Source organism: Psittacula echo (assembly GCF_963264785.1).
Source record: "Psittacula echo genome assembly, chromosome: 5".
Taxonomy (NCBI): Eukaryota; Metazoa; Chordata; class Aves; order Psittaciformes; family Psittacidae; genus Psittacula; species Psittacula echo.
Window position 1 is genome coordinate 74,519,586 of NC_137739.1, and position 72,089 is coordinate 74,591,674.

The 72,089-nt window shown below is 44.0% G+C and overlaps 1 protein-coding gene across 7 annotated transcripts; it reads left to right on the forward strand.

Annotated features, from left to right (window-relative positions):
- The first annotated feature begins 2,725 nt into the window (after positions 1–2,725).
- On the forward strand, positions 2,726–27,176 carry LOC308222075 (uncharacterized protein). Of its 7 annotated transcripts, XM_080619606.1 has the most exons (6): positions 2,726–2,898; positions 3,627–3,736; positions 8,607–8,653; positions 20,182–20,420; positions 23,997–24,113; positions 25,329–27,176. In XM_080619606.1, the coding sequence occupies exons 4-6, from the start codon at positions 20,264–20,266 to the stop codon at positions 26,510–26,512; spliced, it is 1,458 nt and encodes a 485-aa protein (XP_080475732.1). In that variant the 5' UTR covers positions 2,726–2,898; positions 3,627–3,736; positions 8,607–8,653; positions 20,182–20,263; the 3' UTR covers positions 26,513–27,176. The 7 variants fall into 7 exon arrangements, with proteins under 7 accessions (XP_080475732.1, XP_080475733.1, XP_080475731.1 ...); XM_080619607.1 differs by lacking the exon at positions 8,607–8,653 and having other exon boundaries at positions 2,726–2,924; XM_080619605.1 differs by lacking the exon at positions 8,607–8,653.
- The last annotated feature ends 44,913 nt before the right edge of the window (positions 27,177–72,089 follow it).

Genomic DNA, 72,089 nt, shown 5'->3' on the forward strand with positions numbered 1-72,089 from the left:
GGATGAAAGGGTGATTACAGTGCATGGCAGGGAGTTTGAACTTTCCACATGTTTTAAAAGATATAGTTCCACCTTTTCTTGGACATAATGGACAGGAGACCTGGGGCTATTCTTTTCATTGCATCAACTAGCTAAGTTTATTTGAATAGTCCAGAAGAGCAAATATTCCCTGCCCCAATCTGTTCTTGAAACAGAAATGTATTATTTCTGAAACGCAGACCTACCTTTTGGTCTCTAGCTCAGTCAGTGCAAAATCCCTGAATGGGTTAATGTCTGGGACATAGCTTGACGATATTGGAGCCATTCTGTTTAAACTAATATCCTAAAATCCCCTTTCCTGAACCTCCAGCCCAATCCCCCTTGATAGAATTTCATTACTTCCCATAATCTCTGCTCCCCTGACAATCTGGCATAAATACAAACCAACTGAAAGCTCAGTGGTGGCTTAGCCCTCATTTATATTCTGTGAAAAGCTGCTATTGCAAGCATGTCTTAGCACCCAGTTTTTCACACGAGGTATGCAAAGGTGCAGAGAAGTCTGTAACACTTCAAAATTATGTCCTCTGGGATTCTCAGAGGAAACAGCCTGACTGACATTCCCTGTGCATCACAGGGAAAGAAATGAGAGGGAACATCCATGACATCCCATATTCTGTTTGCCTGATCACAGCTTTATTTCTTTCAGTGCCTGTATTTTCCCATCGTACACCTGGACTTCTCCATGAGCATTTTCTTTTTTATCTCCTGAGGCTGTTTTTCCCAGAAATGCGCTTGTTCCCCATTACACCAACCCTAGGGCCGCCTGCCTTACTCAACAGCTTCACAATATTTCCTTCATCTTCGTGCTTGGTCCTGCCAGATAATCTGTTCTACAGTACAGGTCTCCTCCCTCCTTTAACTGTCTTTTCTAATTTTCTTAAATTGCAGAGTTTCCTTCTTCCTTCCTCCATCTCTGGAAAGGAGGGAAGGGAACATTTCAATAAATGTCAGTACCCTACATGAAAGACGGAATGGTACATCAAGAGAATATATTACATGTATTCTATTAATGTAATATATTAAGATATTCTGTTACTGTAATATACATTATTACATGTAATATATTAATGTATTATAATACAATACAGACATGCTTTGAGTCCTTAATATGGAGTATTGGCCAGCTCTGAATTTTTCTACTTTTAATTAACTGATGGACCAGTGTATCAACTCCTCCTCCTCATTGCTCATTTAAAAAGCAGATCTGTGTGTTCTAAAATTACATTGGGATGTGTGAATGATTTCAGCATCACTTTCACCTGTGGCCAGATTAGCAGTATCAGCTGAAATCCTGACATGATTTCCTGATGATTCTTCTTTGGGTGATCTGGAAATAACCCAGAGGAGCTGAATTCAGGAGATAATGTGCTTGCTCTAAAATGGGCACCCATGGCTTAAAGGAAATCCTGCACCTGCTGTTGTTTTATGGAGCTGGCTCCGCACTTCAGAATGCAGCTTGGATATATACGAGTGTATATACATGTACATGGTGTGGTATATAAAAGCTTCAAGGCTCCACTGCTGCTAGGGTTTGCCCAAGCAGCAGCGAGCTGCTGATACGCAACCTTTTAGCAGAGGCAGCGGCACTAAAAACAGCAAAACAATCAACAAGGAGCTGATTTCGACTATTTGATTCAGTACTTAGTTCAGCAGCAGTCTCTACTTACACAATGCTGTTGCCAGTGGACTCTTTTACTAGATGTTTTACTACATCAAGTAAACCAGACCTCTGCATATTTTAAGGATTACACAAGAAAAGTTATTCCTAGATTATGGTGGAATATGTGTTTTTCATAGTCCAGGATAACAAGAAGCTGTTAGCCTGTGCATTCTTCCTCCTTGGTGGCGAGTATTGAAGTCTGGACCCAACTAATTTAGCCACTGTTCCTCTACTCATCGCAAAAAATCCTGTTAGGTTTGCTGCAGACAACATGAGCAAAACTCATTAGTCTTAAATTGAGCTTTGCCAGGAACGCTCCTGCTGCTACACAGCAACTTGCAGGAGATGGTGGCCGCTGGAGGCCGCGTTGTGAACATTCAGGACAATCAATGTTCTGGACAATGATATACCTCATCGGACTACAGCTGCTCAGACGCATATCCCAGATCGAACTCATCGCAAACCTGACAGTAGCCGGGCCCATCGGCGGCCTGATGTAAGGGCAGAGAAAGCAGAGCACGGCCAGCGGTGCGGCTCGGAGCGAAGACAGCGACGCTCCCCCTGGGGCACGAGCCGCCCAGACCGCGGCTCGGGCAGGTGGCAGCTGGTGACGGACGGCCAGTGCCGAGCTCGCAGTGCCACCGGGCGGGGCCAGCCGCCACACGAGCCCGGCTTCGGCACCGCAGAGACAGGGGAGCGATACCATATCCAACCCTTCGCAGCCGGGCTACCACTACCATTACCCTTGAGCCACTTCGGCCCCGCTCAAACCCCGCCCCTAGGGGAACGTCACTTCCGCGCGCACGTCACCGCCTCCCACCGGTGTTTCCGGGGTGAAAAGCTGCCTGCGCTGCGAGAACGCTCCAGGGGGGCGGGGCTAGATGAGAGGAGGCGTGGCCTAAGCTTTAGGGGCGGGGCTATATGCGGACCGGCCAATGAGCGGCGGAGGGGGGAGTGTTTGGGGCAGGGCTTGGCCGTGGCATGTGGCGCGGCGCGGGGTGCAGGCAGCTGCTGTTCTCCTGGGGCTGCGCCAGCGCTGGGCGTGCGGCCGCTGCCTCTGCCGTGGTAAGCACCGCTTCCGTCCCGCTGGCCCGGGCCGTGCTTTGCGCCGGGCTGAGCCGCGTCGTGACGGAGTGGCTGCGGGCGGCCGGTGGTTTGTCCTGGGCCTGAGGGAGATGAGCAAGGGAGCGCCGTGTAGGGTGAGCGGCGGGGTCGGGTCTCGGAGGTAGGGGTTTCACGGAGGCGGTGTCGGTTTGAAGCGCTGCGGGTCGTGACCGTGGCCTGGGAGGGGAGTAGGGGCTTGGCAGCCGCTCCCATGGATTCGCCGCGGAAGTTGCTAATAAAGTTGCAACTCCCTTCCCCATAGCAGTCGTGGCAGCGGTGGTTTGCGCTCACCCGCTGCTCGCCTGCATTGCTATGTGTGTGTGCTCGTAAGTGATCGTGTTCTTGGGGAGGTGGGAGTGGAGGAAACTCGGTTTCGTTGTGGAGAAGAAAGCTGATTGACTCAGCAAGTAATTCTTTGCCTGAAATGTAGCGGGTTTAGGCCCTATGGGCCACCTCAGAAATACGGTGCCTGGTAGCAGATCAGCCTTATGTATGGCATCACAGATACGTACACATAACTTGTATCTGAATAAATAATGCCGAATGTGTACAGTTGAGACCACCTTTGTAAATGGAATCCTGCTTTGTATGGAAAGAGTGAAATCTTTCGCATTGTACCAGTGGGTCTCGCTGTACCCTGGGCAATGTTAGGAAAGTGTCAGCTAGAATCTGGTAAATGATAGGAGGAATAAATACTGTCCTTTGCTCAGGCTCTTGAATACGGCAGACTGTAGGGATATCCTATCACAGTAGATCTTGTTCTGGTGGATTCATTGAATCCCTTAACTTTCCCCTCTGCTGTCTCCCAAACTTTGTCTTCTAGGATTGGCAAAGAAAAATCCTGCCAAGTAAGGTGCCTTGATGTCCTGCACGTTAGCTGACTGAATCCCTGCCAGGCTTGGTCATGCAACAGCACTCCTGTTTCCTGATAAAGTGAGTCAAATGACTGCTTACTGGAGGAGCATACCCATAGAAATATTAATTCCCTGAACATTGAGCTGAGTTGCAGCCTTGCTGAGTGAGGTAAACTCACTGATAGTGAGCAGTTCGTGCCCTTTAGACCTCACAGGGTTTGTGGTTGATCAGTACCTTAGAAAACTAGGCTGTAAGATGCATGTTGATGCAGTGTCTGTCTCAAATGTGCATGAATTTCTGTGTTACTCTTACTTATCTACTGTGGTTATCCACTATATATTGTGATTATCTATGTTAATGCAGGCCATTGCATGATAATGACTAGTTTAAAAGGAATCTATAAATTTTTATTAGCTTTCACATCTCTAGTAGACTAATGCACTTGCTTTACATGTTTACTGCTTGGTTCTAGTTTATATGTGTATAAACATAATGTATGCATACATGCTTGTTTGTTTAGTAAGTTTCTGGGATAAACTCAAGGTTATATGCCTCTTAGCACATCGATGCATACGTCTTTGTTTTTTGTTTTAATGGCAAATTCTCTGCTGGATTTATAAACCCATCTGCCAGAAAACAGACTTTATATCTGGTTATTTGCTATTGAAATTCTAATTGGTACTTCCATACAACTCTGCAGCTTCTGCCTTCTAAGGGAAGTCTCCTGGCACACACTTTTCCAAGGCAATGGGAGTAATTTGCAAGCAAAATTTCAAGCTTTAGTGGTGAAAAGCATTCATTCTGAAGACCTGATAATGTATTTGAAATGTCTGGTTATGTACCCTGGATTTCAGGGTTAGGTAATATACCTGCTTTTAAATGTGGTAGCTTTTTCAGTGACTAAATTTCCAAGGGAAAATGTTGCAGGGACATTAAAGAATGGGGATGTTTGTTTAAAGCAGTGCATGTTGGAAATGTCCAGAACTTTGCTTGAAGAAACCATGAAGAATTGATTTGTTTGGGTGGAGTTTCTTGCCTGTTTTTATTTTGCTGGTTTTGGTTTATTTGTAAGACATGGATTAAACTCTGTGAAGCTTTTAGTATACAGTTCCGCTGATGTCTCCCCATGCTCTAATACACAAGTTAACTGAGCACATGTCATCATCTATGCTTGAACATGGTTTTATAATCTGAAAGTGCCTTCAAGCAGGTCAAGCAAGAGTTTATGCCACCATAATTGCAGTGAAAAACTACGGGGTACCTAGATGTAGGAGGAATGAACTTTTTGCTCCACTGTGTACCCAATAACCAGGTGTATTGCAGTGCCTTCTTCATCCCGGCTGACATGCATGTCCTGAGTGATGCTGGGCTTATGGCTCAGAGCAGTGGTACACATGGCTGCGTGTCATGCACACCCGCTTCCTCGCAGCCCTCATCTCCATATGGAGATTTTGTACGTTGCCTGCATGTGTGTGCTGAACAGCTCAGATTCATCTGCTTTGACCTGCTTCTGTTCTCATTGTTGGATCCCACATACAGGAGTGTTCAAGCACTATTAATGTCAGTTTTAGGTTTAGATTATCCTTGCCTTTTAATTGTTGCTTTGTGTTTTATACAAACTTCTAATAGCAAGAGCAATTACGCACTGGGAAGGACAGAGGAGAAAGCCTCTGTCAATTCACAGGCATTTGCAGGTAGATCCTCAGCTGCTGTGCAGTGGCTATGGTTCTTGTCATGTCTGCCATCCCTGGCAGGATTCAAGGCCAGGTTCAATGGGCCTTTGACCAACGTGGTCTAGTGAAAGGTGTCTCTGCCAGTAGCAGGGGGGTGAACTTGAAGGTCCCTTCCAGCCCAGAGCATTCTGTGGTATGTGTTCCCTGTGGTGATGTTCATCTGTGGGGCTTGGGCTAAGGTTGCCATTCTGTTGTTCTTTGGAGCTGGGTTATGATATGATAGACTCGCAGGTCATGAGACTCATCTGATCTGTGTGCTCGATGTTGTCGTCACCTTTGTTCCTCGGGAGCCATCTGGTGACAATTATAAGCAATTGCACCTTTGGCATTTTCTGGGAGAGCCAACGGGTAACAGAAACATCTTCCCACTGCTACTTTCCGTTCAGTATCCTCATTCTCCTCAGGATAATTACAGTAGTATCTGAGAAGTTAAAAAATTTGAATATTTTTTGGACTCTTGAAACCAGCCTGGTTCTTTTGCTAGGAACCAGCATGTTGCTGAATATGGTTCAGATCCTGCTCAGGGTTAAATAGATGCCTGTGGCTACTCCAACCCTCGTGAGAAGCACTGCAACTTGCAGGATCAGGACTCAAGACTCCACTGACAGGCACTGTGGCTACTCAAACTCCAGTGGCAGGGAATTTGGCTACTTCAACCCCTATGACATGTGCTGTGGCTACTCAGACCCTGGCAACAAGCACTGCAGCCACTTCAGTCTTCACAACAAGCTCTGGAGCTGCCCATACTGTGTTGACCAGTACCATGGCTACTCAAACTCTAGCAACAGGCACCGCAGCTACTTTTATCCCCATAACAAACACTGCAGCTACTGAAACTCCATCGACAACTATGGTAGCTATTCAGACTTTGGCAACAGGCACTGCAGCCACTTTAATTCCTGTGACGAGTGCTGTTCCAGTCTCTGGTGGGCAGTTTTCTAGATGGAGTGGAAAAGCTGATTTTTCTCCAACTCGTATGCAAAGAAATTCAAATCCCTTTGTATAAGAAGTAAGTGAAAAATCTTATGGTCATTATTAAAGGGGCCCTGCCTCCAGCTAGGTGGAGGAAAAGGACAGCCAGGCTTAGTGGACTGTGTGTCTCAGGTGGCCTGGCACATCAGTCCCACAGAAGTATAAAGCTCTAGTAGACACCGGTGCACAGTGTACCCTGATGCCATCAAGAGGCAAATCCTGTTTGTATTTCTGGAGTAACAGGGGATCCCAACAGCTGAGTGTACTGAAATCAGCCAGACTGGGAAGGAGTGGCAAAAGCACCCCATTGTGACTGGTCCAGAGGCTTCATGTGTCATTGGCATAGGCTATCTCAGGAGAGGTTACTTGAAGGACTCAAAAGGGTACCGATGGGCTTTTGGTATTGCTGCTTTGGAGACTGAGGAAATTGAGCAGCTCTCCACCTTGCCTGGTCTCTCAGAGGATCCTTCTGTTGTGGGATTGCTGAAGGTTGAAGAATGACAAGTGCCAGTCGTGACCACAACAGTGCACCGGTGGCAATATCGCACCAACCGGGACTCTCTGATTCCCATCCATAAGCTGATCTGTAGACTGGAGAGCCAAGGAGTGATCAGCAGGACCCGCTCACCCTTTAACAGACCCATATGGCCAGTGCGAAAGTCTAACGGAGAGTGGAGACTAACCACAGACTTATCATGGCCTGAATGAAATCACACCACCATTGAGTGCTGCTGTACTGGACATGCTAGAACTTCAGTATGAACTGGAGTCAAAGGCAGCCAAGTGGTATGCCACGATTGATATTGCCAATGCATTCTTCTCAATTCCTTTGGCAGCAGAGTGCAGGCCACAGTTTGCTTTTACTTGGAGGGGTGTCCAGTAAACTTGGAACCAACTGCCCCAGGGGTGGAAACACAGCCCTACCATCTGCCATGGACTGATCCAGAATGCACTGGAACAGGGGCAAGCTCCAGAACACCTGCAATACATTGATGACATTATTGTGTGGGGTGATGCAGCAGCAGAAGTCTTTGAGAAAGGGAGGAAAATAATCCAAATCCTGCTGAAAGCTGGTTTTGCCATAAAGCGGAGTAAGATCAAGGGACCTGCACAGGAGATTCAATTTTTGGGAATAAAATGGCAAGATGGATTTCGCCAGATCCCCACAGATGTGATAAACAAGATAACAGCAATGTCTCCACCAACTAATAAGAAAGAAACACAAGCTTTCTTGGGTGCTGTGGGGTTCTGGAGAATGCACATCCCGAATTACAGACCTGGTATAAGAATGATTTCAAATGGGGCCCTGAGCAACAAGCAGCCTTTGAGCAAATTAAACAAGAGATAGTTCATGCAGTAGCCCTTGGGCCAGTCTAGAAAGGGCAAGATGTGAAGAATGTGCCCTACACCGCAGCCGGGGAGCATGGTCCTACCTGGAGCCTCTGGCAGAAGCTCCAGGGGAGACTTGAAATCAACCCCTCGGCTTTTGGAGTCAGGATACAGAAGATCTGAGGCCAGCTATACGCCAACTGAGAAAGAGATACTGGCAGCCTACTGAAGGGGTTCGAGCTGCTTCAGAAGTGATTGGTTGAAGCACAGCTCCTCCTATACATGATGCATGGTTGCTGGCTGGGTTTAAACCACCACACTGTTCAGGAGGGTGTTGGAGTTGTCTTCCCTGATCTCTAGCTGACTTGGTACCAGGATGGAGAGCTGCTTAAGCAATAGTTCAGCAAAACACATGAGTGGATATGTTGGACAGAGAATATGCACTGGTGTTAGATTTGTTTTAAATATATAAGAAAAAAAGGGGGGGGGGGGAGGGAGAGTAGAAAAAAGAGATTTGATGACATTTGCATTGAATTTTGCTTGTTTATTTGTGTTGGATTTGTATTTGTTTGACTTGAAGAGACTTTGCAGCACTAACTAAATTTGAAAAAGTTCAAATCCACTTAACTTAAACCCAGTGCAACTTGCATGTGGACAGCAGGATTTAGTTTCATTTCAATAGGACGGAACATGTTATTTTGCTGTGTTGTCTTCTCTATCTTTCTTTGTTTGGCTTCTCTGTGTTAAAAAGGATAAACCTTTCCACTCTTCCATCCATGTGAAAATACTTTGACTGTATCAGAGAAGTGGCTCTCTGGTTGCATACAACAATATTTATTTTTTTGTGTGTGTGTGTGTTTTCAGTTCTTGTCCTACTGTACCCAGGCTCTTACTGGCTTTTGCTTCCTCTAAAGGTGCAGTAAGTCGTGGCAGCGAGAAAACAATTACAAGGGTTTGCCTGGTAAGTTTCTACACTCAAAATTATTATTTTTCTTTTGCTCCCTCTGGACAGATTTGAAACTGCTGTGAAACAAGTCTGCTGGTAGAGTGAAATTTTGTAGAAGTTGGCAGAAACTGAACAGATGGGTGAGGGCAAAATTCATCCCTATTTGTCAACTGGGGATAAATTGAAGAACAGAGAATAAAGGTAGAAGTGTTATCAATGCAAACTGGTTGAATGGAAATATTTGGGATCCATTTAAGGTCAGGCAAACCATTAATTGGAGAGGAGGCTAGTTCATGTGTTTGTGCTATCTCTTCCCTTCCTCTCTTCTCAATGTACATAATCTTCTGAATCTTAACTATTAATTATTTTTGGTTTGTGATATATGTTATGGGAACACTCCTCTTACCCCTCTCCTTCAGGAAAGACAAATCCTACAGAGCGTGTTTCTGGATATTACTAAGGTGCTTTTCATGACACACTTACTAAATATATGTTTCATATTAAAAGTAGACTGTCTTGAAATCCAGCTTAGTGCATGACCTACAAGAGACTGAATTTTCATTTGCAACTCTGACCAGTTCCTTCTATAGCCATACACAAATGGCTCGGTCTTCTCGCACCTCTTTTTCCAACCTGTGAGATAAGGGAGGGTTACCTACGCTCTGCTCTTTTGAACTCATACCGTGTTGTGCTATGGACTGACCTGTGTTACAAAGGTTGGCCTGATGTGTTTGTGTCAGCAGAGCTCCTTTACATCATCCTTTTGATGAAACTTCGTATCATTAGTGTGTCATGTAGCTAGCAGTGGCATCTGGACTTATGTTCCCATATCTAATTAAAAAAGGAGAGCATGGTAAAAAAAGAAAAAAAGAAAAAAGCTATTTCTTTTTGTTTTTGCTGTAAGATAAACAGGAGATTGTCTTATTAAGGGGGTTAAGGATGGGAGTATCTGGTGGGTGAGAAATGCCCAATGATAAATTGAAATATTCTATGTCCAAGCAAAGAGCATTTACTCTGTAGTTCTCTACCTGCAGTAAATGGGTGTTAGTCTAATTGGTAACTTAATAAACAGTAAGTATTGCTGTAAATTTTTTTTTCTGCCTTTCTCAGCTGTGCTGGTCAAGTTTCTTTTCCTGCTGAGACCAGTTTTAAGTCATCATTCCTTCCCATTGCTAAAACTCTTCCTATCGTAGCTGATCTGAAAAGATGATGCTGTCGCTAGGATTTCACAGCAATTTATGTGAAGCTTCAGTGTGAATTTCTGACACTCTGACTTGATAAGGCTTATAAAAAAGAGCAAAGTGACTCTCCCTCCTCTAAAAAAACCCATTCTGTACCCTGGTTTCTTTTTTTTTTTTTTTAAGTTTTTGTTTGGAAAATGTCTCATTTAAGAGCATGATGGAAGGTGGTGGGACAACTATAGGCATGACTAGCTGGTCTGAAGTCTGAGTGTGAAAACTTGAGACCATCTTTGAAATGAGCAATCGCACTCCCTCCTCAAGTTATTTTTTATTTAATTATTATTATTAGTCATTTTTATTAATGAATCCTAATTATCTAGAGCTTTACAAGATGTACGAATCCTATTTAATCTTTCCAGTTTCTTTTTATATGTGAGGTTTTTTTCTGGGATAATCATAGTAACTTCTTTAGTTTGTGATAAAGATGATGTTGTGTCTGTACAGTGTTTGCTTAGGCTGATGTAGAACTGTAAAGCCTGATGTATCTCAAATGCTTTGCGTGCCTGGAAATGACCTTGTTTGCAGGAGCAGCAGCTCCTGCATTGTCTCAACGGTACTGCTATGCAGAGCTCCTTTAGGAACGAGAAGTGTAAGTGCTGTGACTGAAGACTACCTCCTACCTGATGGTGAGGTGGAGCATATGCCTTTTAAGGCCACATAGAAGCTTCTGTTCTTAAATCTGATCTTGAGCAGAAGTTGCAACTTCTGTTCTGGGAAACTCTTCTGTGAAGAAAGACTGAGAGAGCTGGGACTGCTCAGCCCTGGCTCATGCGGATCTTTGCAATGTATATAAATAGCTGAAGGGAGAGTGCTCTTTTCAGTGGTGCCTAGTGGCAGTGACATCATCCCTGTGAACTGGGACACTGAACCTGGAACAGAGCCTCTTCTGGTGATTCACCTGAATATTATTTGCAGTCTGTCTTCTAAAGTCTTCATGGTTACTGGCATTAGGATAATAATGTATGTACTTTCTGCTAATGAAAACGTGTCTGATACAATTTCATCAGGCTTAGAGCCGTGTTTTCAGGCTGTCTCATGCCTTTGCTAAATACATAAATGTTCTGTAGCCAAGACCAGGTTGTGCAAATGTTCTGTTGATGATAACTAAAGCTTACTGATAGCCTTAGATGCAGGCTAACCATGCAACTCAGTCACAGTTTCTGGTCTCAGAGAAGTAATGTCGCAGCGTCCTGGTTGCTGTTGATTCTTTCATAACATGGAGCATGCAAAGTCTTTTCTCCATTAAAAGCAACTGCACTTCTTTTTTTTTTTTTACTACTGTGGCAAGTTTTGTAAGACTTAATCGTTGCTAGATGAAGATTTGCACTGTTGGCTCTGGCTAAAGATAGATTTCTGTGTGAAAGGCCAAAGTACCTCTTCTAAAGAGGCACTTCAGAGTTTGTAAAAAGGGAAAAAAAGTGAACTTTGGAATTACAAAGGAGAGCTGGAAGAGCTGAGGGTTGTTGCCAACATCCAGTGGAAATGTTCTTCTTTTTTCTGGTTTATGTTTGAAAGTTGTTGGCATCATACTGCTGAAGGCTGATGCCCACCGGTTGTTAGTGAAGAAGGTGAAAACCCAGCATTGTTTGCAAACTTCTTTCATACTGCCTTGCCAGGGTACCTTTGTGCCTAATCATGCTTTAAGGCTAAGGAAACTGACTGTCTCTTTATTTTTTGGCCTTTTAGAAGTGAGCATTGGTATTAGATTTACCAGAAAAAAAACTTGGGAATTTGCTTTTCCAGCTTCTTACTGTGATGGACACAGCCTTTCACAAAGGACTCATCTCGCTCAAGTCCCCTAAGCTGAGCCAGAATAGAGAGGGAACCCGAAGAGGAGACTGATACCCCTCTGACCCATGTAGTCACTTAAAAAGTAGTATTTTTTGCTGATCTCCTTTGGAAACTTTTGGGTTTCTGGATGGTTTTAAGAAGCAAATATATTTCCTAGTCATTGACAGTTATCATGCCAGAGCATGCAGTGATCTTTAAGGTCCCTTCTAACCTGAACCGTTCCATGATTCTTTTAGCACTGAAGAGTCGTTGCACTGGGACCATGCTTTGGCTGTTTCAAGACTGTCTGAACTTTTTTCTCTGTTTCTGAACAATCCACAGTATTGCCTGATGATTTTGTAACATAGAGCACCATCACTGCTGTGCATAACTCTGCTGAAAACCATGCACAGGCTTAAATTCCTGAGCAGGCTTGCAGAACCTTGTGTTCTAGATGAAGATGTGTCCTGTTTCTTCATGCCCCAAATCAGTATTACAGCTACATGAACTGATAGAGGAGCATAATAATTTCTGAGAAATATCTGGAGCGAAAGATAGGATTGCAACCGTTAACTCCAGTGAAATTTAATTTTACCTGTATTGCCAGGAAATTGCTGACTGCAGTAAAACTCTGTAGGGCAGGAGGTAGGCAGGTGAGCAGACTTTAACACAATTGGCAGCTTTATTTGCTCCTGAAGTAACACTTAGTTGATTGTACCTTCAGGCTGAAGACACTGCTTGTTTAAAAGTGTCTGTTAGGTCCGGACTTGGCAGTTTTGAATTTATAGCACCTTAGACACAATTTATTCCTATGCATGTACGCTGTGCTGGTTCTAGCTTCTAATGCCATCTCTCAGCAAGCATGGACCACCCATGCTGCAGAGTGCCTGCTTATGCAGGCACTTAGAGAAACCAAAGTCATGAACTTTCCTTTTACCCTTCTTGATTTCCTTTGTTCTGTATTAGCTCAGTGGGAGCAGAGCTCATGTGGAAACTGCTGGGATGGTTCCTTTGAGGGCCTTGTTGAAAGGTGTTTAATTTGAAACACGTATTATGAAATGCCCTATGTATGATCTCCTGTTCCCATGAGACAACAGCATGTCTGAAAACTTGCTAGCTGCTTTGGGTGTGGATCAGCCCAAGGAAGGTTGCACTTGAGTCATAGTGTACATTTTTATGGCTTGGAGGTATCTTTGTTGCCAGATTTATTGTCCAGTTACAGCTTTATGCAGTTAATGTAGTTGACAGTTCATTTTTCTGTATCTTAAAACTGGATTGTTTCGGATACTCCAAAGCAAGCCACATTTTCATAAATGAAATAGCTGTCTCATCATTTTTCACAGGAAAAAGTGTCTCACTGAGTAATACTTCTCACCATATGAACTGTATCACATGGCGCTAATATGGGTGAGAAAGGTTGATGGGTGGGTAGTGATGATTTGGGGGTTTTAGGCTTTAACAGGCTTTTTTCTTGGAGGCAAAATGTGATGGCAGTGGAGCATCAGTGGTGCCAGTGCAGGCTGGCCTTGTTAGTGGGGTAACAAATGCATAAACTGTCTTGCCTTGTACCCTGAGAAAGGAATACAAGTGGAGGCTTGAGGCACAGAAAGGTGGAGATGGCCGAAGCTAGTAATAGTCAAAACAAAACTAACCAAAGAAAGGAACTGAACCCACCCACAAAACCCACTGTGGCTAAATGTGTGAATCCATAGCACTGCATTACTTCCACAGGAAGCTGGAATGAGGGAAGGAGGCTGAGCTCAGGTTGTATCACTGTCAGTATGGGCTCTAACCACTAAAACCTCCTTCCTGTCTGGGTTCCTGGTAGGGAAAGGAAGGTTGAGCAAGTTGCTGAAAGTCTGGAACCTGAAGGGTACAGCACTTTAATATCTGCGTGAATGAGGTGTACTGTTCAGACTGCAATTAACTCAGTTCTTGCATGGAAATGGGTTTTCATTCCTTTTGTTGGAGAGTGGTGGTGTTAACCTTGCAGAGATGCTGTTCCTTGTGAGCTTTGCACAGCCTTGGCCCTGTGGAGCATAACACGCCCTTGTCAGCATGGAGCCTGAAGTACTTCACACTTGTGAAAGTTTCAAGTGCCGGCCAAGTCCAAGTATGATCACAGAGTTTCTCAGCAAAACTTGGCATTCCACCTCTTTGAAAGAGACTTTAAGGTGTTTTTTCTGTTTATGCAGAGCATCTTGAAAGTCCTGATCTACCATGTTTGGCCATTTACGAACAGAAGAATAGGTTTTCTTATAGAGTAATATGTGTCAGCTGGAGAAATGTTTTAGCAGCTGCAGACTTCTTTTAAGAAGCACCATTATACACCAGTCTTCCAGAGGATGCAGCAGCTTTCTCAGAGGTTGTCTGCTCAATGACATTGGATTATTCTTTGCTCTCTAATCTAATAGCTCTCATCTAAGTTGGTCAAATGTGAATCTGGGGGGTGTGTTGGGTATGCTGAGCAAGGATGCTGTCTCTGTTCTTTTGATGTCATTGTTTGCAGCTGTTGGCTCATCACCTGAAGCTTGTAGATGCTGCTGTAGTCATTGCACCTTTCCTGTGGGGTGAGTGTCATGCAGATTGAATGGAGATCAGCCACAGATGGGGACTCCAGTACAAATTGAAGTGGTCCGTGCTTAAGGGAGGAGGAGACGTATAACTTTATGGCTGCTTAATTAAGATGGTTTTTCTTATTGGGCTGTTATTCTTAACACAGTCCAGTGTGATGCAATTTGTGTGGACTTTCTGGCTTTGTAGGGTTTTAAAAATCTTTTTTGTGGACAGGTATCAGGAGAAACATCAGAAAAGGCAGCAGCAGACCAAAACAGTGCCCATCCAATACCCTATTTAGTGAGTGTGCCTGCTATTGTGGGTGGATGTGCCAGCAGTTCTGTAATACATGGCTGGCTGTCCAGTGTTATGCTCTGAAGAAGTTGTGTTGTAGGAGAAGGAATAAAAGTGATTTTCCTCCACACCTGAGCTGGCAATGTTTCTTTGAATCACATTTTAGAGTATGTTTAATTTGTGTCCTACTGTTGCAGCAGATCAGCCTTGAATGCTCTGCTGGCCTCATGTCAGCCCCAGGTGTTTATCAGATTCAGCTTTTTGATCACCATCCTAGCTTGGCTGATGTATCCATAAGACTCAGTGATTTCTAGGCACATTTTCCTTCAAAACTCCCTCTGAAAGTATAGAACTATGCAGGTCCTACCACAGTCATCTTTCCAGGGGATCATTTTGTTAGTACTGAAAATGGGGGAACATGAAGACCCCGTATTGGGACAGCAAATGGACTGTTGACCATTGTATCCTGGGTTTTCTAAGGAAGTAGAAACACTTCATGCTGTGCATGCATCTTGGGAAGTGAAAGGAACTGTGTCCAGACCAAGGACTTAGTAATGCATTTCCTGTAATCTCTAGCACTTCTCTGCTTCACACTCTCTGTTCAGCTCATTCTTAATTGTTGATAGCGTATGACATTTTGTAGAAACAGCTTTGTAACTTGTCATTAGCTTTTTTTGAGGAGCCAAAGGAACTTAATGGCTCTAAAGCTGCTCTTCAGAGAATGATGTAACTTCATCTGGTCATGCACAGCTGACAGTGGGTCAGCCACATGTGCCTTGGTGCTGCCCCTTCTATCTCCAGACCTATCCATGTGTGCAACTTCAGCCTTTGAGATAAGCTTGGGAAACCAAATGCTTCTCAAGACTGCAGCACAGGTTCCCTGTCTCCTGCATTCTAGCCTCGATTCACGAAATGGTATGCTTGTCTTCCCTAAGCAAAATCTGGTTTAATACTGTTTTTCAAAAGAGTGAAATACAGCACTTGTTTTGAGAGCTGACAACAGATGAAGTGTTTAGCAGCAATTACAAGTTTAAACCAGGCTTTATGTCTTCTCAAGTTGATGGGAGCATCATCATCTGCAAAAGACATTCCACCCTTGTTTTCCCTGCTTTGTTGTTACACTCGGGATAGAAGTTTTCTTTGCAGTTCTTTGGCCTGATTTCATGCCTAGTTCATGCACTCTTGTAAGTATGAATTTTGGGGCAGTGTCTGCTAGCTCTTTGACTGCTCAAAGGAGCATGTCATCAAATGATGGCATGACTTGCTTTGCTCACTTTGTACCTGTAATCTCTTTCCATGCTTTTGTTGTCTAGTTCTACATCTCTCCTTTCACCTTGATGCAGTCACTTGCATGCACCTGCAGCTGCTTAACCAGAAGCAGCTGAGGCTGACTGGGTAGGCATGGAAGCAAGAGGGTTATATTCCAAAGGCTTTGCTTTGCTCTTGCAACATCACCTCAATCAATGCTGTTTGAAATAATACAACCCCCCAAATTCCTTGGCTGGAGCACAGGTTGATCAGCAAGAAGGAAGAATGCTTCTGAAAAAAGGAAGTGCTCTCTGGATATGTGTGTACGTTGCAAAGTCGTCAGTCATTCAGTTGTTGACTCAAAGTTACTCTAGTTTTCCATGCTTGTTCCCTGATGAGTTGTAGCCACAGATGGTAAAAGTAAGCTTTGAATTTTTCAGAGTGTAGTCCTTTCCCAGATTTTATTTGTTGCTGTCTTCTGTGGTTTGGTTTGACTTTTAACTGTGGAGCATTCCTTGGGATGCTCTACAGATGGAGAAGATAGTGCTCAAAGAGTGAATTTTGTCCAGGTTTATCAAAATTACTTTTGATGGGAACAGTAGCATTCATCTCATCCTTTTTGTTGTCTCTGACAGCCCAAAGGATGGTTAAATCTAGGGAGAAACATGGTCTGGAGAAGAAGCTGTAGCTGGTGCTTTTCTGGGATGTAGGTGTGTGGAGTGGGTGCTCAGTGGGCTCTCTGAGTACAAATGGAGCCTGTAGGACTGGCTAGAAGTGTGATGGGAAGACAGAAATAAAGCTTATTGCTTGTAATTATGAAAGACAGTTGTTAAGTTGGGAAAAGTCATCTACAGGTAATTGCGACTGGTCTGGATGTATGGGATTGTGCTAAAGTCAAAGAAGCCAGAAAAAAACCAACCCCCTAGCTGGAGGTTCTGGTATTTAATACAGCATCCCAAGCATTACCTGGACTGCAGTAAGGTATGAGTGTGTCTGGTTATCCCCTGGCTGGACTTGGAAATGAGCTGTTTGCTTATCTGTTGTACTTACAGTCTGTGTATTGTGTTTGTCTACTTCACGTGCTCACTCTGCAATTTGTAAAGGGATATTTATAATTGGCTAAAGAACATTTAAAGTTATTTTAAACTTGTAAGTTTCTACTGAGCACCTTGGGGGAGGAATTATGAGTTGGCTCCTGAGGAGACCGTGTTTAGTGAAAGAGAAAGGGGAGACAAACCTTTTGTGTCTGAGCTTGGTGTGTCTCCCTTAACTGGTGCTGGCGTAGTCCAGAAAGGCTGCCAGGTGCTTTGGAAGAGGTGAGAGGCATTTACTGGTATTTTGCTTTCCTCTGGAGCTGTCGTACTCAAGTGGGACTGAAGTCAGATGTGATGGGAAGGACTTCTGGTGTCTTAATGTGGTTGAGGAGACAAAGCATCCCTGTGCACCAGGGGGCAGATAGCATAGATATAATGCTGCTATATCTGCATTTCCAAAATGCATTGGAAGGTGTTTATTCTCTGTGAGGGTTAGTAAGTGTAATGCAGAGGTATTAGTAAAGTTAGGGGAAAAATCGCAAAAATGAGAGTGTTCTGTGTTTATTCATTGCAGTTTTCTTTAAAACAGTAAATGCATACATTCTTGCACAGCAAACTCCTTCTCAGGGTCACTTCTTAGGCTATAAAATATTGCATCTTGTAAGCCTTTTACCTTGAAAAGGGACAGCAGACATAACATGGACTCTTTGAAACGTAAAATTTACCCTTAATGATGGACTTTTTTATTTTTTTTCCTGTGGGTCTAATGATGTTTGGGTTTTTTTTCTTTTTTTCTGCTTGCTGAATCTCTGCCTGTGACCTGAGAACTTTACAAGAATTGCACCTATTTCTGTGTGGGAAAATTTTATTTTATTTAAATCTATTTAACGTGTGGGAGTGCAGGTTGACAAATTGTGCTCTGTCTTGGTGGGGTACCTATAGCGTCCATGAAAGAACCCAAATCACTTGCTTTAAGTTGAAAGATTTATATTTAAAGCAAACTTTTGCTGTCTGACATCAATAAGGATCTGTCTGCTCTAAGAAAATCTCTTGTGGGCAGAGTATTTCACATCTTCCCTTGCTTTCCCCCCTGCTCACAGTCTTGTCAACAGGAGTTTTCAATGATTAAGCTACAGTTTATGCTAACAGTGACAGCAAGAGTGTGCTGAAGGCTAAGGCAAACTTGTGGAAGTGCCTTGTAATTCAGAACAGTGGGAAAAGTGTTGAAGTTATCTTGGCTGAATAATACAAATTCATATTACCAGCATGATGCTGAAAACATGGAGTTGATTTCCTGAGTAGCTGATTCTTGTGTACTGTGCTACGGGGGCTGCAGTTATGTATTGCACAGGTTATCTCCTCTCTTGTGCTGATTCTTTCAAGTCACACTAAGGTGCACTTGGAAGAGCAGGTGATGAGAGCGAATGAGCAAAGTGTGAGGCTGTGCGTGCACAGTATGAAGTGGGAGAGAGCCCTCAGCAAAGCTTGTGCTGGCTGGACACCAGGCACAGTCTCTGGTATGCAGGACTAGATGGGGCTGGTGAGCTGCCTTTCCCTTGCAAGACTTATGTTGTCAGATCAGACTTAGAAATGTTTTCAGCTGCAAGGTGGGATGACACAGATGTGAACTTTTGGCTGCAATGAGAAACCTGCTCACGCAAATGAGCATGATGCTGTGCACATTTATTCCAGGGAGAAAGCCATAGAGGACTGCGTAAGCTAAGGTCAGTGGTGCAAGTACCCAGGTACCCTACAGTCTCGTCCTTTCAGGCTCCCCTGCTCTCTGGGGAAGCAGATGTAGAAATACTCCATCTATTTTCAACAGCCAAAGTAAATCCTTTTACTAAACTAAATAAAAGGGCAGGCAGAAGGCTTTAGGTTCCTTTAGGAATTTGTAGGGCAAATAGTGATGCTGAATTTGGGGCACTGCATTTTAGTATAAAGTTTTTTCCCCATCTTTGACTCCTTGGTAGTTTAAGGTGGACCCTGCATATTGTGTCTTCTGAAAAGCTTGGGGTTGCTGTTTATATTTCACCCTTTTTCAGGCAGGGTGGTTTTGAAGCTAAAACTCTGTTACCCTGTTTGGGGCTTCCGGATGTAGAGTAAGGAAGAAGATTTCAAAACAGAAGTTTCATGGTATGAAGCATCCAAATGTAATATGGGAGTCAAAGCTAATAAGCATTGTCTTGGGCTTTCTTGGAGATAAAAAAGGCTCTTACACAGATTCTTAAATTCACAGGCATGATTGAGACTGGAGTTGAGAGCTTGGGGTGAAACTTTTTGATGGATGGCTAGATCAGGGTCTTAACGCATGTTACTGATGACTGTTGGATGTTTTTCACTCTGCTATTTATATCATTCACACATGCTGTTCATTCTGTGTTGTGAAGTGCCTTTGCATCTTCAACTGCAGTCATCACATACATCTCTGAGATGTCACGTGGAGTTGAATCTCAGCAGTCTTCTCTTTGAAGGCTATGACATTTCTCCTCAGAACTGCAGGATGAGGACCAAAGCTTGCTCCAGTGATGAGGAGGAAGGTTCACCTTGAAACTACTTAAGGAAGAGACTTACAATTGGTCTTGTTCAAGCTGAACTGTTTGCAAGCTCATATACAGTTTTATAAGTCTTGGAAACAAGAGGGTAAATTCAGGTAGAAGCTGATGATGTGCTCTGAAGTCAATGGAAGCTGCTCCAGTGACTTCAAGGGTGAGGGCCCATCCACAGGGACAGTGTTTCATATGTGCATTCGTAATGAAGAACAGACATTGCCTATTTATTGTTTTATGTGGGGAAGGCTTACTGTGGGTATGAATCTTCCTTAGCAACAGATCATGTGTATGTAATGTTTCGGAAGACCTGAAATACTGGCTTTTGCTTGTTTTCAGTCAAAGTTTCTTTTAGTGTTGGGTTTTTTTTTTTTTTTTTCAATGAGCAGGAATCAGCTAAGGTTGATGCTTGATTTTAACTGACTTTGTGTAAAGGTAGAGCCAGGACTATAGTTCCTGTATGAACAGTGTGCTTAAGCTGGTGCAAACCCTTCTGCTGAGCCTGGGACCAACAGTATGGGTCCCAGAGTGAGTCAAAAGGCATCATCTCTGTGCTGCACTACACCTGTGGGGTTTGAGTTTGGCCACTTATACATGGCTTTTGCCTTGAACTGTTCTCTGTTGGGGCCTGAGGGAAGAAGGTCAAAGAAGCCTTTTTGAAGAAAGAGCCTGTCTGTGAATTTGGTAATGGTTTTCTCTTCTTGCTTCTGCATCCTTGTCTGTATGTTGTATGTAATGATACTTGCCTACATTTTGTACATTTTTTTTTTCCCCCCCTTTCGTGCTGATAGGAGTGTGTTTAATATAATACTCTCTTGATATAAATTGATTTGTTTTCTTCTTTTTAATAGGAATACTGCAGTGAATCTGAAAGTGAGATAAGAAAGAGTTGCTCCTGGGAAAAGAAGCCTCCCTGCAAGACCAACCCTGAAGATGTGGACTGCCATTGTATTCTTCCTGCTGATCTCCTTCTGTATATGTGAACACAGGTTTTCTGTCCTGAAAGGGAGAGGAGTCCATGTAGTGCAAATAAACATGCTTACAACTGAAAAGGAATGCAGGCAGGCTTGTCAAAGCCTGGGTGCTTCAGGTGAGGATCTTGTCCCTTAGCTGAAATTTCAGCTGCCTTTTTAGTTCCTTAAAGGTCTCCTCTGCTCCCCTGACAACTGTCATTCTTAATTTCGGTTGTTTACAGGCATTTACAGTTACGGCTTCTCTGTGCAGTCCAGTGATGCTAAATAACTGATTAAACTGAATCCAGAACAACCATTTCCCAGGGCCCTTCTAGCTTCTGTAAGAAACAGCATGCATGTGTTCTTGGTGTGCACTGGCAGCTTGCAAACAGTGTTAGGTCATTTGACTTGAAAATGATTATTCCATGCTGCCAGATGTTTGCAAGTGAACAGTGCTCTTGTAGACGGCTGCACTGGGATGAATAGTCTTTGCTCACTGGTATTTATGTGCGGTTTTTCTACCTTAGAAGAAACCAGTTGTATCCTGTAATGAAGGGTTAAACAAGTTTTGGAGAATGAGAGCCTTCTGCTTTCTGCCTCTGTTGTCTTTAAAAAGCATTAAACTTCTAAATGAGTTTTTCAGAGTTGTCGTTATGAAGGACCTGATCTTATCTAGCCACATGTGAAAGCCTGTGGCACCTACAAACAACTGGTGATGCTGTAGTGAAGATGAGACCTTGATTCAGGTGGATGAATGTCTGATAATCAGATTGATAGGAATATCATAAAGATGCCTTTTTCTAAAGCACAGTGGTTTCAAACCTTTATTTTAAACATGAGACTTCCCTTCATGGTGGAAAGAAAGCACCTTTGTAAATTGCTTTATCTAGGAGGTAAAAGATGAGTGGGTTTGTCTCCCAGGCACCAGAGCTGTGAAAACTCAAACTTCTGCTTTTTAAGGTGGTAAACCATAGAAAGATGACACATTCACACTGACTCTGCTGACACTTAGGGTATGTAGCACTGCATGTTTGTCTGTTCCACCTGAGAATCTCTAAACACTGCACATGTAATTTTAACTTCCTGATATTTTGATAAGAGTAGAAAAGGTGCTATCAGCTGCCTTGTCCTAGGGATGTGAGGAATTTAGTCCGTGGTCAGGGCTGGGAGATGATCTGAGTGTGTGCTTCATCCTGTGACTGACTTCAACCACTGGTTTTTTTTTTTTTTATGTCCTTCACCTTGTTCTCTCCTGCTCTGTTTTGTACAGAGCAAGTCTAGTTGAGTGTTGGCTTTATTGGGCAGAAGGGGTGGACCCTCTGGAATTAAGTGACCCTTTACATCCTCAGGATGGACACAAAACTAAACCCAGAAGCATAAAACTTTCCAGGTTTTATGTTCTGTATTAAACCACTGAAGCAGTTTAATTGCTAGTTGTTACTTGATGGCCCATCTGCTGCACTACCTGGTGTCAAAGGGAGATGGAAAAGATGCAAGCTCTTGATATCAATGTGTTAGCCATATGCATAGAAAGAAGGACCTGAAATGTCTTTAAGAAAAAAAAAGCCACCAGAAAAAAACAACTTTAGGTTTTAAGATCAGCATTACTGCTCTTGTTCTCCATTCCCACCTTCCCCAAAGTATATTTATTTTCGTGCTTTCTTTCATTACAAATGTGAGGCCTGAGGCTTAGGTGTCAGAATAGTTATACTTATGTAACTGTCAGTAAAGGAGCAGTGGTTGTTATTTTTTTAAGGTAGTGTAGTGTTAAGTTACAGGCCAAGGTCGCATGGGGAGGCGTCTCATAGCTACATTGCTTGGAGAAGTGGAAAAATAACATTCCTGGTTGGTTAGGCTCTATTCTGTAGATGTTATGACAGGAAGGGTACAAATTACATCACTAACTTGGAGAAGTAGTGCAACTGTCACAAGAAGAACTTTTGCCAGTGCATTCACGTCTCAGATGTGCCCTGTGGAAAAGGGAATGGTTGCTGGTCTAGCTATTCCAGCGTTGCCTTCAAATATCCACACCATCAGCCAGGATACACAGTCAGCAAACTAACATATCACAAAACAGAACCCTAACCATTCTGTGATTGTACCAATATCATGAGCTAGTTTGACACTTCAATTGCATGCTAATAAAGGCAGCAAAACTCTCTAGGGCTGGCAACGTGTAGTAAATTTAACCTCTGTTTGTTGTCTAATGCAATGGGTTCAAGTATCCAGATACTGCTAGGGCAAGCATCTTAGCTTAGCAATTCAGGATTCCCAGATGCTTCATGAACATGGTGAACTTGTGTTGGAAGGTAAGACCATGCTCTTGCATTTGCATCCTCAGCCATATTCAGAGCTCTCCCAAGTTTCTTCTATGGTGGCCAGTCCAGAGCTAGAGGGGAAAATCCTGGCCATCTGAGCAATTTGGCTCTGAGAACATACTTTTGGGCTATCCTGCATACTCTGGGAAAAATAAAGGAAAAATATGACATGGCTGCAAGAGCAAATATTCCTGCGCACTAATTTCACAGTACGGCTGCTTACCTGGCTTCTGCTTGCCTGTGTGTATCTGCAGTTTCTTTCCAGTAGCAGCAGGCTTAAGCATGGAGTAAACCAGTTTTAGGGAAAACCTTGGCATCTGCCTACATAGTTTCCTTTCAGAATAGCTCTGAAGAGCTTTTGTTGTCCTTCCACATTTTTTGTTCTTTATTTTTTTCCTTCTGTATCCTAATTAGAAGTAAGCAAAAAGGAGCCACTGGGTGGCATGTGTCTTGCAGTGGACATGTCAGCTGGAGCTTCAGTCTGGAGTTGCATCAGAGAGAGTATTAATCAGTACAGCTCAATAGAGGTCTCTGGTTCTCCTGGGGAGCAACAGGGAAGTCATGAGCAGCTGGGTACCATCCTGATGGCAGCAGAAACCAGGGTGTTTTAATGATGCTGACCCCATTTGTCTCTTGATCTTTCTGAACTGACTGACTTAGATAAGTAGCCAGTGCAAGAGATGCTGGTGGCTTTTTGTTTTCCCCTTCCCAAGAAATGGGAAATGGCATGATTTACAGTAGTAGATGGCCTACATTTCTCCACTAGTATGGCTTGTCAGGTGAGGGACAGGAGGTGGGATTTGGAATCGGGGCACATCCAGATGTGCTTTCATTTCTGAGTGGATTTTAATTGCTTGAAATGTAATTGGTTCAGCAAATGAAGAGTAAATTTCTGTGGAACTCCAAGCCCTGAGACTAGAGCTCTCTCCCATGGGTGATGATGGGTCCAAATGGTAGAGCACTCTCTTTGTCATTGTCTGGGTGAGTAAATTGCTGTTGTTAGGAGATGTTGATACCAAAAGACAAGCAGGTAGTTAGGCTGCAGCGGCTATATTGATTTAACTAATTTTCCAGTTGTTTTCACTAAGGCTGAGTGAGGATCCCTTAAGGCCTGACCTTCCGGCTACTGTGGTTGGGGTTTAGTTTTGTTTTGTTTTTAATTCTTTAATTACAGACCTGAAGCAGCGCTTTCAGTATACAGTGTGTAGTGGCCCAACTGGTTAGATTCTTGAACTGGCAGTGTTCAAGGCCAGGTTGGACAGAGCCTTGGGCAACCTGATCTAGTGGAAGGTGTCCCTGCCCATGGCAGAGGGGTTGGAACTCGATAATGGTAAGGTCCTTTCCAACCCAAACCAGTCTGTGATTCTATGACTTTATTTTCTCTGCTGTTTTCAGGTAACCATCACTGTAATTGGTCTGTGCCCTACCAGAATTATTGCATCCTCTTGCAGTGTCACCAGCTGAGTGTGTGCCAGAATGCTGGAGAACAAGACATCAAAGGTCTGCTTGGAGGTAACGCCATGCTTCAGGCTCCTGCTAAATCCAGGATCCTTGTCCTTTTGCTTTAAATGTCTGTGTTTACACATTGACTGGCTTTTAGCAGAGAGAAATGGGTTGTGAGATGCCTGCAGGATGATTCTGTAGGTGAACTTAGTCCACTGGAAAAACTGTTTCATTAGCCTTGTGAGGACTCTGGCACTTACATGTACATGATCTGTCTTTGAGTAACTTGTGTAACTGTTACTGAGAAACAGTTTGTCACCATATTGAGTACATCATTCATTCAAGCCGTTTGCACTCCATGCACCCTCCTTTGGAAAATAAAGGCATAACAGATGTATTTATATTTTTTAAGAGAAAGGAAAAATGCCTTGGCATTGCTTTTCCTGAGGTTGCCAGGATTTTGTGCCAGAGGCAGCAGGCTGCTTCTATAACGGGAGCAGCCTTAGCAGCAATTGCTCATGGTGACTTTACAGTGCCAGGGTCTTCAATTTTAATTAAGTGACACAATAACAAAATGGAGCTTGTTGGAAACTGGTGAATCAATTTTCTACAGTATGTTTCAAGAGTTTGCTGTACCCAAGTTTTTGGTGGGTTTTTTTTTTGTTTTGTGGTTGTTTTTTTTTTTTTTTTTGTTTGTTTGGTTTTTTTTTTTTTTTAGAAAAAAGAAGTTTGTTCATGGTTCTTTTGGGTTGGCAAAGCTTTCTTTGCAAAATAACAACAGACCTTTGATAAGCAAAGGTCTTTGATGGGATTTATGTCACTATAAATCTAGGTCACTAATTGTGAAGGAGATTCTTCTGAAGTATGAAGGTGTAAGCGGAAATTTCCACTCAGTTTTGAGAGGTGAAAATTATGAATCTAAGCATGAAGGCTTTGTTGATGCTGTGTAACTTTGAAAGTGTGAGAGCTGCTTCTCAGGAGCTGGCATTTGTAACGCTTCTCCTGTTGATAATGTGCTTCTACATTGCAGCTCTGTACTTCCTTACTCCCCTTTTGTGGAAACAATTCCTTGGTTGGGCAAATGCCAGAGGTCTGTGGCAAAAACAAACAACAAACAACGTCTTCCCCCTTCCCCCCTAAAAAAAAATTGCTGACTTTAGGACTGATTTATTCCAGTTGTACTACATGTGCTGCAGAATGTGTTCTGGTTTGCATGTTGTTCTTTGAAGTCAGGTTTGATCTTGAGAGTATCTTATGATACTCATTGTTTTTATCTTTTTGAAGGAATCCTGTTTCACCACCAAAGCTATCTACAGAAAAAGAGGAGGATGATGAATGCACAAGTTGACCGAAACAACGTGGAAAACCTGTCCTTACCTGTTCAGACTCACAAGATTCATCTGAGGCATTTGCTTGAGGCTGACAGTGGAAATGTAACAGCAAATGCAACAGAAACAATTGCAAGCAATGCTACCACTGCTGCCACAGCCATAACAACAAATGCAGGAGAAACAATTGCAAGCAATGCTACCACCACCATAGGAACCACCACCACTGCCACAGACATAACAAAAAATGTTATAAATGCAACTGTCCTCACCTCAGCTTATGAACCAACTGCTGAAGCCTCAAATGCCCATGGAGTTTCTGGTCATCTTTCTACAGCCATGCCATCCATTCCCTCTTTTCCCACATCTGATAACATCTCTGCTTCCACTTCCAGCCGTGTCACCAACCGTGTGACCACCACTGAACAATCAGGAAATAGTAGCTCTGTCTCAGGATTGTCCCCCACTTCTGCTCTTCTCACTGTCACTTCAGGTACTCCAATGAATCAGACAGAGCAGTTTAATTCAGCCATCACCACCACCAGCACTCCCCGCTCTAGTAGCCCCACCACTACTGGAGCTGGCCTGAAGACACTGGCCACCCCCATCCCACCAGCTGTAGGAACATCTGCCACTACTTCCACTCATGCCATGGAAGTTAACCCCTTGGAGAGTTCTGGCTCTGTGAATCCACTGCCTGTTACATTGCCAAATCTAGATTCAGAAGCACGTATAGCCACAACATCCTTGAGTAAATCAACTTCTCATATGGGCTCTACAAGAAGTGCCACAGTTTTAACTACTGCCTATATAGCAGAAACTGTGACTGGGCATGGGATGAAGTCAACAGCTCACATTTTTTCAACAGCCACAGTTCCAGCAGATGCACCCAAAGCAACAGTTTCGGGCCTTGCAGAAACTCAGGACATAGACAATGAGTATCTTCTCATTGCAGCCGAGCCCCTGACTCAGTACTTGGTGGATAAAAGTTTTCTTCTTGCAGTGCTTTTAGTTGGTATGTTTTTTTTTGTAACTGTTATAGTTCTTTTCCTTATGCAGGCCTACGAGAGCTACAAGAAGAAGGATTACACACAAGTGGATTACCTGATCAATGGAATGTATGTGGACTCTGAGATGTGAAAGGGTGGGGATAAAACAGTGGGAAGACAGATGGAAAGGAGACTGAAGACCTGCCTGACTTACTTTTCTTTCCTGTTTGCCTATAACACAAACTGAAAGTGCTTCCAAATTTACTTGTACAATTGAGGAGAAATGCCATGTACTGTATTAAGAAAAAAGATATTTTTTATTCAACTGTGCCACAGGTTGCTGTAAAAATAATTTTAAAAAGAAGTATTCATTTTTAAAACTTCCATAATCCACAATAGCTTTGGCTGTTATTTCTCATTGCAAACCAAACCTCACAAGGGGTAAAAGCCATCATCCTTTGAACATGCTGTGGCACTTTCTCAACTTTTTACAGTGCGAGTTCCTTGTGTTTCATTTGTTTCACATGGGCTCTTCTGAAAACAGAGCAATGTTTTGTGAAGTGCTCTGAAATCTCAAGATGAGAAGTGGGGAGTATTGCTGCAACAGGGAACTTCTAATCCAAGGTGTGTCATGTTTCAGTGTGCCTCTTGCTTGTGAAGAGGTCTGTTTACAAGGCATTGTGAACTCTGTTTACTGCTAACCCAAGATACCTGTCTTTTAACCATGGAGCAGATTATTGTGCCTCTGCACTTAAATGATATTATTTTTGTATTCACTTAATAAACGGGGCCCGGGAAGGGCATATCTTATTGCATTTCTGTTTTCATTCCTGTCACTGACAGTTCAGAAGCAGGCAAGTGGCTTTGGGGGCAAATTAGCCCTACTTCAATATTTCAAGTATGGGAGCTTTGAAGGCCTCACTGGATGTATGGACATGTCACAGAAGATGCTGATCATCTTCCAGGGTGCTGCCTCTGTAATATCAGAGCAGCATGCTTCCAGTCTCCCGGGTATGCAGGCCCATTTACTGCTTATTATCTTGCATACATAGAGCATCAGGCTCTGGTTCGGTTTTTATTCTGCACTCAGGACCAGCTCCTACTTGCTAGTAATTTGGAAACCTTATTGCACATGGTGTTGCAGCTCACCTCCTAAGATCTGCAGCTGACAGTGTGAATAAAAACAATTTTCAGGAAGTATTCTTCAGTGATTAATGCATCTTATTTACATGACACATACATACCAATAGCAAAATGCTGGATCAATGGAATGTATGTGGACTCTGACTGTAGTATATATATTTTTTTTTACCAGATTGATATCTTGCCTCTTACTTTGAATTACTTGATTCTTGTTTAATTCTGCTTGCATGTTATCTTGAGGCCAGTAATAGGCAAACCTCAGAATTTGAGCTGTTGGATTTTGGTTTGGTTATTTATCTAAATTCTTTGGCTGTTTAGAATTCGGAGGGAGTCATTACTGTGGAAGAGGTTACTTTGTATTGTGTAAGAGACTTCTTATTCATCATCAAGCTGAAATTGCTATGAAAACAGCTGCAAATAGCACAAGCAGCAGCAGAGGCAAGGGGTTGCTTGAAAGAAATGGGCAGAAGATAATCTTACAACATAAGATTTCCTTTAAGTTCAAACACTGAGGACAAAATCTGAGCAAGTATTGAGTCGAGGAAATGAAAGAGATGGCTTTGGAAGTGAGGTGACTTGGTTGTCAGCATGTCCTGGTTTCATCTGGGATAGAGTTTATTTTCTTCCTAGCAGCTGGTACAATGCTGTGTTTTTATAGCCCCTTTTTGGTGCCAAGCATGTGCCTGGAAGGGTTGAGATAACGACAGATCTGACTGGACCATGTTAAAACAAATTTGTTAGGAGCATTCAGTGTATTGGTTTGATAGTCCCTGGCCATGGTGTCGATTTATTTGCTCTCAGTTGTTGTGCTTGTTCGTAGGGTTGTGTTATGCGATACTTTACTTGCAGTATGTGTTCCCTATGATTATGTTTATTATCCTTGGGGCCTGGGCTAAGATTATAATTTTGTTGTACTTTGTAATACTGGTTTATGATATGATAGAAACACTGCTCATGAAACTAATCTGGTATGTGTACTCAGCATTGTCATGTGTACTTTGGAAGTCATCTATTGGGAACTATTAATATTTACACCTTTGCCTTTTCTCCTCTGAGTGCCAACCTGTGCGGAAGACAGCTTCCTACAGCTTTCTTCCTTCTTTCCTTTCCTCCTCCCTTGCAACAGCTTTATTCTCATCTGGGCTGAATACAGTAGTGTTTGATAATTTTTAATAATTTTGCATATCCCTTGAGCACCCTTGAAACCAACCTGGTCCTTTTGCTAGGAGCCAGCATGTTGCTCCATATAGTTCAGGTTTTGTTTAAGGTTAAACACCTATTTAAGAATACCTGCCAGAGAGCTTCCCAGAGACTGGACAGTTATGAGTGGCAGGGTGTGTGGGATAGTATGGGCAAGTACCTAGGCCAATGAGCACTTCCAACATTTTGGAATTTCACCCCTCAACAAATTAGTCAAACATTACTACTGTAGCTCTCCGGGAGGAGGAGGAGGATATGGGAAGGAAGGAGGAAAGGACGCAGTAGGAAGACGTTTCTGTTACCGGTTGGCTCTCACAGAGGCCAAAGGTGCAATTGCTTATAATTGTCACCAGATGGCTCCCAAGGAACAAAGGTGACAACAACATCGAGAGCGCTGACCAGATGAGTCTCATGACCTGCGAGTCTATGGTATCATAACCCAGCTCCAAAGTACAACAGAATGGCAACCTTAGCCTCACAGACAGACGTCACCACAGGGAGCAGACAGGACAAGAGCAGTACCAGTGAGCACACACACACACACACACATTAACTCTGGGAATGCTATGACCATTGACTACTGCAATACAATGAATGCTTGCAACAAATTTGTTTTGTTTTAACATGCTCGGGTCAGATCTGTCTTTATCGCAACCATACAGGGTGCCAAAAAGGACCCCTCTACTGTGCCCTGGTGAGACCGCATCTGGAATATTGTGTCCAGTTCTGGGCCCCTCAGTTCAAGAAGGACAGGGACCTGCTGGAGAGAGTCCAGCGCAGGGCGACAAAGAAGATTAAGGGAGTGGAGTATCTCCCTTATGAGGAAAGGCTGAGGGAGCTGGGTCTCTTTAGCTTGGAGAAGAGGAGACTGAGGGGTGACCTTATTAGTGTATATAAATATATAAAGGGTGAGTGTCATGAGGATGGAGCCAGGCTCTTCTCAATGGCAAACAATGATAGGACAAGGGGTAACGGGTACAAACTGGAACACAAGAGGTTCCACTTAAACTTGAGAAGAAACTTCTTCTCAGTGAGGGTGACAGAACACTGGAACAGGCTGCCCAGGGAGGTTGTGGAGTCTCCTTCTCTGGACACATTCAAAACCCGCCTGGACACATTCCTATGTAACCTTATTTAGGTGTTCCTGCTCTGGCAGGGGGATTGGACTAGATGATCTTTTGAGGTCCCTTCCACTCTCTAGCATACTGTGATACTGTGTGATACTGTCGTGGTTTAACTGCAGCTGGTAACTCAGTACCACACAGCCACTCCCCTAATTTCCCCTGCCCCTGACAGGATGGAGAGGAGAAAGGTAAGAATGTAAAACCTGTGGGTTGAGATAAGAACAGTTTAATAATTGAAATTAAGTAAAATAGTGTGATAATAGAAATAACACCAACAATAACAATAGTGATAATAATAACAGGCAGCAACAAGAAAGAAAGAAAGCTCAGGAAACACAAGTGATGCACAGTGCAATTGCTCACCACCGAGCCTGACTCAAGCAGTGATCAATCCCTTCTGGATAACTCCCCCCGGTTTATATACGTGACAGTATACATGACGTGCTGTGGTATGGAATACCCCTTTGGTTAGTTTGGGTCAGGTGTGCTGGCTCTGCTTCCTCCTGGCTTCTTGTGTTTCTCCTCACTTGCAGAGCATGAGACTGAAAAATCCTTGACTGGGGTAAGTCAAACTGAGCAACAACTAAAATTTCGGTGTGTTATCAGCTCTGTTCTCAGACTGAAGCCAAAACACAGCACTGCACCAGCTACTAGGCAGAAAATTAACTCTGTTCAAGTCAAAAGCCAGCATATGGCAACATGGCACCCGAGAAAGGATTTAGTCAGATAATGGGACTCATTTCTGGAACAACCTTACAGATACTTGGGTCAAAAAGTATGGCATCAAGTGGGTATATCACATCCCCTATCATACCAGGGATGCGATATACCCCTTATAATGGATGGCAGATTTCTGCTGTGATGCAGAATTCAATTACTGCTGTATAATTGATAACGTCCTAGAAATCCTACTAAGCAATATTAAACAACCATACATAATTCTATGCCTAAATTCTTTATTAAGGTTGGGTCTCTATTTCTAACTAGATAACTATTCCACTTACTGATAACTTGACTGGCTGTTGGACGAGGGTAAGTGCGTACCACCTTTCCTTCCCATCTTAGAGCTCTTGTGGGAAACACGTTAAACCGTGCACTGTTACATATCTAGTTTGTTCTGGATAGTTATGCTGGCAAGGAATGCAAAGGGAAAATTATTTAAGTAATAAGGGGACAGTGTAAGAAAATGTGAAGCAATAAGCATGGCAATGGGATACAGGCTTTACAATGAAGCTTAAAAGGACGTGAAAATAAAGTATCACCATCAGTGGAGCAGCAATTATTTCACAAGTCATCACTTGAACTGTGCAAACTGTTTAAATGGGAGGATATGTTTAGCAATTTGAGACAAGTTGAACTTCTTGAAAGAAATGGGTTTGCTGAGACTATGACACACATTAAATAGTTGACAGGACTGCTTAATGTGTTGTTATATTTATAATGAGGATCCCATGTCATTCTCTAATTAATTTCATTATAAGTGTGATATATGCACGCCTAACACATCAAGGGGTAATGTGCAGATGTACGTTGTTCATAACACTATCATCAATTCCACCACTGTTGACAGCCAGCTCACGGAAATAAGCTGCCAAATCCCAGCAGGATTCTGCGATACAGAGTTTGAACCCCTCTTATGAGAGATGAATATCCTATGCTGAAGTGTTGCACTTCTGAAGAGTGGAAATCAGAACCCTTGTGAATCAAATGGCCCCATTTGCTATGCAGCTAATGACACATCTGTGTTAAGCAACATCTTTTGAAAAATTATATTTAAAGAAAGGAAAAAAATTGCATACTCAGCTGTAGTCAGTACTCGTGGGAATAGGGCATCTGACTCATCTGAAGTTAAGCCTTAGTGACTTTCATGCAAGTTTTGGTCTTGTGCTGGCTGCTGGCTAAGCACAAAAAATGGTTTTGGGAAGGGCCAGAGTTTACCATGATACCTGTCAATACCCAAACACACAGAGAGGACAGAGGAAGGACTGTACAGTCTCTAACACAGCAGCTTTCCCATGTTTAAAAATCTGCTGCAGAGAAGGGACAATTGCTCCTCGGGCTCATGGTGATAATGGCAATGAGCAATAGTCACTGTCATGCAAGGAAGGTGCATGTTAGGAATTAGGAAGGGCTCTCTTAAGAACCAAGAAAACTGCTGAAAGAGACCTTGAGCTTTCCCTCAGTGTCCCTGAATGACAAACTGGACAGTTCTCAGGAATATCATAAGCAAACAAGCATTCAATCTCAGTTTTAAATAGTTCTACATTTCTGTCAAAACACAGAGTTTTCTGACAAAAACTGAGTTTAAGCAATAAACTTCCAACCAGCTCTACTTTAGCAACTGCAAGTGAATAAGTAAACTGAATTCAACATCATTAGTAATCTGAGAAATGAAGAGTACAAGTGTTTGAACTGTGCACTCAGGAGTGGACACTTAAAGCAGCTTGAACTTAGCATTGCATATAGCTCGTGTGCATAGAAACAGGGCTGAAAGGCAATCAGTGGTCTTTGTCTGGGAACTCCATTTCTGAAGCTGCAAACACTAGATTTACCAGGGATTAGTGCCCTCAGTGTCACACTCCTGAATCTAAGATACATTGAGGTTTACAGCTGTAATAAAATTAGGCTGTGCTCAGCTCTGGAGGCCAAAGGACTCCTGCTGAGCTTGGGACAGTCAAGGAGACAGAGCCAGTTGATGGTGGGGGAGCTGGGGTAGCTGCTGGAACCACCCTATGGCTGGTGGGTGAGCCATGACTCTGGTACCTGCTGCCCCACAGGAGCTCCCCTGGTCTCGCTTTTCTTTCCCCTCTGCCCACCAGCAGCTCAGTATCTGGGTTGGGAGCTTGGGGCTCCTTGGGTTAAGAGCTCTTCCACCCCCTATTTCTTACCATCCCCTGACATTGAAAACTATCCCAGACTCAGACAAGTGTTGGTGGTTTGCACTGATTTCTCTATCAAACCTTGCATCTTTTAATTAGCAGATCTTGATTAGCAATCAGGGAGACTTCAATAGAAAAAGCCAAGGACCTCTTTGCTGCCTCTCCTTGCTGAATGAATACACATCCTCCATGCCCAGGGGTCCCAGAGTCACCCAGAACATCACATCAACATGCCAGCTGTGTTGGCAGGGATAGTGCCTGACCTGATCTGTGTGATCGGGACTGCACTGTCTGGTGGCTGCGGAAGGAGGATGCTCTCTGTGGGCTCTCCTGATTTACTTCTCCATTTGCCTCGGGCAAGACAAAGTAGAGCAAATCAACTCTGCAGGCAGTAATTGGGAACTGTCTATTAATATGCCTAATTTTCACTGACCTGAAAAGAGTGGTTATCACAAGTCTTGTCTTCTATGAAGACCATTTAGTGAAATGGTTTGCGATTCATTGTCAGAAGCACTCCTCTAAGCAAACTAGCAACAAAGCGTCCCCATCTGCTTTCCCATCAGTTTGCAGCGTGGTGTAGCTGAGCAACACACCTCTGGTGGGAAACAGAAGCCTGGTGGCAAATGTCATTAAGCATCATTATGTTGTTATGAAGTGCAAGGTCTTTAGGCTTCCACAAAGAAGCATTTCTGAGCAGGAACGAGACCATTGAGGAAGGTTCTTATTTGGAAGGGCTTCTGGCTAGTTACACTAGGCTCACAGTTTCTTTCATGACTAAAATATAATTGAAGGAAGTGCTCCTGTCAGTAAGACTGATGTTTAACACAACTTGAGAAGTATTTTATTGGTTTAAAAAAGACAAACAGAACTTGGGAGTTGAACAGTAATTCTTTTGGATGAGTTTAAACTTGTGCTTGGCTGTGGCTGAGGTTCCTTCTGTTTGAAACTTTGAAGTCAAAGTTCAGGTTTAGTTCTGGTAATAAAGTTTTTCTTAATATGAATTTTAATAATGATAAATATCCAAATCATTCATAGTGCAGCTCAGCTCCCTGAGAAGCCTTTTGTACAGAACCATGCCTGGAGGAATACCGAAGGTTTGCTTTTCCCAGCAGAATATACTATACAATGTCATCTTCAAAGCATCCCACATTGCTCGTCTGAGCTCACCAATCTCAGCCTCCTACAGAAAGTGCAAAATAAGGGCAGGCAGCAGTTTGACCCTTGCACATTTGGAAATGGGAAAGGATTCACTGAACATTTCCTCCAGAGCAAAGGAACCATTGTTCCTCTTAGACACCCATTTTATTTCTGAATTACTGTACTGCGAGAAGTGACCCAGTATTTGCTTTAAGATAACAGAAATGTATTTTCTTTTCAGTGCTGTGTGAAATTTCAAGTTATCCTTTTCCCATTCACCTTGTGTAAAACTGGTATTAGCCACTGTCTACCAATGCTATTTTAACATGCTTCAAAGATAATAGAAGTTTCTTTGTGTACACTGAATTCCAGTGTTCACTAACTATTTTGGGCAGAGTATTGAAGAATATGATTGAATTTTGTTCCCTTAAAGAGTTAAGCAAGAAGATTAGATATGCCTAAACTGAGCTGGTCTTGACACTTTCTCAGCACTTCTTGGTACCAGTTTTTTCTGAAATGAGGTTCCCAGTGCCTGTCACCCAGGACACAGGTAGGGGTGAGACAGCCAGAACAGCACCCTAACAGCACACAGGGCTGAGCCGTGGGTTTGGCATAGCACCCGTGGCAGCATTTGGGCTTCTCCCAGTGTCTGACTGGGTGTCAGATACTGACAGATACTTGACCTTACCTGTCCTTGGGGTTGACATGGAGCTATAAGCCAGATGATACCCAAGGACAACACCCACAGCCCATCCTGGTAGAGTGTGATGAACTCAGCCTTTCACATTTTACAGTCTCTGATGGCTGAAAACAATCCCTACTGTAAATAATTTACCTGAGAACATTTTTGAAAACAACTGTAAATCTGTCTCTTTCTTTCTCAAAACAAAAAATTATAAACTGGAGAAAACTACTCATCTGCATAGGATTCCTATTCTTTCGCTCATAAGCCTTTGCCAGAGAGGCAGTGACACCCATTTCAGAATCAGTGCAGGCCCCAAGGACTGGCAGAGTTTATATTTACTGGTGATACCTTCTTTTAACACAGCCAGAGCAATATAATCACTCAGCATGGAGATCTGTTCTCCAGTCTGTGCACAGTGCTCATTTCTGTCAAAGGACCTTGGCTGGAGAAGGTGTTTTTGATTTTTACATGAGTTGTATCAGCCAGGGCTCAAACTGTGGGCTCATTTTTTATCATTCTAATTCCTCTGCAGAAATTCTGATAGCAACAGTTTCTTCTTAGCCAGAGGAAGGGAGGTGGAGGGGGCAATCGCTCTTGCACTCTGTACCAATCCTAAATTACTCTTTCTGAAGTCAGGTGGTGAAATAAGACCATCAGCATAAGCAAAGATGAAATAACCATACACAACAAATGCTTCATGCTTCATGGTCATCTTTATGCCTTTGTCAGTTGTACATGACTTGATTTTTAGAAAGATGTGAGGAGCCACAAACATGACTAGCATGCTAAGCATGGCAAATAGTTGAGTTTGAAACGTAATTAAAAATTCACAAGAAACAAACGTTTTTCTCAGCATGGCCCTAATTCAAGTGCATTGAAATAAATAAAAATATTTCTCTTCGACTTGGAAACAGCCCCGGTAGTCATAAGCACTTGCTTAAGTCTGAAAACCAAAACGGAATTCACATGCTCAGAGTTTACCCAGCGAGTACTATGCAAGTTTGACCCACTATATCTTCAGAGACTAAGCAGTCTTCAATATGCCTACTTTCTAATAGAGAAAAGCTGAAAATTTTTAACCGAGAGAAACAACCAATATACCAAAAATTTATCAATAACACCAACCAGACATGTAACTTTCAGAAATGCTAACTTCTCCCCATTTTCTGGTCACCCAGGACACTGGTGAAGGGGAGCAGGAGCCCAGCTCTTTCAGGATATTTGGCTAATTATGGGTTGTCCGACACCAGAAGCTACTTTGGCCTAAGAGATTATGTCTATTTTCCTCAAAATGTGTGACAATATTTTATTACTGGGCTACCTTCTCCTCAGAACAGTAAAATTCCCACTTTCCCTGCCCCCTCCCCTCCCAATATTTCTGCAGTTCCAGTGATTTTATTCTGAAGAATAAAACCAAATTAAAGGTGAAGATTTCATCTGTGGTTGAAGAGGGAGGCACTGCAACTTGCTGGAAGCTCAGAAAGCACTTTGAGGAATTGCTATTATATGCTCAGCTTGCTCTCCTTCCCCTTGACATCAGTTCTTGCCTGCAGTCAGGGTGGGATGCTGCCCAAGACAAACAGAAGGCAGCCCAGAGAACTAAGGAGGTGACACCAGGTCTGGGGAAGCACTGTGCGGTGACTACTTTGATGTAACATCCCTCTAATTAATAGGATTAGCTTTGCATAGATCAGTTTTCTATGAGTATCTCAGTTAATGCACGTACACATGAGGGTGCTCAGAGAAGCCAGGAATCTTCAATTAATATTGCTGGGTATTTTTGGGGTGGGATATTCTGAATTCATTACCTTGAATATTCATATCTGGAAACTTCTTCTGAAGGTCTTTTGGAGCCTGATGTAAAATAAGTTGAAGGATGGGTATGTATCGCTTTCATAGAGGCACAAAGGAAAAGAACAGAAATTGCACTAATCTACTCCAAACAAGTCAGATCTGTAAGTACAGAAGTTGTATTGAAGACAGAGAAATAATGTAGCGAGAAAAGAATGCTAGGAATATTTAAAGAAACTGTCCTTATAACCAGAAATTTGAGAGCAAGGAACAATATGGAGATAAATGGGTGTAATATAAAGGTTTCTGTCAGCCTAAGTCACTTAAAAAGCCTCTCAGTGTTATATGAATGTAGATTAAGTAATCATTGAAAAGCATCTTTGGATACATTATTCCTGTAAGCTTTTTGTGCATTATCTCTGCATAGTTCTCAGAAGATTATTGCAAGACTTGTCTGCTTATTGCCTTAGCTCTTTATCGGCTCCTAGGTAGACATAACCCTGATTAAAATCCTGGGTCACGCTTCCTAAACTTCAAGCAAGTGAAAAATAGAAGCACTGGGTTTTGTCTAAGCTCTTGGCTCTCACACAGCACTTTGTGCACAGCTTTGTTGAGCAGAGAACTTGGACAAGTGCTCTCCAGCACTGGCCCTGGTCTGCACTCGTGTGAGCTCCACATTCACCCCTCAGTGCACAAAGCCCATGGGTTTCCCCATGTGCTTATTTCACATGTGTGTGCATGGGGAGACATTGTTCCTGGCCCGAGTTCATCATCCTCCAAAAGGCAAAATAACAAAGGTACTCATGGCATTCATGGACAGGTTCGCATTAAGATCAGTGTGGAAGCACTGCACAGGTGGCTTTGGAAGATGTTTTTCTGGTGAACTCTATTTAGAGGGAAGATGTGAAAATTTGCTTTCAGCAGAGCTGAGAGCAAGAGGAAATATCACTATAATTTTTGTGCAGATGAAAATGGCTTTACAGTGATTTGCAAATGTGGCATAATTAATTCTGCAGATGAGTCTGGAGTTACAATATGATCAATCTGGCAAATTATGGGACTCTTAGATCTCAGCTGAATTGTAGTTCTTGCCTCCTCCCAGTGTTAGAGCATGTGTTTGCGGTCATACTGGTGTTCTCACCTCATTGTGGGAAGTCTTATTGAAATTTAAATCTCGGGCTTCACGTCTGATCTCACTAATCAGAAGCTTTTTACAGTGGGATGAAACTGTCTTTGCAGGCTGATCATATTGTTGTCTTGTTTGGCAAGGCTGCAGGCAACAGATGAGATCAAGAGAATTCAGGCAAATGAATGCTTTGATCCAAACCATTTCTCTCTACCATGAGCACAGCCATTGCACCACCCTGACAGCCCCACTGTGCCCTAGCCCTAGCACATCTCCATCTGCAGCAAATGGGAATTAGAGTAGGGCTGCAGGACCTCCTGTCTCACCTATACATTCGTATTGCTCTTGCCCTTAGGGCAGCAGGAATTAGACACCACTAGTGGGAAGCTCTGACTTGACTCTGATTCCCCCTTTATTGTTGCTAGCGGCTGAGGCCAGCTGGCCCCTGCTCCCACTACGCTCCCTGTCCCCAGGCACAGAGGGGAACTCCCCTGGCTCTAACTCATGCATCCTGATAAGCCCTGGCCCGCTTTGCCCACAGCCAGCACCACAGGAACAGGGCAAGGCCATGGTGGGTGTGTGCAAGCTCCTGTTGTCAGTAAGAGCATGTGACCTGCTACTGGCCTTTCCCATAGGAAAAGCACAAAGCTGGATTCTGCATCAAAGCAGAAGTCTGTTAATTTGGGTGGCCGCCTTCTCCCCACCTCCTGGAAATGTATCTAAACATAATGACAATATGTACTTTCTCATTTGCTGGAATCAATAGCTCAGTGAACATGATGCACATATTAATTATGTGCTATGGAAGGGGGATGACAGGAATAGGGCTGAGAAAAGGCAGCATTCAGCAGCACAGTATAAGGGATCAATATATCTCTTTCGCAAAAAGGTAATAAAAGTGTATGAAAGATGACAGGTTATTCCCGAGAAAACAAAGAATGCAGTTTTAAAGACAGCTGAATAATATTTGACCCCAAACTTCCAATTAATGTCAAGCCAGAGAGCTGTAATGGGAAATTAAGTGAGTGCCTGGGATCTGACCTGGGAGAAGGTACTGCAGATAGCTGCAGTATCCAGTAGTGTGCAGCAAAGAGAAGGGAAAGCAGAGCCCACAGATGAAAGATGCAGCAAGGACTGGCCAAGAGCAGCTGCATCACCCAGAGCTGGGGTCTCCATGGGTGAGGAGGGCTTGGCAGGTCCCTGTTCCCCAGTGCAGCTTTTGGACACCTCTAAGGTGTGGGCAGGGAACTCGCAAATCAGCAGATTTGAGTGAATTGTTGTAAAAGGTTAAAGATTTCTGTCAAAATAGTATTTTTTCATTGATGACTAGGAAACAAAGTGAGGATAGTGGGAGAACAGCGGGAGTGGAGAGATGATTGTCCCAGCAAAGTGAGGTGATGCCCCGGGGGCTGCAGAGTCTGAGAGACTGAGCTCAGCTTCTTTCCTCATCACCTTCTGACATCTTTGGGGGAGAGAAACATCCATTCACAAAATTGAGTGTACTTTGGTTGGTCGTAACATCTGTCCAAGAAAAGATATGCCCCTTGGCAAGTTGCGTTATTATATCTTGCACCAAGAGCAGCTCAAAATCTGTGCCACATCTCCCTTGAGAAGGGACACGTTTACTTGGCAGACCTCCCCATTGCCTCTGTACAAGCTGTCCTCAACACAAGGCGCTGCATCCCATCACATTGAAGTGCACAAGGCCTGTGCAGGGCTGGAAAGATGAAAGGGGCCTTTCCCCACCATCTGCTCTGCTGCCATTCGCCTGCAGCTCTCTCCTTTTCCTCTGTCACACAGAGACACCTCTTCTCCTCCCCTCACCTGGTCACACCTGTACATACCCTCTCTGAGCCTCCTCTTTGCCTTTGCTCCTCACACTTGTCTGGTTCTTGCATTAAAATTACATGCTTTAGTCCCCCTCCTTTTAAAAATAATCCCATTCCTGATCCCATTTTCCTTTCCAGCCATAGTTCATCCTGTTTTCATATGGAAAATTGTTTAAGATGCTATGTGAACTGCCTTTCATCCATTTTATATTAGACAGTTACCAAACACTTGTGGACTTGGCATCCAGCTATTGCCAGTTAGTTCAATTCCCCCAAAAGAGAACATGAGGAGAGTCCTCTCATAAAAACACCTGTGTTTTAGACAGTCAGTCCAGCAGTGTGTAGGAATGGACAGGCTGTTTACTCTCCACTGGATCATCTCTCCAGTATATTTGTTAACTAGCAATAATTGAGCTCAGCACTGCTTATGGCATCAAGTATTTACATTTCCTCCTGGATGTCATCTCACCCAGTTCCTGTGCTCTACTTGTACAGACACATGTCCAGGTCCAGCCACCAAAGGGAGCATCCATCCTGCAGCTGCAGTGATCTGCCCTGAGGGCTCTGTTCTGGTTTACATGCACACTTCAGTCTCTCACACCTCCACTGATCAGGGCCTAAATACTTTTGGTGTAACTCACATTAGCCACTGAAACTCCTCTCAGTAAATCTCTAATAAACAGTTCTTGAGTGAATTTGGGCTCACTTAGTCTGCCAGCCACCTTCTCTTATACTGATCATGAAACTAAACCCCAAATGATTAGAGTAAGTTCTCTTATTTATATACAAAAAACAATTTGCACCTGTTATTCACTGTTTCAATGGTGCTGGTGCTGATGTTTCTGATTTCAGACAGACGTGTTATTCTAAAATGGGCCTGATGAAGCCAACAGTTACAACAGGGGAAAAAACCAACAAAAACCCAACAGGCTCATGTGTTAGTTTCCTGAGTCAGAGGAAGAAACAATTATGTGTTAGAAGAAGAATAAGCAGGGCTTCCCATCATTTGTTTATTTTAGCATTTACTGAGTCTCAGAGGGATTGAGGCGTACAAGTGACTATGCCAACACACTGAGGAGATAGAGGACCAGTTCTCTTGTCCCTCCAGTTTCAACATCCTTGTCTATTCCTCACATCTACAAGAGCTCTGGGCAAAAAGATGTCACAGTTAAACTCTTCCAGGTGCATACCTGAGGATATCCTGCTTTTTGGATGAAGCCCTGCAGGACTTTGTGAGGCCATGACCATAGCTGGAACTGGCAGCAAAAATCTTCTTTAAAAGCTGCGGCCCATTGAAGCCTGGTGAGTCACAGCAGGCTCAGAGCACAAGGAATTTCCCAAGTGCACATCTGACATGTTCAGAAAGATAGAGAGCTGATAATCAAAGCTTTTTGCCAGATATGCAAATGGTGTCTGCAGCTCTGTATTGCCATTGTGGATGGAGTCACTGAAACTTCCACTCTTAAACCAGCTGTCATGAATAATTTCCTTGCTAAGCCATATGGCATAGTTCTTATGTAATTTCATTTTGAAATGTGACTTTTTTTAAAGTTATTATAATGCTTTAGCTCCTATGCTTTTGTTCCTCTGTATCAATAGCGCATTCAGGAGGCTCCTCTATCTCCATGTGCTTTGCACCAGAAAAGTTAATACTGATGAAAGGCATGTGTTATTGTAGGAAGGAGGCCTGGATAAGTCTCTTTTTTCAAACCCATCAGGCTAATACCAGGTCTGAAGATAGCCTGTAATGTTTAAAAACAAAATCACAACAGAAAGCTCACACTGTGTTAGGTTCTGTGCATGGGAGGGTGCATGTCGAGAGAGTGCTCCTGTAAGAGTAGTGAGGATGTAGCAGATGCTCACAGGGAAGTTACACTAATGATCACCGCTGAAGAGGCAGCACAAGCAAAGCAAGAGGAGGAACTCATCTATTCTGTTCCTTGGTAAGAAACAAGGAAGCTGACTTGGAGGGGATGTGTTCTGAAATGCAAGAGTCTCAGGAGAGCTCAGAGAAGGGCTCTGTGGATCTCTATCCCACCAGCCTCCAGAACAAAGCTTGAACCCAGCCCGTGGGGAGCAGCCAGCATAGCAGGGCAATCAAACAAATACCTCTTGTTGATGAAAAATCATGTTGTACCACACACAGGTACTGGTGAGCCTAACACCTGGGAGGCTCTTACCTTCAGTGGTAATAAAACCAAATACTGTGACTGACCAAGGGAACTTGCAACCCAAGACCTCCTTCAGAGAACTCAAAGGCTGGTAGTTGCCTTTGAAACCCGTGGAGATTGCTGGGCTTTATGAACGACTCCTATTCAGGAGGTACAGATGAGGTAATCAAAGGACAGAAAGCTGTATCACAGCTTTGGGCAACCCCCCCGCAAGCTTTCACAATGTTCCTAGGTAAATTAGAGCAAAAATTAATTTCCAAACTAAGGGCTGACAAGCTGTTTGGCACCCAGGACTGCACTCCCAGAGAATAGTCCAATGCTTGGAAACAGAGTGTGTAATTAAAATGCTTAAACTACCATTACAGATGTGTTAACACACTGCTGTAATTACATAGCTGTTTGTTCATTAAAGGAGGAATTTAATACAATTATAATATTTACAATTCTGCACACTAAAAACCAAAACAAAATTGGAGTTTTTAGGAGTGACAAACAGTCCTGTCTCTTTTCCAAACTGGCCATTAGATGTCAGAGCTTACAGAAAACTTCTATGAGGGGAAATGAGCTCAGGAAATTAGCAGAATTTTCTTCATTCAAGTGGTTGAATCCAGAACAGGAAACATTGCCAGTGACTGAACAGTCCCTAGTGTTTTTCAAATGGCAAACTTATCCCAGAGGTGCAGTGCAGCATTATTGGGATAAGAAATAAGAGGGGAAAGGACTTTGGGACAGAGTCCTGTGAAATGATACTTGAGTCTGCATCAGCCTGCTCCATCCAAACCCTCTCCTAGAGGGGTGCAGGACTGTGTGTGATCCAAGAGGTTCCTGTCCTCTACATCAGTTCAGAGAGAAGACTTCCTTCCTCTTTTCCTGTGAAATGAGCAGAGCAACCCCCAAGACCAGCTTCCACCAGAAGGTTAGACCAAGAGTGCAAAGTGCAGGCACAGAAAGGGAACACAGACCAAACCACACAAAAATGATGCAAGCTGTGAGCAGCACATTTACGGTCCAGCTGCAAAGACAATAGAGAGGCACCTTGTGTCACACACCCCCAAATGCGGTGAAATTCTGCTGAAGGCATGAGCAGTTTGTTGTAGGCTATGCCATCCCCTCTTCTAATTCATAGAATCATAGAATAGTTAGGGTTGGAAAGGAGCTTGAGATCATCTAGTTCCAACCCCCCTGCCATGGGCAGGGACACCTCACACTAAACCATATCACCCAAGGCCTCATCCAACCTGGCCTTGAACACCACCGAGGATGGAGCATCCACAGCCTCCCTGGGCAACCCGTTCCAGTGCCTCACCACCCTAACAGTAAAGAATTTCTTCCTTATATCCAATCTAAAGTTCCCCTGTTTAAGTTTGAACCCATTAGCCCTTGTCCTGTCACTACAGTAAGTCCCTGATGCGAGATCAATCTTTGGTACTATCAAGTTTACAAATGGCAAAACACTCCATTGCCTGAAAGTGAAAATGAGGAGAAAGAGCAATGCGATCACAGTAAGTAAATGGGAAAAGAGTGGATGATGCAAGAGCTTAGCTGTGCAGAAAGGAGACTGAAAGATACCGCTGCCCATCTTGGTGGGGCTAATGCTTTGGAGAGCCACCGGTGTGGCTACTTATGGAGTCCAGGCTGGAGAAGCCCTCTTGAAACTTGGAGCTGCTCACATATCACTGAGAACAGCTCTGCAAGGTCTTAGCCTTTCAGCACAGCCGAAACTCTCAGGACTAACAAGTGATGTGTACTTAACATCTGGAAGTGCTGGAGCCTGCCCCCTCAAACACGAGCCAGTGCTAAGTTCATCTTACTGCACACAGGCATGTTGGGAGCAGCCCTCCATCCCCATGGCCAGAATGAGGTTCAGGCAGAAGCTTGAGCAAAGAGGCTCCTGCTAGAGCTCAGAGGCAATTACTGTACCAGGGCTAGAGCCCTGTGCTAATCACAGAATCCCAAGGGTTGGAAGGGACCTCAAAAGATCATCTAGTCCAACCCCCCTGCAAGAGCAGGGTAACCTAGAGTACATCACACAGGAACTTGTCCAGCTGGGCCTTGAATATCTCCAACGTAGGAGACTCCACAACCCCCCTGGGCAACCTGTTCCAGTGCTCTGTCACTCTCACAGTAAAGAAGTTTTTCCTGATGTTCACATGGAACCTCCTATGCTCCAGTTTACACCCATTACCCCTTGTCCTGTCACTGGACATCACTGAGAAAAACCTAGCTTCATCATCCTGACACTCACACTTTACATATTTGTAAACATTGATGAGGTCACTCCTCAGTCTCCTCTTCTCCAAGCTAAAGAGACCCAGCTCCCTCAGCCTTTCCTCATAAGGGAGATTCTCCACTCCCTTAATCATCTTAGTTGCCCTGCGCTGGACTCTCTCCAGCAGGTCCCTGTCCTTCTTGAACTGAGGGGCCCAGAACTGGACACAATATTCCAGATGCGGCCTCACCAAGGCAGAGTAGAGGGGGAGGAGAACCTCTCTTGACCTAGTAACCACACCATTTCTAATGCACCCTAGGATGCCATTGGCCTTCTTGGCCACAAGGGCACAGTGCTGGCTCATGGTCATCCTCCGATCCACCAGGACCCCCAGGTCCCTTTCCCCTTCACTACTTTCCAGCAGGTCAACCCCCAACCTGTACTGGTACATGGGGTTGTTCCTCCCCAGATGCAAGACTCTACACTTGCCCTTGTTGAATTTCATCAAGTTTCTCCCCACCCAACTCTCCAGCCTGTCCAGGTCTTGCTGAACGGCAACACAGCCTTCTGGTGTGTCAGCCACTCCTCCCAGTTTACTATCATTGGCGGACTTGCTGATGGTACGTTCAGTTCCCTCATCCAGGTCGTTGATGAAAATACTACACAGCACTGGTCCCAGCACCGACCCCTGACGGACTCCACCAGTCACAGACCTCCAGCTAGATTCTGCCCCATTGACCACAACTCTCTGCCTTCTTCCTTTCAACCAGTTCTTGAGCCACCTCACTACCTGATCATCAAGCCCACACTTCCTTAGCTTACCTATGAGGATGCTGTGGGAGACAGTATCAAATGCCTTACTGAAATCAAGAAAAACCACATCTACAGCTCTACCATCATCCATCCACCTAGTTACTTCCTCATAGAAGGCTATAAGGTTGGTCAAACATGACTTCTCCTTGGTAAAACCATGCTGGCTACTCTTAATGACCCCCTCATCCTTGATATGTCTAGAGATGGTGTCAAGAATAAGTTGCTCCATTATCTTTCCAGGGATGGAGGTAAGGCTGACCAGTCTATAATTACCCGGGTCCTCCTTCTTGCCCTTCTTATAGACTGGCGTGACATTTGCCATCCTCCAGTCCTCAGGCACCTCTCCTGTTTCCCACGACTTACCAAAGATGATGGAGAGTGGCCTAGCAATGACCTCCGCCAGCTCCCTCAGCACCCGTGGGTGTATTCCATCCGGACCCACCGATTTATAGATGTCCAGATTGCTTAACTGATCCCTAACCCAATCCTCATCTACCAAAGCAAACTCCTCCTTTATCCTGACTCTTTCTGGGGCTATAGGAATCTGGGGCCCCCGGGGAGAGTCTGCAGGAGTAAAGATAGAGGCAAAGGAGGCATTCAGCACCTCTGCCTTCTTTATATCCTCTGTCTCCAGGGCACCCTCCTCGTTCAGCTGTTCTTTTTCAGTGTGCAGCAGACTCAGTTCTCATTCATTCAAAACAGGCACTTTTTCTGTCTGTTAAAACTCAGTATAAAAACCTTGCCTTTAAGCAAACACTGCAACTTTTTCAACTCCCTAAGGAAATGTTTAATCTTTTCTACTTTTTCCTTATTTATAGAAACAAACTCACTACTATATTTATCTGCATTTACATGTAATGTCAGTGCAACTGAACTTGCATTTTTGTAATTATTTTGTAAAAAGTTAAATCAGATATTGCCAGGATGGTTAAAACAAAATTATTATTTTTTTTTTTTTTGTAGAGCATTATTGTTTAAATCTTTGCACCCACTGCTGACTTACAGGACTTTGTGGAAGTGGAGTGGGAAGTTTTCTAAACAGAACAGGGACTACCTAATGTTCAATCAAGGTTATTTATTTTGCACCTCAGTTTGAGGGTAAGAAAAGTGACTGGGATTTATTAGCAATGCAGACACCAGATGCTGCTCAGCACTGTTACAGCAGGGTGAGAGCCTGGCATAGCAGGGAGCTGGTCCTGAATTGCTGGGTGAGTCCTTCTGGTGGAGGAGAACATAATGAAGACCCAGGCAGGGTCAACAGCATTTATTAGAGATGTTCCTGTAACACCCAAAACCTCTTATGTATCAGTTGGCTGAACAGCTCCATATTTGCCAAACTGGCTTAAAGGTGAGAGAGAAGGGGTTTCCTGAACTCCCATTTGCATAGTGAAAGTCACCCAAAATTGCACTCCATCTTTCCCTGTCTTTGGGCCTCAGAAATCATCCAGGAGATGCAAGCAGTAAGAAGCAGTGCTAGGACAGTCAGCATTATTAAACATAATTAACAAAGATGAAGGGACAGAGGAATGTGAATAAATCATCAGGATTTACCACCAGTCCTTTTGTTTTTATTGATCAGTTTAGTAAAAAATAAACTGTTACCTGGAAACTGCATAGTAAACTGTAACTGTAGCTTGGACACTTATGGTATTTCACTTTAATAGTAGTTATTAACAAAAAAATAAAATTAAGTGCACACTAAAGGTTGCACTTGACTTAGATGAAGTGGTTGTAGACAAAGTCTCTAGTACAACCCTCAGTTCTGAGTACATAGTAACAGGAAATCAATTAATCTCTACCAACATTTGCTCTTTGTAGTGTGAAACAGTTTTAATTAACTTACGGTGAGTGGTCAGTCACTGCTCGCTCTGGAAGAGCCTCATAAGATTTAATGAAGCACCATTCTTTCTAAATTTATGTCAGAAAAGTGACAATGACAAATTTTGGAGCTGAATTACTCAGCACATGTGATCAGTTAATGGAATACCTTCCTCTTCACAATTATTTCGTTCCTGTCCTGTTATTTCTCCCCATCTAAGCAATAGTCTTTTGACTTAAGCTATGAGTCTAGGAGCAAGCATACCATTGTCACTTAGCAATAAAACAATCTGTACACAAGAAAAATCACTTTGGTACAGGTCACGGCTGTCTAATATTTGATACTTTCTACAGTCTTTAAAGTGTTTGAAATAAATAAGAGCCATGCACAGTTCAGGCAGGTCCTTTACAGCAGACAAAATAGGATGACAGGGAGCGCCTGGAGTTACCCCACTTTGGCTGGGTAGGGGCTGGGAGTCCCACCAGCTGTGGGAAACACAGTCATTCTCTTCCAAGCAGCAGTGAGCATATGAAGCAAAAAAATGAAATGAAGCTTTTGGACTCTTAACTAAAAATATAATTCATGGGCTTGTTGGTCGCTGTGTGAGTACTTCATAACAGCCTGAGCTGTTGCAGCAGAGATGACTTGAGCAAGGAGGTAAACTCCCCATAACTGCACTTGTTTTCTTTTGTGTTAATTGTCTCAAAGCATTCCACACATCACTGAGTTTTTTGGTCTTAAGCAAACAAAAAATTGCAACATAAGGAGAAGATAAATCCAGCTCCTACTAGTTGCACTGTAGCTCACAAAGAAATAGCTCTGGAAGAGAACAGGGGAGGAGGAAGAGAAAGTGAGCTTGTCTTCTTACCTTTGCAGATAAGAGATGCCAGTGAACGCTCAGGGTTCCTCTGGGCAATGGAGCTGCCAAGCACATCAGTACAGCAACTACCTGACAAACCTCCTCAAGGCTGTATGGGAAGAACATCATTAGGTCAATAGCAGAGAAGCCATGTTTACTTTGAAACAGAGATTTATACCTTACCCTCTTACCAGTATTCAGGACTTTCACCTGCATCACTTGCAGGAGTTGCTTTGTTCCCGCCTGAGCCAAAGTCTTACCACTGTGAAGGATGGTAGGACTCCCATTAGAAACACATGAACCATTTCTCCAAAGCTGGCATAATTAGGTGACTTTTTAAGCATGAAATCAGAGGTTTCATGATTATGATGAAAGTGGGAGGAAGACTTGCACAGCTGCTGCAGCTCAGGGAATGGGAGGCATAGCTGAACCTCCTTTATATGTTAGTAATGGCATTGCTTTATTTTAAGTTCCAAGTCTATCTGTACTTACAAAATCTTTCAGCTTTATCTTCCATGGGTTATCACTGTGCTGGAAGACCAATACTGTGCTTTTGAACAGGAAAGAAGTATACAGGTTCATAGTAGATTCATTAGCCCATTTCTGTATTCGTGGCAGAAATAAGTCAGCCCTTACAGTCATGAGCATCCACTAGCTCCCAGTTTGTCTTTCCTAGACAAAAGCATGTGATTATTTCTCAGTGTTGCTAGTTATGAATCAGAGCAAGTGATCCTGGTTGCTCATGTGTGAGGAGGCTATCACAAAGGATAGGAGAAGCTGCAACAATACAGGACAGAATGCATCAACCTTTCCAATGCAATGTCAGGAATCACAAATGGTGAAGTATTTTTATGGAGTTTCAGCTCCATGGCTTTCAGCGGTGGCATGTTCTGAAGATGATCTCTGCATGTGCTGCACAGTTAAAGACTTCATCCAAGTGGCAGGAGAGAAAGTAGTTAAACACCTCATAAAGATGGCTCAAGATAGGGAGATGAAAGCAGGAATTAAAAACTCCAACCTTTTATAAAGGTTAATTAAATTATTAATAATGCCAGGTTTTAATTATTCATGCATAAATAAAAAAGATGTTTAATGATAGACACACTGAGCATTAGTACAGTAGACATGACATTGGGATAGAGAATGAACAAAGGAAAGCATTGAGTCTTAGCACAGAAGATTACTGTGGAGTGCAGAAAGTGTTGTACAAGGCAATAGGGGGAAAAATGGCCATGAAAGGGAGGCCACCATTCAGGGGGTCCTGCTCCAGTCAGCTGCTGTCCCACGGGTATGCAGCAGCCGTCATGGTCTCCATCCCTCAACACTCCACACTCAGGAGTCAGGAGGAGCATTGGCTTGTCGCCTGAGTTAGGCTCTGCCAGCCCGTGCAAGGGGCACAGGCATGGCAGGACTGCAAAGGTGTATGGACTGCTACCATCAGCTTTCAGAATGGCTTCTACTACTGTGTCCTGAAGAGCTCATGACAGCAAATGGAGTCAAACTCCAGGCTCCACAAGGCTGTGGTGCTGCTGTGGTGAAGGTATACTGAGAATTATGCTTATATTTCAGAGAATGTAATAGAATCCCATTTGCATAGAATCATATTTGTCATGTATCAGATATTCTTTATTTCTCATCATAAATGACTGTATTTTCCAATGCTTATTTGCATTGTTATTAAAAAAAAAAATCAAATTACAATGAAAAGCATGCTATGAAGCACCTTCATTTGTTTTGATAGTATCTCTAATACAGAGTTATTGTACAGTTCTTAGAAACCACATAATATTTTTACATCCTTATATCACAAGGATTTACACATCATAGAATTGTAGAATCAGAGAGCAGCCCAAGTTGGAAGGGACCTCAAAAAATCATCTCATCCAGTCTTTCATTGGAAAGGGAGCCCAGATGTTGAAAACCTCCACCAATGAAGACTCAACCATGTCCCTGGGGAGGTTGTTCCAGTGAATGATCTCGTTATGAAAAATGTCTTTCTTATATTGAGATGAAACCTCTCCTGGTGCATTTTGTACCTGTCACATCTTGTCTTCTCCCTGCAGCTCCTTGTGAAGAGAGAACCTCTGTCCTCTTTGGAGCCAACTTTTATGTACAGGAATGATGTGATGAGGTCCCCCCTGAGCCTTCTCTTCTCCTCCATAGCCATTGCTCACAGGGGAGGCTCTCCAGCCCTTTGGTCATATTCATGACCCTCCTTTGGTCCCTCTCCAGTCTCTACACTTCTTTCTCGAATGATGGGGACCAGAGTTGGACCAGACTAATGAAGCTGAGTGTCAGGCAAGCACTTCTGCTCCTCAGCCTGAAGCCGATAGTGTCCTTAGCACAATGCCGCCAAGTTTGTTATCCTGTAATTGCTGTGACCTCCTGGAACTTCTACTTAGAGTGAGACTTGAGCCTGCTGGCTCTGGACACACTCCCTGCACTCCTGACAAACCTTCCTCTATACAGGCCCTCTCTGCTGGATCTCTGTGCAGACACTTTGTTTCTGTTCTGTACAGCCATAATTATATTCTCAGTTTCTCTCTTTAAGTTATCTTTGACAAGTCATTTATAGTTTGCCTGCTTTCATGAGGTTTCATAGTGAAAGAAAGTTGGCAGGCAATTCTCAACTATCCTACTTGTCTCTTCTCTGTCTGATGATTGATTTCCAGTGGGAGTAAGTTTTGATATTTGAAAAGATCCAGGCTATTATTATTGAACATTTGAGTTGTGTAATGGAAGTATCTGTCTGACAAATCTAGAAGAATATCAGAGCAAAAGGTTCAAAGGCTTAAGGAAATTCTGGATCATGTATAAAACATTGTCCACTGCGTTGTCTCTAACATCAGACAGAGAATGAAGAGAAGCCACAATGCCAGGAGAGTACAGCCAGGTTAAGGAAAAAAGAGGTGTAAATGGATTATTTTTTTTAAGAAAGCCAGGAGAAATACTAGTTTCTGTGAAGACTGTAAGATTCGACAGATAATGGGATGAAAAGGGCCAATCCTGGCCTATATATCCAGGCAAAATCTCCACTGGCAGAGAGGAAAAATGATGCCTCTGATCCATAACTGATGCTGAGACTTTGGGCAGACACAGTTGGATGAATGCTGCTAAAAAGGAAAAGAAATCAAAAAATCACACAAACCCCTGTGGAGTCTGGGAACTTGCCTCAGACATATCAGTTACTTGCTTAGTGTTCAGTCAGGGCTCAATCTGCGGCTTGGGGATGGACAAGCTAAAACATCCCACTTGGGGATGAGACGTGTGAATAGCTCAGGGGTGGAGCTCTGCCAGGAGAAGAGCTAAGCATGAGAGCTGGTTGCCCGACAGGCAATGAAGGCTGCAGAGAGCTGATTGCAGGAGCAAGCTCTGGCGTGCTCTACTGAAGGGCTTGCTTCCAGCTCTGGAGCTGGGCTCCCAAGTCTTACACATACAGGCATGTTTTCCATGAAAAGCAAACAAAAGTTGCTGTCTCAGTCATAGAAGCCCCCCTTCATGCCTCATAGCCTGACCCAAGAGAACAAGTGGGCTGATAGAACACTCATGCTACAGAACATACACTGCTAACGGTTACACATGTGCCAAGTTTTGAGTTTATGCTGTGCCCTCCTGTATGCAGAAAACCAGCTCTAAGTTCTTGAGAGATGCTTTTGTTTTGGAGCCAGATGAGCAAATTCATTTCCCCTCTTCCACAGAGCTGAGGAAAGGACACCATCCTTGTCTCACAGCAGCAGACACACTCACGCAAAGACATCAGAGGGAGGTGAACTGTCCTCCTGTATGTACAGTTAATCCCAAAGTCTCTGTTTCTCACTGGTGCTCTATACAATCTTGGCTGAACAACAGCAGTGGGGATGCAGCTGTGCTGGGTGACCTAGATAGCTGTGCACTAAAATAAAAAGACAGCAGCAATTCCAGAAATCACCTTGTTCCACTGCTTTGAAGGACAGAGGGACAGCACTTGCTTTACCCCTGCAGTGCTGTCCCTGTCCTCTTCTTTCTATGCTCTTCTGTGCTGCAGAGCCTTTCTCCCACCTCTTGTAAGGCAGTAGGGCACTGTGACAAGCTACAGGAGCAGCCTACACCAGCTCAGTCGGTTCCTGCCCACACCTCACTGTAAAAACAGCGCTGCCGCATCACTGCCTAATAAAGCTGTCCTATGGCCTGCATTCCTCACGCCTGCTCCTGCTGGCTTTCACCCAGTAAGGAAAAGGTTGATCCCATCTGCTGTGCTTAATGGTGTGTGCAGTGTGTCCGCTGAGTCTCAGTGTCTGCAGGGCTTGCTGCCAGGAGAGGGTAATCAGTGTCTCCAAGGCAGCGGGGTAGAGGGGTAGTACTCCAATGCCAGATGAGTCTGCAGGACATGCTCTCAGCCCCACAGGTACTGTGGGATGGAGTGGCACTGGCAGTGCTCTGTGGGGATGAACAGCCCTGCTGCCAGCACGGCAGGGCTCTCTGCCCTTGGCACACTTCACGGGCAGGAAATCCCACGTCCAGTTCAGAGGCTGGTGTTTCCCATCTTAGCACTTACAGCTGCAGCACACTGTACCAGGAAAAAAACAGATTTGATAAAGAAAATTGAAGATTTGACCCATTGCTTCTAAAAGGCTGGTCTGTAGTTTTTCGTCAGCAATACTTCTTATCACAACTCTTCCTTCTCCTCCTGGCTGTCAGTTTTAATTCACCTTTCCCAGCTGCAAAGGGGACCACCCATTTCATCCTTCGCACCCAGGTTCTGCAGAGACAGCCCCAGGGAGGGGCTGGGGCATCCCATTCTCACTTTCAGAGGCCTGCTGTCCCACTCATATGTCTCCCGGAGTGCTGAGTGGATGGATCAGTTTCCTGAGATGCTATATATATAGTCCTAAATCAGCACTGCATAGGAAAGGATCTGTATGTCCAGGATTATAGCCACCTTCTCTGCATTAAACCAAGAATAAGACCAGTCCATGGCAATGCCTGATATTAATGAGCAGCTGATGTTAATAGCCCTTAGCATGAGCTGGTGACCATTAACTCCTCCAAATGAGATATTTATTCCCCAGGAAACATATTATTACTTAGGCATGGCAGTCGCTGAGTGGTGAGAGCAGTGGTACCGCTGGGCAGGGCTGCTGCCTGCAGCAGGGCATGGCTCAATGCTCCCGCATAGAGGGGCTACTCAGCAAGCAGTGTTCCAGGGCCCAGGGGAGACCAGGAGCCCTGGGAACTGCCCCTGAGTGGCTGGGCTGCCTGCTATGGTTCACTGATCCCAGGGCATGAGCAAGCCAGTCCTGTGTTCTCCTGGCAATAACAGGATGCACAGGGTGCATTAAACACACAACATCTCCGTAGGGTGTCTTTTGCTGTTAGCACATCTCCAAATGGGAGAGCAATTGGGCAGGGTAGTGTAGCACTGTGACCCTGTTGGACTGTCAGGTTCCCACCTTCCTGTCTGCTGCAAAAGAAACTAATCTCTCCCCTTATAGGTGTATAACGGATCACCCTCAATATTATAGGTAGATAAATATTCTTGCAAGAGCAGTGGGGGGGAAAGGCCACAGCAAAACATAAAAAATGTATCCTATGAGATGTAGTAGAGTGTGATGGTCGGTAATAGCATTTAGAGATAATAGACCTGCTTCGTCTAGCCAAGCAAAAAAAAGACGTGCTTGAGCCTGATAGTGAAAAGTTCAGAATGACAGACCCCTTTTTCAAAAGGTGCTCAAAGAAGGGTTCCTGCTTGGTTACACCAGTGTTTTAGTACCACTGAGCTGATATAGAACAAACAAAAAAAAAAACCTCTGCTCTTCTAATTTCTTAATATGCCATTTGTGAAGTTTGTGTCTGCTATTTACATCTCCAAGCAAATTACAGAGTGATTTCCCAAGATAGCTGATATACAGTTCATTAAAATTTAATTCTCTGTCAGAAGGTCCAATGAAGCATGAAACAAGAATGGTGCATCTGTCCGCAGCAACACCTTATGCTTCCCATGTACTGGGACAAATATCTCCCCTACTCAGCTGTGCTCATCCCTACCATGTTCACTGCCACACTGCATGGAGCTGCAGCAACCAGAACCTGGAATGGCTGAAAATGCTCGTGAAACCCTCACACCTTGAATTTTGGGGGAACACAAGTGGGGTTGGACCTGCAGCAGAAATGCAAATCCATCTACAATGTGATGTTTAGCCCCAACAGCCAGAGACTGGCCCTGAATAAACTGCAGCAGAATGAGCTGGAAAAAGTTAGTTACTGAGATCCTGTTGCAGGGACCGAAGTAGGCTTCCCACGTGAAAATTAGAAAAACCAGAAAATGTTCAGTATCTGGAGCCTAAGGCAATGTTTTGATCAAATTCATACAATAGAAGTCTTCTGAACTCTTTGTAACATCTTTCCACTGTTCTTTGGCCGTAAATGAGACTCATGGTCTCTTTTTTTACATAACACATTCATTAGCATCAGACCTTTCCACTGTTCTCCAGTATCTTGCTTTTTCATTTGGAGGAGATTTCAGGAAAGCTCCTTACCACATGGCCGCACTCTCTTTTTTTGTTAATAATTAGTCTTAGAGAACTGTCAATCTGTTCTTACTTTGTGCTTGGTCACAGAATCAGCTCTGCTGCCCATGGGGTTTCTATTCATTTACTTTTTCCTGCTGCTTTTCACCTTACTGCTTATGCAAGCTTCAAGCCTACTCAGTCTATCAGGGAATGTTGATTATTGTTTAAATGCTAACTTTGCCTTAGCAAGTTGGGCTGTGACCTGATCCATAGCCCTAGAGGGGTTCTGGCAGGCTCTGCTCTCCATGGCTGTGGGTCTTCCTTCCTTGTTGCTGTTGAGAGATGTGGGTGAAGGTGCACGCTTAGCTTCAGGGTGCTGGCCTTGACTTGTTTTCTGATAAGCTTGCCTGCGTGGTCTGCATGCTACCTCCAGTTTAGTTGGATTTCCACTGAAAAGCAAAAAACCACGTCTCTGACACTAGGGTGGCTCAAAGATCAAGCTCTAAATCTGAAGCATGAAATGGTCCTGAACTAAATGGTTGCAAATTTTTTTTGATGTTAGCAATACCTGTTTTTTTGTCCCTGGATTATTTTTTCTTGTGTTCACTTTTAGAAATGTTTGAGCCATTTCCCTTGGAAAAGCATAATACAACAGAAGAACCCAAGAAGAACTGTACTCCATCAGAGGGGAAGCTCATATGGCCCAAACTGGACAACCATAAGTGTCTGAAAAAGAGCACATGAGCAGTGCAAATCTACTTCTGTCAGGGTCCTGGGGGAGCTCGCAGGCCTCAATGGCCTCCTCTGAGACACAAACCCTGTCTCCTGCCAAGGATGTGGTCCGTGACTCAGTCCCTTCCTGAGTGATGTGGTAGCTGTGCCCATTCTGGGACCCGCACTACAGAGAGCTGCCATCTTGGATGATCTCAAACATGCTAGGTCCTACTAGGTTGTAACTTGCCACGTATAACTCTAGATATACGTACTATATTCTGTTCTGTTCAATTAAATGAATATTATTTTATATTCATATTCCATTCTATTATATACATATTCTGCTCTGTTCTATTCTATTCCCACTCTGAATGTACCTCAGCACTGAGTTTGCCTTTTCTGTGACTGTCTCCCACTGACAGCATGCATTGATACTGGTAGGTGAATGCAACACCGCTTCAGCAGTATTGCTGCCCTCTCCCACTGCTTTAGAGATCATTACTGTCCCGTTTGTACAAACTACGCTTGTTTGTCCAAGGCAGTTTGAAATGCCTAAATGTATTCTTATTCTAGAGGCAAGTTAACGTATTTCCACTTAATTTTGATATATCACCTTCACAAACCTTACCTGGCTTTTCTCTCATTTGATGAGCTCAAGAACAATTATTTTAACTGTTTACATTTTAAATGATTCTCAGATTTTAACACACTGTTAAATCTAAGCTACCCATTTGGTAGATTGCTGTCTAGATGTGTCATCCACTTGGCAGATTATTGGTCCTTGGTTTTATTAAAGGATACTGACTTTTCCTCCTTTTTAATCCTGAGCAGAATGTGTGAAATGGTCCCTGCCTTATTAGAGGCACAATGCCACCCAATGCTGGGACACCTCCTGGTGCTCTGCGGGAGGCGTTGTACTCTTCCTGGAAATAGTACATAGTGGTCAGAATACTCTGGTACTTTTAAACTTGTTCTTTTTACTTTTGTAGCATGCACAGCCTTAGTGCAAAATGCCCTGCCGATCTCCTCACACCTATTCCTGTGCAGTCACCTCTTACTTCTGGTGATGTCCGGTGCTGCGTGTGCGTGCTTCATGGAATCAGTGAATGGTTTGGGTTGGAAGAGACCTTAAAGCTCGTCCAGTTCCAAACCTGCCCTGCTGTGGGCAGGGACACCTTCCACTAAATCAGGTTGCTCAAAGCCCTGTCCAACCTGGCTTGTCCATGAGTGTGTATATATGTACACGCATGTACAATGGGACAGAAGTACAGTTTGCCAACATGGTGTATTTGTTACTGTCAGCTGCCAAAATTAAAAAGGAGCAAGCGAAACAATTATGCTGTAGTGTTATGATTGCTCAACAGTCTGAAGTAACAGTGTAATTGTTGATTCTCAGTAATTGCTCATGACTCATGAGTGGATGAGGTAAAACAGGGACTTTGCAAGAGAGTAGAATGACTGTTAGAGCTAAGACAGGAGAACTGAGGAAACCATTGCCATAACAAACTAGACATGGAGCTGGTGGACTCCGTTGCAGTTGCTCTTCATAAATATAGCACATTGGGTCCAAAAATGTAATTTTTACTCATACCAGTACTATTGCCTTTGGAAGAAGATTTGGATTTTAGGTTACAATTTACATTTGCTGTGGTTCCATGTGGTTAATACTCTCAAAACATAATCCCGCTGCATTTGTATTGCCAGGGTTTCTGAAGAGCCCTTTGCTCAGAGCACTGCTGTGGGCAGATAGAATGTGGTAAATGGGCAGCAGGGTAAGTCCTGCAGGGAGCTGGGCATGGTCTCTGTGTGGGTGCTGCTGGGGGTGCAGATGAGGGCTGGGCAGGAGGAGCCCCCAGTCACTTCTCTATTTCCCAGTACACAGTGTGTGCTCCTGCATCTCCCTTCTGAAGGACCAGCTCACAGTTTCCCTTTCAGCATCAGCAATGCAGAGCTTTTCAACTGCCCTGTATGGTGCTTCCTATTTATATCTGTGTACAAACAAACAAAATACATCACTGTCAGAATATACATTTCCCCTTGTTTCTAGAAAAGACCATATTAAGATCCTGACATGGAAGTTAAGGTATCATCTCTAAATTGCCCTGATGTCCCCCGCACCTAAGGGAGAAAGGACACCAGGGATGGGGAGCAGATAACAAAGCAGATACACCTTTAACATGTTGCACAATTAATGCAACATCTGCAGTGGAGCAGGCCTTGTAACCTGTGACAAGGAAACTGGGGTGGAAAGAAAAAAAACCCCAAACTGAGGAATAACTTCACTGCACCTCTCTGAACCTGCCAGAGGTGAGGCACATCCTGGGTCAAGCTGGCTGCAAATTATGCAGCACATGATGGTTTTCTGTCTTACTGTCACCCTGAATAATGCACCAGTAAAGCCACAGGAACTCTTTAGGAGTGTTTGTGCAGTGTTTGGGAGGCAAAAATGCCTTTATCCCAAGAATGGGCTCAGCTAGACTGTCTACCCACCTCTCCATGGCAGGCATCCCTGAGACCGATCCCCTCACTTCCCTGTTCCATCGCTTCTGGCTCCCACCTCTGTCGCGGAATGGACTCAGTCAGAGATCAATGTGATCAGACAAAGCCATTTATTATAGAAAACTAACTATATACTATTTCTTAAAGTTGTTTGCACTAACTTGGCACCTTGTGATTGGATACATATCTGTGAGGCCCTTAACAACTAACATATAATTGGTTAAGCACAGGTGTGAGAACCTGACCTTCAAAGTTTTCCAACAGTCCTCAATTTATCAACTCAGTAAATTCCAGCTCCTTCTTATCTTGCTGGGATTCTTACTCCCAGTGCCTCGCTCCCATCCTCCTTCACCTTTTGTTGTTCCCTGGTTCATGTCCGACTCCACGTAGGCACTTGCTGATCTGGGTACATGGCCGTTCTTTGCCAGGAAGTCATCCATATCTCCCCCTTTTTCTTTTTACACAAGCCAAGCGTGCTTTGTAGCATTCATAACCATGCATTGGATACATTGAAAAATATACGGCAATAAAATACACAGAACACCGTCTTCCCTCAGCACACACACACACACACACACACACATGGGATCCCACAAGCAAACTCCATACAATTACAATATTTGAAACACAAAACCCAGGCAATCATTACTCCCACTACACGGTCCCTCATACGAAACGTGGCTTAAGGACCCTGTGAAGACAATCAAGAAACCAGCTCCAAGAAGCATCATCGCAGTGCACGGTGGCAGGCTCAACTTTAGCGGGCGTCCCCGCAGAGGCTCTGCCTCCCCCACATCGCATGAGCCTTGGGCTTTTACACTGACCAAAATGCACACTCGTTCCGATGCAGGTGGCCAGCCTACATCGGAAGAAGTGGTCAGCAATATCCATAAAAAGTCTCCAGGGGTTGATAGAAACATGGATATACTGATATTTGCTATCTTCTAGTACATATGGATCACAGAGAGACTATCAAATGAGTTGTATATGGGGTCCCAAGCCCACAGTCCGCCACAGTACTCATATAACATGTTCAAAAGGCTATAAGGGATAAGACTTGCCCATTTACTTAAAGGGACTCCTAATAATGGTACATTAAATTGCTCTACATTTCCACACACCCAACAGTTTTTCACTTGTGTATAATTAACTACCTTTCCTAACAGATCTACGTAAGCATTAGCCTTAAAAGTAGTATAGCTATCTGCAACATAAGCATGAATATTGAAAGAAAGAAGGTTCTATTTACACTCATGACTATGTCTATCTTCGTGCTTCTACGTAAATCACTTAGCACACCTTCGCTTAGTCCCCTCCCAATGCTCAGGAGGAATCTGCCATTTGTATGGCACCAGTAAGGGCTTTGAACATTCAAATTGAATAACGCGTATCTGCTTCTTCTGCTTCAATACCCGTCTCTGCAGCTCAAACTGTCCTTCAGAAATTCTAGGCGTGAAACCTGGCTCGTGCCTTTTCATCCAGCCGATTCATTCGCCAACAATGAGGGTGTTCTGGCTTCTTTAGGCAACGCTGGCTCCTTCCAAGGTTTCACCCATCGAGCCGGTACCCAATGCGGACCAGAGTCTGTGATTACACACATATATCCTCTACCAGTTAGTTTCATTTCCACAGGACCCTTCCAGGTACCAGTTTCCAGATCCTTATGCTGGACCAGTATACCCTGAGTCTTACTCACGTAACCTGACCCTAATGCTTGACATGTATCACAGCAGGAGGGTCACTAGAGTCTCCTACCAATCGCAAAAAGTTCATAACATACACAGCTTTCTGTATTCTTGCTGCCGGGGTAAGCCCTTCTTCCCCCCTTTTTTGTTTTTCTAACAACTGTTTCAAGGTCTGATGCGTATGTTCAATAATAGCCTGACCTGTAGGAGAACGAGGAATACCAGTGATATGAGCAATGCCCCAGTTATTTAAAAATTTAGACAGTGTTGAAGAAGTATAGTTAGGTACATTATTCGTTTTAAGCTGTAAAGGTACTCCCATAACTGCAAAACAGCCACGCAAACGTGTGATTACGTGACGTGCGGTTTCGCCAGCCAGAGGGGTAGCCCAAACAAAGTGCAAAAAGGTGTCGATAATAACATGGACATACTTCAGTTTTCCAAAAGATGATACATGGGTTACATCCATCCGCCAAAGTTGGAGAGGTTGGAGACCTCGAGGATTGACTCCAAGGCCTATGCCTATTGTCTGGCCCTGACAATTAGGACAAGACTACAATGCCTCGGGCATCTGTCAGGGACAAGCCAAACTGGCGAACTAACATTTTTGCTGATTGGTGAAAGAAGGCATGAGATGCTCGGGCTTGTTGAAAAATATCTACCGGTGGTCCTGCCCAAGCTGGAGCAACTAATTTATCTGCTTTGTCATTACCATCACTAAGGCTCCCTGGGAGGCCCGAATGACTGCAAATATGCATAATGAAATATTTACAGTTACGATTATTTACAAGATGTAACAGAGTTTTCAACAAAGTCCATAACCTGCGATTAATAACTTCCTGTAAAATTGCCCTCTCTAGACGTTGAACAATTCCTACGGCATACAAAGAATCACAGACAATGTTAAGCGGAGTATCAGGCCATCGTTGAAATACCACAACAATAACACTTAGTTCTAACGTTTGTATGGAATCTGTAGAGTGACCAGATATTTTCTGTTTCTTCCAACCATCCTCTGTTTTCCAAACTTATCCGGCTATGTGATTATTTCTGCTAGCATCTGAATTCCATCGAACTCCAAGTAGGCACTTGCTGATCTGGGTACGTGGCTGTTCTGTGCCAGAAAGTCATCCACACACCTCCATAGGACATGAGGCCCTGTAGCTACACCTGCCTTCACATGCAACTCCAGGCAATGGATCTCCCTGGAATTCTCTGTGCAACACTGCAGAAGAGAGCATGTTGGCTGGAAGGGTGGCTGCTTTCACTGCCACTAGCACCAGCTGTTCTTGCTTTTGGGGGATTTGGTCTTGCGCAGTGGGGCCTATTTTTTCTGCAGTGGGGCTTGTGGGCATCCCTTGCCCTTCACTGCCTGAAGCAGCACACACACCCATCCCTGAGGCCATGGGTCACCATCAAGGCAGAGGTTGCAGGCATCCTCAACAACCAAAACCACTGCCTTGGATCAATTATAGATTGCAAATCAACCTCCCACCAATGCCAGCAAGTTGCAGTCCCAAGCCTAGGCACAATCTCATAATCTGAGTGGTGGGCAGCTAAATCAAGGCCACTGTGGGCAACACACAGATCAGGCGTTGGCTCATCTCCCAGCATCTCCATCACAGCACTTCTGAATAGCTGCTGTGCTAAGGGGTGAGGAAGAAGACTTGCTGCCAAACAGCTTTAACTGACAGAACTGGAGTTTTAAATGATCTGAAAATGCTGAAGAAACCCTGGGGGAAGCTCCTGGGGAGCAGTCACCGCAGATTGCAGGACCCTGTGCAGCCTGTCAGCTCTGTAGCCTGTCCTCTTGCTCTGCTCATCCACCACTGCTGCTCCCATGTGCAGCAGGGATGTCTTGGCCTGTTTCAGGTATCTCTGTGTGGTAAGGATGCAAGAGTGGAAGAACGGCCTAATTTTTGTTTTATGAAGGTAACTTCAGTTGAATACCATAGCAAACAACTGATTCTTGGCTCATCAAGATTAGCCTCCTACAAAGGCCCGGTCCCTCATGAAGTGTCATTTCAGTATATGAAATATTAAGCACTGAAGTCTCTGCTCAGTGAGACAGTTCCGTTCTCTCTCAAAATTTCCCCCTCTGCAATAGCTTGTTTTGTTCTTGCTTTTAAAAGGGAAAGTGACAGACTGACTATTGTAACTGATATTAATTTAGAAATGCAGTGAAAATAAAAGTGTTTTCTTTCCTGGTCTTCTAATCCCGAACTCTCCTTGGTGCATATAAAATGCCCAAATGGTGCCGCACATGCACTGTCAGCTACAGCGTAAGGAACCGATTGTCAAAGTATCAAAACATCTTATTTGCTATAAATTTTATCTATTAGAAAATAAGACTCATTTATAACATACCTCTGGAAAAGTAAAACATCATGGAAAATAGGAATATTTCAAACCTGGACATCTGGGCCTGGGAAGTAACCTGGGTTTTTTCACGTTCTAGCAACTGACTTTGAAGGCAGCTGTGTGCCTCCTTGGATAAATTAAAATGGACAAGCTGACAAAGCAGTGAGAAGAGTGACACTGTATTAGATTTCTCTTTTAATTAGTCATTTTGATCACTGCAATTCGCAGTGCAGGCTGCACAGGATTTTCTGATCTCCCTGATGACAGGTTTTTAATCCCTGAGGCATTTCGTAGGGATGTTTAAGGAGATAAATCTGGACTGAACACATGGCTGGAGTTGTTCCTTCATTTGTTCAAGGCTCATTCTGCTGTTGTGGTAACATCTGTCTATAGGTGTGTATGTGCTGCGTGGTACAGATAACAGAGCCCTAACAGCCGCAGCATTTCCAGTGTACCCTGAGTCCTGTGTGTGATTTGTACTTCAAGGGCTGTGCTTCCCTCATTCTTCTGTGGGGACTTGAATTTCCCCATTCACTAATAATTTTCAACTCCAGGCTCTTAAAAACCTTTGAAAATCCAAGGGCTTGGCAGCTTATGGGGCCAAATAAGATGGGAGCCTTAAAGCACAGAATCAGATTCTGCAACTCAGAGAGAGTTATAAAGCAGGTATGTTTATTACGGTGCCGGGTGCAAGGGGGATCACTCCTCCTAACTTGCACACCGAGGGGTTAAGCAAGCAGGTATTTATTACACACAAACGTGCATATTCATTAGGTTCCTGAAAGAGCGGTGGGGATATTACAATTAGTTTAGGTACTCATTATCATAAGTCTCCTCCGTTTTGGCTCTTGCGCACTGCCCTCCGATGGTCATGGACAGGGGTCTTCAAAATGAAGTAAGCATTCTTCCTCATGGTGTACTTTTCACCTTTGGCATAGTTGGATGCCCCAGTAATCACAAATTAGCTGAAACCAGCCATATCTGCAAGTTCCTGATAGCTGGCAAAGATTTAGAACCGTGTGACCTTCGTACAAAATTTATTGCAAGCAGAACAGGATGAGCAGACAAGGAGTATCCTAAGCTAGCAGATGTTCAGGAGTCACTGTCTCCAAACTAACTGATAATTAGGAGGATGGTAAGAAATAATTCACTCATTAGAAGGATGGAAAGAAATAATTCACTCTTGTTAGTAAGACGACTAAATTGCGTTATCACACCACAGACTTACAACACAAACATTGTTCTCTATCTTAGACCTAAGTTAAGTTAAAAGTATTTTAACCCTATGTTTTTTAGGCACTTGCTTTCCTTATATCAGCCTGAACATGGCATTGTCACTCTACCACTTGTATTTATGGCTGGTTGTATATATGCCATCATTAGACGTGATGGTGCATATATAAACCAGTTTCAAAATGTTGTTATTTATCTGCAAGGCAGCAGCAACAGGTCCCAGTGATTCCCTGGCAGAGCTCTTCCTTGCAGTCTTTGCCTTTAAAAAGTTCTTTTTCAGCAAGTTGTTGCGCTGGTGGTGGACCTGCTATGCCCCAGGCAGAGGTAACGTGGACGGCTCTCTGGAAAGCTCTCAGCACCTTGGCTGTTGTGCTGCTGTGCACTGTGATAACGTCGAGATCTCTTCCCTTGTACCACATTTCACCTTGTTAAAAAATTGTCTGCTGACAAGTGGGTGCTGCTGATGGGGTGCTGCTTTGCACTGCGTGCTGGCGATCCCTTCCATGAACCAATGGTGAGCAGTGGAGCCTTCACCAACACATACTGAGTTCTTCCCTTCACTGCACGGCTGAGACTCATTATAAAATGCTAGCTAGCAGTGGGTTTGGGAAAACCAGCATTGTATCTGTCTCCGTGCGTGGGGACCATGAGTGCTTTCTAAACAAGCTATACTGCAGGTCCAATTCCATTTATCTACTAGACAGAGTAAAATAAAGCAAATTAAATGAATTACAAAGACTTAGCAGGCTTTTAGTTTCAGTAGTGTTGAGGACTATCCACTTATCTCTGTATAGACAGGTTTTTGTAATGGTAATTAGGCATTACTTTGCCATTGTGCCTTGCAACAAAAATGGGTTTCCCTGCTGTTTTCAAACCTTGATCAGGCTTCCCTTTGGACTGCTGTGCTATCGGCTGTGAAAATGGCAAGGAATTATTTCTCTGATTTGTAGCCATCACTTCTGCTTTCAAACAACTGCGAGACGGCTTACAGCCAGCATGTGTTATGCTGGTGGAGTGTGTGGACTGTGGCAATTCAGCAGGGTCTTTGCTCCACATTTACAGAGCCGCTAAGGACAGACTGACACTGCAGGGGTTGGTACTGCCATGTAACGTGGTGAACAATTGAATAGGTGTCTGCCTCTTCGAGGCCCTGCCATTTTAATTGTATAGGTGCTTTTATTTTGCTGCCCAGAGCAATCAGTGAGGCTGGTAACTTATTACAGCTTGAAATGCAGCTGAGGCATTGATGCTGACAGGAGGGTTTCTGCAGCTCGGCTGAACGAGCCTAGGAATTGACAGAGGTGGGAGGATGGAGGATCTTCTGGTGCCTCCGAAGGGGCCATGGGCGGTCCTGTTGGAGCCCTGTCAAATCCTGCCTGGAATCATGAGCTCCTATAAGAAACGGGTGTGTTGAACATGTGGGGACTCAGCTCAGAGTGATGCTGCAGCTGCAGGATCTGGCCAGCACAAGCCCTATAGTGAGGGGCTGTAAGGAGCTTTGCTCATCCCTGCCAGGGCACATCCTGCTTTCTCCTGCTCTTTGCTCTGGTAGGGAACATCTTTCTTGGATGTTTTCCTGCTGGCTGGAGTCCCCTGTCGTGGAGGAGGCTCTGAGCAGTGTAGCAGCATCCTTGTCTGCCAGTGGTCCCCCAGACTGGGCCTGGGGACATGATGAGCCCCAGCAAAGAAAGGGAGCCTCTTCAGTGGGGAGGGCAGCCCTGCATGGCCTCGACATAGCAGCAGCCACTGCGGGCTCAGACTGGCCATGGTGCAATCCCCAAATCCACTCATCTTCCAGAAAGCAGCAAATTTTAAGAGAAGAGGAAGGAGGGGTTCATTTGCCCACAGCTGATGAATCCATGCACAGAAGTGCATATTCAAACGCTGCGAAAGATGCTGTAGGATACATCTCATTAGCATACTTTTCTCTTTTTACTAATCAAGTCAGTGTGAATAACTTTGCTTATGATTGTGTTTGATTGTATTAGTGAATTATAGACTTGAAAAGTCTTCTTTTTTAAGCCTGCAGAAGGCAGCAGCATTATTACTGAACTATTTTTAGACAATTTTGCAAATAGCATACTCCTGTTTTTTACTGTTTCAATATAATAGGATTTTACATAGAGACCTCCAAGGAAAAAGAAATGTGCCCCACACAGGTGGCTATTAGATAGGTTTGTATGATAAGAAGGTACATTTTCTGAGTCATAAGCCACTTCACACCATTGTACTCTATGTCAAGCAGCAATGGTGATTCCATGCCAAAAATATTCCCCCCATTGGTGTTGCTACTGCTCCCGGCAATGCAACAGAACTGTGAACCAGACCTGTGGCAGGCACTAAAGCCCAAGGCCAGTAGTCCCAGCTTTTGAGCAGACCTTGGTTTGTGGCTACAGCGTTTGGTGTAAAAAATCAGTAAAAAATCTGCTTTCTTTAACTGTTCTTTGCGATCCAGGCTAAGGGTGATATGCTGGACAGCAGTATTTATGCACTCTGCAGATCTTTTATCCTACATGTCTGAAAGCACTTTTGATAAAGGTTGATACTCCATTGCTTCAATTAAACAATGAAGTCACATGTGTGCCCCACATTGGACAGATCTGTCATTGAAAAGTGCTGAACATTACAAACATTAAAGAAGAAATACTGTGTGTTACTTTAGATGTGTAATTAACAGAGCCTGTTGATAATTAGGCCATTAGTCAGCAGCACCCTACCAGATCAGAGGGCAGATCAGCAGTCCTGGCAGGAAGGAGATCTGTGCAGTTTCTCATTACATTGTGAGTATTGTGAATTCACAGCCGCTCTTCTAGGGATTGCTCAGGCCAGGTCAGTAATGCAAAGAGGTAGGCAAAAGCAAGATGTCACGATTTCTGGTGTGACTTCCATTTGCCACAGTTTCACTAAACCGAAAGCTTTCCAGGTAATTTCAAAGTTAGAAGAAGGATATGGAAGTTCATATGCTGCCACCTCCACAGGGAAAAATGAGAAATTTAGGAGATATTTCCCTCAGTCCAGCCTTTCCAGGTATTGTCATCGATTGATGAGAAATACTACCAGTAACTGGGCAAAGAATAACTCAGCCTTTCTTTTTAGATCACCATTATATGCAGTTGTGGTTTTGGTTTTAGTATTTTTGGATTGCTAAATTAAAATTGAGCAGGGTTAAAAGGGAGGTAAACTCCTGGTCTGCATGCTTACAGATGAAGGAAAAGATAACTCCTACCTTCATTCTGTTCTGACCTCAGTACTGCTAAATAAAACCCTATGGTGCCACTACAGTTTAAAAGCTCACAGACAAAATTGCATTTTAAAATCACACATAACTTGCCTGGACTTACAATATAGCAAAATGAAGGGGAGATGTTTTCTGCTCGAGTGATGAAGAGTGATTTATCTGTCAAGCCTGGGTTTGTAATTACAGGTGAAAACTGAGTGAGTATGGAAAGTGGATTTCCTTGTAACATTAAACCTCTGCAGCAGTCCTTTCAGACCACAGAGGTTTTAAAGCCATGGCACGGCACAGCTTCAGCCCTTGGTAAAATTTATGGGTAGCTGCTTTCTTTCCAAATGATATTCTAGAAGGGGAGCAATCTGGGACAGCCTGGCAGCTCACCCAGACCATGGGGTGCAGTGAGAATCATGAAACCACACAGGGGAAAAAACCCCAAGTTCTGTCTACTCAGCATTTTAATAAACTACTTGGATCTTGTTATAACATCAGCACCTGTGTGGAAGGTTATGTCCAGTTACAGACAGGTATAGCTTCCCACGCTACAGCCACAGGCAGTGATCTGATCTCAAGATGCCCTGATCCCATCTAGGCAAGAGTTACCAGGCCAGACTTGGAGCTCATGGGGAGCAGGAATGGGCGCAGTGCTGTGGCAAGTGCAGTGCTGTGGCAAGTGCAGTGGCAGAGGGCTTCTGACATGCCAGGAGAGCAGTGGGATGAAGCAGGAGGCAATTCTCCTCTCATAAGACCAATACTGGACTGTTGTACAGTGTTCTGCTGCCTGTATTTTAAAGAAAAATGTTCTGACTGAATCACCAAAATGATTTGAGGGGTGTAGAAAGAAAATTCATATCTGGCAAGAATTAAAGAGCTCCACATGCTTATGCTGCCTGCAATGCAATGAAATGGTGTTTTGTGTACATGTTTTCAGGGAAATACTGTCTGGTATTAAGAAACTTTTTAATGTAGTTGAAAAAAACAAAGGAGCCTGACTGGAGGATAAAGCAGAATTAATTGGACTGACAAAAAAGCATGAGTTTTGAAAGTGCTGGAGTTTAACTTCGGGTCAGCTTCTGCAATGAATCCACCAAGAGCAGGTAGAACCTTTTCTAGCAGACAGAGGAAGCCCACACAGTGGTTCCTGTACAGGGGGGTGATGCACATGGTGCACGTGTTGTGGTGAGGTCCTTCCTGCAATGCTGTGATCCGTCCAGCTGCACAGAAGGCTTTAGGTCCAGGAACCACACTGGAGCCTTACACCAGTCATTGTCTCTGTGGCCATCAGTCTCTGTGGCTTACAAAATGCAGGGCCGATGGCTCCTCTGGACATGATGAACCTGTGGCTTCCTGTGGTTTCCAGCTCATGTTTATCCTCCACAAGGGTTACCTGTGACTTTGTAAATACCCTATGGACTTTCCTATCCACTCATTATGGAAAGGGCTCTTGGGGGTGTCTGGACATCCTTGTGTCCCAAGGTCAGATGAGCTCCCCCGTGAACTCTACCTCCTGGTTCCTATGCTGTTGTTTTTAATGAAGAGCACATTTTTTCTGAAACAAAAGCATGGATACATTTCTTCTGTCCTCCCTTTGAGACTCAGAGCTTCCTTGGAAATTACCCATTCCTATTGTGCTAGAAGAGAGAGACTCATAAACCATGACAAGCCTTATCACTTCCTAGGTGTGCTGCTTTAATCATGAGTTACACTGAAAAGCTGTTCTTGCTGAGTGCACTTCTGAGCCCTTTCAGTGCTGGCACAAGCTCTGAGCAAGCTGCACCCTCAGCACAGCAGTCCTGGGGTACCCAGCCCTGTCCTGGGCCTTGGCCTGTCCCTGTGGTCCTCTCTGTGTGAACAATTGCTGCCTGAGGCACTGACAGACGGAATTCCTTGTTCAGCTGGAAACACAGGTACTCGTATGAAGGCAATTATGGAATGTCTTTGCCCAAGGTGCTCCCTTGTAGCAGCGCTGTTCAGCCTTGAGGATGAAGAAGAAACTGGTGATCAAGTGAAATGCTACCTAGCTCTTCAGCTGAGTGCACATACACACCTGCACACATTCAGAGAAAACTCATCTTTTTCTCCAGTGAATCCTACAGAAGAGATTATAATAAGATTTTGAGCATACACTGCTGTTATGCATGTTGACATCAACACTTCCAAGGCACATGGGAAGCATGAAAGCAGATAAGATGCAAAATGGTTCTGTAATGCATGCTGAGGATTTTCCGGGGAAGAGATTTTGTTTGCTAAGTTTTCAAAAATAACAGTGACATCTAAAAAAAAGGTTTTTAGTTTCCTTTGGAGATTAAAAGCCTGCAGTCTCCTGCAGTCAATTATCATGTGGGCACTGCTAGCACAGGTAAAGGGATTGCTTCTAGCCATACCATTAGCACCCAGCAACACAAAAATATTCCAGAGTTAATTATGGATCTAGTAACAAGCAATTATCAACAACTCCATCATCCTCACTCTGGTTCATGAACAGCAATGTCACTCATTTGCTGTGTGGGTGCAGGGTGACCATCTGCCCAGCAGCACCCCTGCAGTGACACCAGCAGCCACTGCACCTCGCTGGTACATGCTTTGTACACTGCCTAAAGGATGACACCAACCCAGCAGGGTCAGGAGCTAATTGCCTGTGTCTTGGGCCCAGAACCAGGTAAACAGATAGCTTGCACTGTCTAAATATGCCTGCCAGCAGCTGTGACAACATTCACATGACAGCCAGCATCTGAAGGGAGAAAGGAAGAGAAGGATAGTGAGACTGAGGGTCAGTCTCCATTTCATTAAAGGTGGCAGAGACAAGACCGGGGCATTAAAGCTGTAAGCAATGATGCTATCTTCATTGAGTCCATGATCAGCTGAAATGTTGGCTCTTCCACCAGTGACAGACTAAGAAATTAAGAATTTCATTCCCAAGGCCATCAAAAAGCTGACAGGACAAGCCACCATTGAAATGGTGAAATGTATTAAAAAAGCATGCACACCTGCATTAACTGCTGCTCGCAAAAATTGCCCCAAACCACATCCATGCAGTGTCCTGATTTAATATGAATTATGTGTCTGATTAAGGCTTCCTCGAGGCTGCCCTAGGGATGGGACCCACAGCTGTATCTAATGGCAACCACAGTCAAAGGAAAAGCAGTCTGGTTGTTTGCCAGCCTGTCTGCAAGACTCCAGCTGATGATTTTGTGCAAAGTGAATTAATAAGTTTTACTCTGATTCCCCCACAGAAGACAGGTAAGAAGCCAAAAACCAAACAAGAAACACAGCCACAACAGTAAATGTGTTTTAAGGAGTGGAAACCACAGTTATGTTTCTAGACCATGAAGCTACAGGCTACCTCAAATTGAATTAATTTAATGGGTTATATATTTCTCCATAGAGATGTGTGTGCTGAAATGTGCATCTCCAGATGAGTGTAGGGAGATCTGGCAGACACCCCTGTACCCCTTAGCAAGGTACAGATGCCCTGTCTGTCCCTTCCCTGCAGACCTGTCCAAGCTGTGGCTGTAAGTATGGGGGGAGTTGAAGGCTGAGCCTTCCCAAGGAGGAACCACCATGGGAGCCAGCACTGTATGCAGCCGGTTCTGCGGCAGCAGCCCTGCCAAGCCCGAGCTCCCACCTTCATTCTGCTTCCAGCTCTGGCTCCTGCCTAGGGCTCTCTACTGCATCTTCACCAGAAAGGTCCTGTATTTGCGTTCTCTTTTCCTCATTTGGCCAAACCATAATTCATCTTCCATCAAATATGTTTTCCTCACTGTTCCTATTACTCTGCTCCTCACATCCACTTTTGCCTAATGGCATCTGTAAATAATTAATTTGCATAATAAGCATTATTTATGAAAACCAGTTGCACCCTGTGTAGGTGACCTTGTGGCTTCAAGCAAGCTAATAACCATTGAAGTTCCAACAAGATAATACAGTGATACCTCACTGCTCCTTCAGACGAGGAGAGAGCAGATCATCCACAGCACAGGTATGCGGAAGCAGCAGCAGCCAGGGGTATATAAAGCTGCTAATCGAGCATGTGAGCTACATAGAATCATAGAATAGTTAGGGTTGGAAAGGACCTTAAGATCATCAAGTTCCAACCCCCTGCCATGGGCAGGGACACCTCACACTAAACCATGCCACCCAAGATGTGCAAGCTCACCTTGTCTAATTTATTGGGGGAATGCAGAAGCCCAAAGCATTTGAAACAGGAATTTGCTGCACTCCCTACAAAAGTGATGGCAATAGTGATTGAATGTGGCCAGGCACTGCAGACCTGAAAGGCATGAGCCATGCCAGGAAGATGTGGACAGACCTGAGCCCTGCTGGTCTAGTGCCTGTGACAGAGCCAGGCTCGGTCCCTCTGGCGCTGCTCTGGATGCTGCAGGCGTAGCAGTTGTCTGCCTCCTGTGCTCTTGCAACCCACGGGCCTCTTGTTACATGTGCTACTTGTTGAAAAAAGCACTGGGCTACTGAAAATGACAGAACAAAGTCAAATGACCCATTTATTGTGTTACAGGTTGTTTATTGCACTGTTATAAGAATTAAAAGCTGTATTACTAGGTGATGCTTTTGGTTAGGTTTCTGGTAACATTTAAATATTGGTGATGTTTTACAAATAGCATCCATATGATTTTGCCTCTCTTTTTCAGGAAAACTGAATTTGGTTTCAAAATAACTCATTCCAGGCCTGAGACTTTATTCATACAGTTTCAGCTTAAACTCGATTTCTCTCACTTCTTTAACTGTTAAATCACAAGCCCTTCCTATTCACATGTACATACTTCCATCTGTAAGCTACGTTTCCTTTTCTTGTCTTTCTTTGTTACAAAAGTTCCAGTGGTCTTCATGAAATCTCCGAAATGGAAAGAACACTGAAAGGGATTCTTCAGCAGCACAAACTCTACAGGGAAGCAACACTACACTGGGAGGTGAGGGACCCATAAGAAGCTGAAAAGACTCTCTCTGAGGGGAGACACAGGCTGGAGGTTGGGGCCAAAATGTGGTGTCTGTGGCTGTAGCGTCCCACTGATCAGAAGGCAACTGCAGGGGAAATGGTGAGCTCCCTCCAGGGTCCGGTGAGAAACACACTGAGAAAGGAGCAGGAGATTAAAAGAAGATTAAAAAGGTAATAACGGCAAAGGCTAGTTGCCAAGAACTGGTTAAATGCTCATCTGCTGGAGCACTGCATGGTGGTGCTGGGGGGAGCAGAGGATGCTGCGCTGTTCCAGTGAGCTGGGGCTGGGGAGGGTTGTGAAGAAATCCACAGGACCCAGTCAAAGCAGTGCCACAGGCAGCACCGCGCAGCCTTCCTGGGGGCAGACACAGCCAGGGGAGAAACAGCTCCAGGTCCCCTCCAGGTACTGAATCAAGAAAACCAGCGTGGTGCTTTTCTTATTCTCTCATTAAAGATCACTGTGCAACTGCATGCCAGGAAGAGATTGGATTTTGGGGATGTGTACAAGATGGAGCTATAATGAACATCACTGTTATATAAATCATTAGTCTGGCCTCACCTGTAGAGCCCTGTGCTGTGTAACCACTTCTCCTTCCATGCAAGTGTGACACCTGTATGGGTATAACTAACATAGAAGAGCTAACATAACGAAGAGCATCAACATCGCAGTAAACAGCCGTAAGAGTCTGTGCAATGTGAGTATGTAAAATACTGGGAGAGGAGACAACCAGTACTGTTTTCTTTGCTTTGTAACACGAGAGTCTCAGTGTGATCACATATATCAGAAGCTAGAAATAACTGAATATAGCAGTAAATAAAAGGAAGATTTCCTTGCACACTGCAGAGCAGATGCTCTGGTCAAGGACTTGAGGTTAGAAAGGAGCTGGGTGCTGCTGGGCACAACAAGGTGCCTGGCCCAGCTGGAGAGCCGAGGAGATGCTGAGTCCAGGCAAGGCTGCACCATGACCCATTGCCCTGGAGGGTCCTCCTGTGCTCCACAGGGCAGGTGGGATCCTGTCTGTCTCCACCAGACCCTCCTGCAGTGCAGCAGGCAGAGGAAATCGCTGGAGACAAGCACACTGAGCTCAGACCCAGCTGGTAATCTCTAAGTTTAATATCCCCTCCAAAGCTAATCAGAAATTATGTTTTCTCCCATGGAAATTTCTCATAGGAAAAAGAACCATGGAAGCAATTTCCATTAGAACCCTCCATAAAAATGAGAATTTTTTTTTTTCAAAGGGGAGAAGTTGTTGCTAAATTCCCAGATTTCCACCTATTCTCAACTAAGCTGCCTCCAGGGGACTGTTTTCAAACTTGAGGTCTCAATTCTATGCAGAAATGCAATACTTTCAAGCACACCCACAAGACTGACAGAATTCAGTCTAATCCAATATTCACTGAAAAATCCAATGTTGCACTAAACTATTATCATATATATGGGGCTGTGACTGGGGAAAGTCTTGGAGCTTCAGGAGTAGGGAAAGCCCTGGCCTGTGCTGCTCTTCCAAGGCTGCTTTAAGCCAAGGGCTTTGCTGACTCCACCATTCTGACCTGTGCCCATGTGCCCAGCTCAGCCTTGCTCAGCTCCTTCACATTGGACAGAGCTTATAGCAATATCCTCTGATCAGCTTTACAGTATGATTTTCGTGGCATTTCCAGATCTTTAAATGACAGCAGGACAGATCACTATTAACTGAGCAGCTCGCATCTGCGGAAAGCGCTGTATGCAGTGAGCACTGTCTGTCAGGCACAGGAAACCATGGGCAGGACCAGCTCCTGC

What these genes read in the sequence shown, in the direction of transcription:
- LOC308222075 (XM_080619607.1), top strand. Translation starts at nt 20,264, where the DNA reads ATGTGGACTGCCATTGTATTCTTCCTGCTGATCTCCTTCTGTATATGT. An exon ending in TCAAAGCCTGGGTGCTTCAG is followed by an intron (nt 20,421 to 23,996) that starts GTGAGGATCTTG and finishes TGCTGTTTTCAG; the next exon opens with GTAACCATCACTGTAATTGG. An exon ending in CATCAAAGGTCTGCTTGGAG is followed by an intron (nt 24,114 to 25,328) that starts GTAACGCCATGC and finishes ATCTTTTTGAAG; the next exon opens with GAATCCTGTTTCACCACCAA.